We start from the raw sequence: 72089 nt of genomic DNA, 5'->3' as shown, positions 1-72089 counted from the left end.
GTTCTCCTCGTTGTGCCTCCAGGGGAGGCATACGGTTTTGGTTCTGCCTCAGATTTGCGATTTCTCGTACATCTGGGGCAGTACCAAAAAGCCATGGATGTTGCTGGGAACGCCCCCAGAAACACCCATTGCACGCTCCTGTAACACAGAAAACTGTGTTAAAGGGAACCATGTTTCCGAGGCAGCATTAAGCCAAAAAAAGTAGCTTAGTGCTGCCTTGTAAATATGGTGCAGGCTCCTGCGCCACAGAATGTCCCAGAAATTGAAGTCCCAGGGGCGCGAGGGGCCTCATAAATGAAGCCCTAAGTATGGGTCTAAGTGACCTATATTTTTGTGAACAGCGGTGTGGATGGAGCTGCCTACCTTCTAGGCAAGGTATTTTGCGTCACATCAGTACAAGGATTCTGTTGTATAACCATATCCTAAAATTGATATCAGAGAGAGAAGAAGGGGTTGATAACTAGATTTAAAATGAAAAATGAACAAATCTGAAAGTCATCAAGTATAATTTTTTGCAGCTTTTTGCAGTTTGCAGTCTGACTCATCCCAAAACTCTTTTACAACTATGACCTCCCAATCATTTCTAAACTCTTCCCTCCTCTATCGTATTCATCCATCTAACAGAATACCGTCTACCACTCCCAACAACAATTTATATTTCACCCTACTAATCCACCACTAACCCAATTTTGGGTTCCGGAGTAGCGTGCTACTTGCCAAAAAGCGCTTCTATACCTCGTCACGGGTAGTAAGTATTATATAAAGGCAATTACATAGCATGAACTCTACCCGATGGTATTGGAGCGCTTCACTTGAGCACAAGTTATATTTAACAAGGACACATTCTGTGTTAGAAGGAACGGCAAGACCAAGGGTCATATCATCAAGGCAAGGCGATAATTATCGCTCAGCGCTCTTAGCGTGAGGATAATTATCGCCGGCCAACGCTGAATTTTATCATGGAGATAGCGTGCTATCAGCAACGCTTATCTCCAAAGCGATAAAATTCAGCGTTGGGCGGCGATAATTATCTTCGCGCTAAGAGCGCGCTCAGCTCTCTTAGCGTGAGGATAATTATCACCGGCCAATGCTGAATTTTGCATCTCATCAAGGCCAGGTGATAATTATCACTCAGCGCACTTACCGCGAGGATAATTATCGCCGGCCAACGCTGAATTTTATCGCGGAGATAGCGTGCTATCAGCAACGCTTATCTTCAAAGCGATAAAATTCAGCGTGCAAGCTGCCAACTGTGCGATTATCGCTGGAAATCCAGCGATAATCGCACAACGTTTGGCGAAAGCTTGCTGATAGGGCAAGGCAGACTTAGCCATGATATCCACCTTCCATAGGATATAATGGCTAAGTCAATTGAAAAGCAGGCGTAAGGAAAGTAGCGATAACCGAGGTTATCGCAACTTTTCTTGTCGCTCTGCAGGTTAGCGTGTCGCTAGATAATAGGAGAAATGTCGCTTAGCGACATTTCTCCCGTTATCTTGGGGTGGAACGCCCACTTTGCATCTCATTAGAGATGCGAAGATGGCCGTTGGGGGAAAGGGCGAAAAGGCAAGGATTCACATGATAGCATGACCATGCTGATAAGGCGTTAAAATTATCGCCGCTTTCCGTCCGAAAACGGATGCTAAAGTGGCGATAATTTTATCGTCTGGCCTTGATGATATGCCCCCAAGTAACTTGCCCACAATCACAGGATGTTTAGCTGATGCCGAGACTCAAACCTGGTTTTTCCAGATCCAAAGTCAGCAGCTTTTTGCCGATACGCAACATCCAGAACATACATTCTTGTCGACATTGTCTTCCAACCTCACAGCGATAGGGAAGCTGCAGTTTGAAGTGTTAAAGTGGCATGCACAGCATGTGTTTTTTCATGCAGTGGTTGTAGCTGACTCTTTCGGGGTAATTCCTGAACATGTTCTATGCCTTGTAACCTCCTAGAAACCGAAGAGAGTTTGTTGCATGATGCGAGAGATGTAACCAGGCATCTCAACAGTGTTGTGTTACTGGTTTCTGGGCAAGGCAGAATAACACTTCCGTTGCCTTGGGCAGGGGTATATACATTAACAGGAACATGAATGCTACCACATGGCATTTGTACAAGATACTTGACATCTCAGTATCCATTGTTCCTATCCATGAGCTTCTGGCAGAGTTGTATGGGAAATAAAGCTAGACTTGAGGAAGGCTGGGAGTAAAAGAACAGGTAGGTTTTCTATTAGCTGCATTCCCCTGCCACCTAATTAGATGTTTTGAAGAACATGGGGGTATATTATCAAGCCTGGCGATAAAATTATCGCCGCTTTAGCGGCAGAAAGTTGCAGCTAAAACGGCGGTAACGGGCTTGATAATATGCCTTCACATCTAACATGGGCTTCTATGGGAATTCTCAGCGGCATATTATCAAGCCCATTATCGCCGTTTTAGCAGCAGTTTTCTGCCGCTAAAGCGGCGATAATTTTATCGCCTGGCTTGATAATATGCCCCTTGATAGGTGCAACAGCTTACTTCTATCTCAGTGATTTTCTCCATTGTTTGGACAGCACCTTTTCATTCGCTAGGTTTTTTGGCAGGTATCATGACTGCAAGATCACTTCAATCATTACAATCGTATTTACCAAGCATTGCTATGGAAACCGCATGAGACCACTTACAACCTCAGGTACACACTGGAAACACGATAAAGATATGGAAATGCAAGCACGCCACAGTGCATATACATTGACCACACTTGTTTTGATATAGTTACATGCTTGTTATTGAACTGCCTGTGATAATTACCGTGAAAATATTTAGTGTAGTCATGGGTCTTAAACTGAATCATTTGTCATAACACAAGGCGTGTTCTTACAGAAGCAGATTTTTCGCGACATACTGTTAACTAGAAGTTCTGGTTATACTTAGCACAGCATTCTCTGTTAAAGTTTGACAATGTGCAAAGCCCAAATGCATGTTACTGCAGCTAATTACACTGACAGTCTGTTCTTTTTGCAGCTCCTGTAATTAGCTCTTGAAATGGAGTTTTCATGTCACAGCCTATTAACCTGCCTTTCTTCCCCCAGGGGATCTACCGTGGTCTCGATTCAAAAGTCCACGAACTTTCAGACAAGATACAATTCATGGATTGCAGCACTGAGGTTCATTCTTATTCTAGGTGAGCAATTAAATGGGAGAGGGGAAAATAAATGGCACTTTTTGACAGTTTTTTGCAACAAAAGTTTATGTTAGCATTTCAGAAGCATATTTAGTTAAATAGTATGCGTTTTAAAGTTTTACACCTTTATGGACTAGGGTGAATGAGCACCAATAGCTGGGCTCAAAGGGCAGAATAATATCAAAATCAAGGTTTTATCTGGTTTATAAATGACTATCATAATTATTTTAGAGGTGCAGATCTTGTAGTGCTTATGGACTAAGGGCATTTTACAAGTTTGCGACAGGTAAAATGCATTTTCCTATATAACAATCCTATTTTGTGAGTCAGTAACCTATTACTACCTCGCAAAATAGGGTTTGCGAGTCGCTATTGCAAAGGGGCGTGTAAAGGGTCTCCCTTCCTAATAGCGAGTTGCACCGGTATGGATAAAATGTTTTGCAACCGGGAATGTAATTGTTAAACATTTGCAAATTACCACCCTTCCCCTTTGTGAATGGGAGCACTAGCATTTTTTCAGAGACGGCAGTGCTCCGACAGACCACTGATCACTCTAAAAAAATGAAAAGAAAACTTTTTATTTTACTTTAAAGAAAACTGTCTGCATTTAAAAGAAAAACAACTGTTTGATTTAAAGAGTGATCACCATCCCTGTGAGTGCCATCCATTCCCAATTGCGACCTGTCTAATGAATATTAGCGAGGCCGGTCCCTTGCAACCCATTTGGGAATCGCAAACAGTGTCTGAGACATTGTTGTACATCAGGTTTTACGACTGGCAAATTGTGAGTCACGAGTCGCAAAACCTGACGGTAGTACATATTGCCCAAGATGTAGTAAGAAATGTTGTGTTTCAGAAGCCTGCTCTGCAGAATGTGTCATGTTTATATCAGTCTTTGCCCATGCTATAGCCTAAATTGTGATGTACAAAAATGACATTTCATCTCATTATAAAAATACCAATTAATAATAACAACTATTGTGTGTGCGCTTTCTTTTATCAACATGACGATTCCTTACGAGATGCAAAAAAAGACACAAAATTGGTGTTCTGCCGTCACTCACAAGACCAAGTGTGAGTGGTGCAATGGTCACACAACACTAAATGGTCATGACTGCTGAGAGCAGCCAATATCTATTTACAGAGTAGAAGCTGTCCATCATAGACAACTTTCACTGCACATAGGACAACTCCTGTCATCGAAGAAGGTAGTGCCACAGACCGAAAAATGCTCGCCGTAATGTAGAATGCACACTTATTGTAATATTGAGGTCCTGGTTAATTTATGGGATAAGGGTCTGTTAGACTTGTGGGTCTCTAGTTGGCACAGGTATGTACTTGTGACAAATAGGGACCCTCTCCTCTAGTCAGGGTAAGGGGGTACACTCCTAAAATAACCCCTGCTCACCCCCTTGGAAGCTTGGCACGAGCAGACAGGCTTATCTCAGAGGCAGTGTGTAAAGCATTTGTGAACACATACAGTAACCAAGTGAAAACACTACTAATGGACACCACACAGGTTTTATATCAAAAATAAGTATTCTTTATATAGATTTACCACAAGACCACTAAACGACAAAAACACACAATACTGTTACTTTAGTTGGTAGAATTTTGCTTAGTTCTCTTCAGTTCTTAAATGCGACACTTTAAGTCAATATACATTTTAGATGCGTTGCGCTTCCACGACAAGCAATGTCGCAGCGATGGAAATGCTGCTAAGTTCTGGTGCAAAAGAAATAAAGACGTAAAGATCTTCCAGATGCGTTACGCTTCTCCGATGTTGCGAGAAGACTTGACTCGATGCTGCAGCTGCAGCGGCGACACACTTTACGCGATGCAACGACAGCGGCCTTGGCAGCGACACTCTTCGACGTTTGCGAGACGCTTCCACTCGATGCGATGTTGCAGCGGCGACACACCTTTACGCGATGCGACGACAACAGCTCCGACAGCGGCACGCTTCGCCGTGGATGCGAGGCACTTTTCTTGATGCGGTGCAATGCGACAACTACGATGGCGACACACTTCTTCCTCGATGCGAGACTCTTCTCTTGATGCGGTACAATGCGTCCGCTACGATGGCTGCGATGGCGACACGCTTCTTCGGCGTTGCGAGACACTCCCTGGATGATGCGAGACGCTTCCGCTCGATGCGAAGCTGCAGCGACGACACACTTTACGAGATGCGACGACAACAGCTCCGACAGTGGCATGCTTCTCCATCTTGAGTCGCGCTTCCAGTCCCTCAGAAGGCCCAACAACAGCAGTAGGCACTTCCAAAGAACTCTGGGGAGCTGGGGGTTGAAGTCTGTTGTTCCTGAGACTTCAGCAGGAGGCAAGCTCTTTTCCAAGCCCTTGGAGATCCTTCACAAGTTGAGCAAAAGTACACACAAAGTTCCTTTCTCCTCTCTTTGGCAGTAAGGCAACCACTGCAGGCCAATCCCCCAGGTTCAGGGATAGTTTCCTCCTCAGCTTCTTCTGGTTCCTCCCTCAGCAGAGGTTCTTCTTGTTTTCCAAGAGTGATCTAAGTTCTTGGGATCAGGGTCCCAATATTTATACCCAGAAATCCTTTGCCCTCTCAAGGCAGAGGGGCCTTTGCCCAGTCCAAACCAGTTCCTGAGCACTCTGTTTACCAGCCCTCTCCTTTCCTTTCACAGTGCAGGGCAGAAACATTAGACGCCCCACAGGAGGTGGAGCCAGCATTGTGGAAGGCAAGTACAGCACTGGAGCACTTTGTTGACAGGATTCCTTCTCTCCATTCACTGTGCAGGGCAGAGACATCAGCCGCTCCCCAGGAGGTGTAGCCAGCATTGTGGAAGGCAGGCACAGCCTTATTCAGGTCCCAGGTACAACTCCTCCCACCCATCTGGATGCAGATTTCTCTATTCACCACTGGGACACCTCACCCTGTCTCCTGAAATTCCCCAGCCCTGTCACTCAAACTCCAGACAAGGGAATACACACAGCCTAGCAGAGGAATGTTTGAATGGTTAGACAAGAAAATGCCTACTTTCTAAAAGTGGCATTTTCAAACACAGAATGTTAAAACCAACTTTACTAAAAGATGTATTTTATCATCCTGAGTTCAGGCATACTAAATTCGAATTTCTACCATGTTCTCTGAGTCAGTTAGGATTATAAAATGTAATAACCAAACTGCCCATTCTGGCCTATGGAGAACAGGTAGCCTTGCAATAGTGAAAAACAAAAATGGCTGTAATTCACTATTAGAACATGCCACACACACCAGGGCATGTCCTACCTTATCCTTACAATGCACCCTGCCTTTGGGCCTACCATAGGGGTGTCTGATATGCAGAAAAGGGAAGGTTTAGGGACTGGCAAGTGGGTGCACTTGCCCAGTCAGCATGACAGTAACAGACTGCACGCAGGCCCTGCAATGGCAGACCTTAGACACATGTTTACAGGCTGCGTCTGTGGTTGGCACAACCAGTGCTGCAAGCCCACCAGCAGTATTTGGATTACAAGCCCTGGGCACTCCTGGTGCTCTGTACTAGGGTCTGACAAGTAAACCAAACCAACCAATCATGGAATCACAAATTATACATCAATTTACAATAGGGAGCACTTGCAATGTGGCACTGGACAGCAGTGGCACAGTGCCCTGAGCAGCTGACACCAGCAAAAAATACATGAGGCACAGCGAAGAAATGGAAGGGAGACTCACGCCAATGTGCCAGGTTTAACAGGGTCCACAATGTCACAAAATTTTGAAAGTGAATTTGAAGATTGTTCTTCTTTTTGAGTTTAATTTTTCTTTTCAAGGGCTACTGATTAAGTCCCGATCATGGAGATCAGAGACAAAACTGTAAGTCATATTTGCTCTTATTTTTAGTGGGTGGGAAATGTTTATTTGTTTTACAGTTTATATGTCTATTGTAATTTCTCATTAAAGCTATATTTTTTTTAAACAGACTTTATTAAGTTTTCAAGTTGCTCACAAAAATGGATTTCCAGATACATTTATAATACATACAAAACACCATCCAAAAAAAGTAGCAATTAGCTCCGATAAAAGCAATCCCTTCAGTTCCCCATGTCTATTATTCACAGTTGTGCGTCAGGAACAAGCAGACATCAGAATAACAACTCCATCCCCAACCCATCACCCACTGCTGAGAGTAGATTTAATACAATGGTCATCAATCCACTAGTATCTCTTCTGGCAGTCATTTTCAACCCCTTATAACTTTTGATTGTTCATAACTAACCCCCCACCCCTCAGACATGTCAGTTATATTCATCTCGTACATTCAATACCTAGGGTTACACCGTTGATTGAACTGTCCTTCGCCCTAATCAAAGACATCCACCCAATGCACGGGCAGGGGATGCCTCATTAAATGTTATGGGCCTCATTTATGAAAAGTGACGCATCACTGCGTGAAAACAGTGATGCGCCACTTTTCACTGCGCCCTCCCTGCGACTCCAGTGATGCGTCATATTTACAGTATGACGCATCATGTCGCAAGGAGTCACAGATACGTCAGTATTTCTGACGTATCTGTAGGCGCAAAAGTGACGCATCGCTGGAGTGTGTCACAAAAGTGACGCAACTCCAGCAATGTGTCCTTTCACATGGGGCAAGCCCCATGTGAAAGGGCCTGCGTCAGTCTTACGCCTGCCTTGAGGCAGGCGCAAGAAATTGACGCATTTGCACCCTAGAAGTGGCGCAGTGAAATCTCGTAGATTTCACTGCGTCACTTCTACGACCCTTTGTTGCGTCAAAACGCCCCCCTTGCATACATTATACCTGGCGCAGGTATAATGTGGCGCAGGGGTTTACAAAGTGACGCATCTACCTAGATGCGTCACTTTGTAAATATGGCGCAACATGGCACATGTTTTACGCCACTGGTGCGTCACAAAAAGTGACGCACCGGCGGCGCAAAAGTGACGCAGGGGCTCATAAATGAGCTCCTATGTATTTTATTTGTTTATTGCTAATTGGTAGCAGGTGTTGAGTTTTAGGATTTGGTGTTTTTTTAATGTATATTCATTTATTTATAAATACATCGCTTATTTTACTTCAGTCTGACTGTATTTTGTTTATAATAAAATATATATTTTATACTGCAAGGTAAAAAAATACTTAAAGCAATATTCATAGATACATTTGTTTGTTATGTTTTGGTTACTTGAAGTTATTCTTGCTATAGGTAGGTATGGTAGGCCTTGATTAATAATATAAATGTTTGTACTTTGTGTTTGGATATTTTATTTTTTATTTGGTGATAGATTGTTCTATACTACATTGTTGGTAGCTTTGCTCTTTTATAAATATTTCTAAAAAATGATAGAGGGTTGGATAGCTACAGGTTAGAGTGACATGGAAGGCGCTGTTCCACTCTTCCATTATATTGTTTATTTAGGCTTGTTTCACCATGGTATTTGATACTTGGGTTGGCATTTGTGGCAAGAACGATGCAGTTTATCAATCCAAGTCTCTTCTAAATGGACCATTAGGAGACTTTGTTTATGTTCATGTGTTTGGTAGTAGGGCGATTCTATGAGGAGATTGTGCAGTTTACTACTTTTTTAACTGGTGCATAAGCTAGAGCTATCAATTTGTTTATCTTGCAAGGCAAATTGGGCATTGTTTTACTACAAAATTGTAAATAAGGCCAAGTGTCAGTGAAGACAAGTGTGACAGGTGTGACAACTCATGTCAATGCTGATAAATGTAAAGTAATGATATGGTATATTCCTTTCACATGGATAAATTGATACATTGACACATGTTCATTGAAAATAAAAAACGGGAAATGATTTGGATGTGGCTATAGATGTTAGGATTAGTCAAGAGGATATGCCCCGCTGTTAAACTGAACTGTGATTTTTTAGGTAAAAGCGTGAAACTTGGCAGAAGTATGATTTCATTGAAATGTGTAATTTTATGAATTGTAGGTATGGGCCCCAAGTACCATAAGCTGCCTTTTGAAAAATGTCGGCCTAAATACTTTTTATGTCCTAATGCACTTGTAATAAGGGATAATCTTCATATTTGGGGTAGGGTAACTAAATCAGGCCCATACATTTTTATGCCAAAATCACTGCTTCTGATTTCTCATCATGAGTACAATTTTGCGATAAAGAGAGTCAAACCTTTTTTGTTTCCAACTTTTAACACATTATGTATATGACTCATGTTCAAGGAAGGTAGATAGAATTAGTTTATTTTAGCCTTTTCCTCTTCTTCTTGACCCTCTCCTGGGGCACACCCCTTTGAGAGTTGTTTGCTTTCTTTATGAGTTGTATCCTTCCATTGCTCATAATCAGAATACTACTTTTCCCTTTTCTTTCAGCACCTCATCAGCCTGCTTGTGTTTTTTCTTTTTCCTCTTGTTGTGCTTGTTTTACATTTTTAAGTTCTACATTGCTCTTCAATGCCTCCCCAGTCTTCTGTTGCTTATTGCTACCACCCCAAAGTTCATTAGTTGGTTTCTGATCCATTCTGACATCTAAATTGTTTTTAGTCTTCCACACTCTTTATGTTGTGAATTGTGGTATTACTTTGCCACAGAAGGGTGCCTGGATTTTAGGCCCCCTGCTCCTTGCACCATCACCTTACACCTATTCTCTGCTGCCTCCACCCCACCCACTCCCTACTTTCTTAATTGCTTGTACTTTGTTTTCAAAATTGTTGTATGGGAGCTCAGCAACTGAACTCTTTTACTGGGCTCCTTGCCTCCCATTGTGTTGCAACATGCATATCATTTATTTTTTGTTCTTAATTTACCATTCCAAGAGGACCATCCTGGAACACTAAATTAAGAATAGACTAGAAAAACCACAAGATGGATGCCATGAATTTACGCATTTGCCTAGTAACCATTTGCTAATGATTTTCTAAAAGTATAAAAAAAAACATCGCAAGGTGGCCACCTTGTGTGCACATCCATCTGTAGTGGCCATATGGGCCTCATTTATAAGGCCCCTTCCACTAGCAGAATGTTTTTGGATGTTCAGTGGAGCAGGAGCCTGCTCGATATTTACGAAGCAGCACTAAGACACTTTTTTTGGCTTAATGCTGCCTCACATCTATGGTTCCCTTTAACACAGTTTTCTGCGTTAAAAGGGCATGCAATGGGTGTTGCTGGGGGCATTCCCAGCAACATCCATGGCTTTTTGAGACTGCCCCAGATTTACGAGAAATCATAACTCTGAGGCAGCACCAAAAACATACAGGACTTATTTATGAGCCCTTTACGCCCCAGTTGCTTCACCTTTTGTGATGCTGCGGTGGTGTAAAATATGTGCCACACTGCGCCATTTCTACAAAGTGACGCATCTAGGCAGATACAACACTTTGTAAACCCCTGCACTACATTATACCTGTGTCAGGTATAATGTACGCAGGATGGGTGCTCCCCCGCAAAAAGGCTCATAGTAGTGGCACAGTCAAATCTATGAGATTTCACTACCCCACTTCTAGGATGCCACTGAGTCAAATCCTTACGCCCCATGTGAAAGGATACATTGCTGGAATTGCGTGTTTTCAGACACACTCCAGCATTGTGATACTTTTGCGCCTACAGATGTCAGGAATTACTCCTTGCAACATGGCGTGCCATACAGTAAATAAGGCGCATCCATGTTGTGGCAAGGATGGCGCACTTAAAAGTGTTGCATAGCTGTTTTCACACAGTGATGTAACACTTTTCATAAAGGAGGCCATACGCCTACGCCCTACACCTCCTCAGGGGAGGTGTAAGGGAAGTACAATGAGGAGAAATATCTTTATTTCTCCTTGTTTTTCCTTTTTCTCTGTGTGCTGCATTATGTTATGCATTCTGTGATTGTTTTTGCGGAGGAAGGTTTCCCTTCCTACACAAAAATAATCATCCCTGCAACGCAGGCACCATTGTACCATGGTGCAAAGGTGCCTGCGTTGGCACACGGCAGTCCATTGTGCGCCGGTGCAGGGGAAAAGGACAGGAATGTGCCCTATCTGATAGATACGGCCCATTCCTGCCCTTTTTTGTATCGTAGGGCAGAGCTGCAGGAAGGCCTGCGGCGCTGCCCTACGGCAAAACCTCATAAATGAGGCTCTATTTTTTTTAGTTTATTCTTAATGTACCACTCCAAGATGGATGACAGCCATGTCAACGGTACAAAGAACAAACATAATTGGTTTCACGGGTGGGAATTTTTGAACTTCGAATCATATTACCTATTGAACATGGAATGTATGTTTTTACCAATTCTGCTTTGCTTTCAAAAGTTCTTCTAAGTTGAAGTTTAAGTTTTCTATTAATAAACCCTAACTTGAGGCTATTAAAAAAATGCTAATGGATTTCAATGAAAAAAAATAACAATAGTGTCATATTCTCAATTTGTTTTAACCAGTATTACTGCTGCCTAGACCTGCCTGTTAGCTCTCTGACATTCTGTGGGAAGGCAAAAATTAAGGACTTTGGAACAATCATGCTATCTCAAAGCTGAATACTCACAGGAGGAATAGTCAGGTATCCAGGTGACAAGATAATATATTTCAATTACTTTCTATAGTTTTCTGACACATTGCATGAATTGAACATTATGGGCCTCATTTATTGGGATTTGGCGTAGGACAGTGCAGCAAGTTTCCCTGCTGAACTGCCCTAAGTCAAAGCAAAAGGGCAGGAATGCACTGTAATGATCTAATATGGTGCATTCCTGTCCTTTCCCCCAGCGTTGGAGTCATTTCAGCAGCCTAGCACCAATGGTGCAAGTGTGTCTGTGTTGGCAGGATTGTTTTAGTGCAGGAAGGGGCCACTTTCTGCTCAAAAACATTCCTGGCAGTCTTTTCCCTCTTTCTATGTATGCTGTAGAATATAGCACACATGGAAAGAGTTCAAAACGAGAACAATCTGAAATCAGGCTCTCCAGCGGACCCCGCCCCTCCTACCATTCTAAATCTGGTGTCAGATACTCTGACCCCGGTTATTCAAGAGGTGATTAATGCCTCACTTGCATCAGGCACGGTCCCTTCTTCCTGGAAACAGGCAAAAGTGAAGGCATTATTGAAGAAACCAAACCTAAACCCGGAAGAGTGGGCCAATTATCGCCCTATCTCCTTACTGCCAACCATCAGTAAGCTTGCGGAGAAACATGTCAACTCGCTGCTGGGATCCTATCTTGAAAAAAGCAATTCCCTCCATATCACTAAGACAGGATTTAGAGCGAAGCAGGGCAAGGAAACAGCCCTTATCACTGTTGTGGAGGAGGCTAGGAAAATTGTGGACAATGGAGATAGCGCAGCCATTTTGTTTTTAGATCTCAGCGCCGCCTTCGATACCGTGAATCATTCCATCTTGATTCACAGACTGATGGAAGTAGGCGTCGGAGGAGGTGCACTAAAGTGGCTGAGCTCTTTCCTATCCGATAGGACCTTTGCGGTCTTTGAGGATGATGTCTGCTCCTCCCAAATGCGTCTGCAATGCGGTGTCCCCCAGGGTTCATCCCTCAGCCCCACCCTATTTAACATTTATATGAGACCCTTGGCTGAGGTGGTGCTGCCCTGGGGAGTACAGCTGGTAATGTATGCAGACGATACGCAGCTTATCATCTCCCTGGCCTCCCAGGATGCTCCATTTGAGAACCTTTCCCTATGCCTCAACAAAGTACAGGAATGGATGGACCAATCCTTCTTGAAGCTGAATGGATCAAAAACGGAGGTGATGTTGCTGGGGTATAAACCATCTAATACGGTAGAGAGATGGTGGCCGTCTAATCTGGGCCTCCCGCCGCCACCTAAAGAACAAATTAAGAGCTTAGGGGTCTGGTTGGATCCAGCCCTAAACTTTGGTGTTCAGGCTCGCAAGGTGGCAGGAACTTGTTATGCCATCATCAGACTACTTAGGAAGATCATTAAGCTTCTTCCGTTCGAGGCCAGGAGAATACTAGTGCAGGCGTTGATTCTTTCACGCCTGGACTATTCGAATGCGTTGTATTTAGGCACCTCACAAGGAACCATTAAAACCTTGCAGACAGTACAGAACTGTGCTGCTCGAATGCTGCTAAATATCCCTCGCCGGACCTCAGCTAAGCCAGCATTGCGTCAACTTCACTGGCTGCCTGTCCAGCAAAGGATACAGTTTAAAGCGCTGACCACGGTCCATAAAGCAAATAATAAAATAGGACCTTCCCTGATTCAATCTATGTTCCACCTATATCTTCCAGGACGTTCTTTAAGGTCTGATAATAAAAAGCTGCTTGCAATCCCTAGAACCAGGAGAGTGCGAATGGGAGGCAGGCGTTTTTCCCTTCAAGCCGCCACCCTCTGGAACAATCTTCCCGATCCTATCAGAATGGAAGCTAACCATCTTAGGTTTAGGAAGAGGTTGAAAACCTTCCTGTTTGCCTGATTCTTCCAAGATCTAGTCGAGTTGAAGCGCTGGGATGCCTTCGGGTAGCTATGCGATATATAAGAGCGTAATCATTCATTCGTATGAAGTTATTTCTCCTTGTTGCGCCTCCCCTAGGGAGGTATAACGTTTTGGCACATCCCCAGGTTTATATTATTTTGGTAATCTGGGGAAGCATCAAAATCCATGGGTGTTGCATGGAAACACCCTCCATGACACCCATAGAACGACTCCCTAACGCAGAGTAAGGCAACGCAGTGATTTGCGCTGCCTCACCTTACTCCATATCTATGAGGCCATTCAAAGCCTCATAAATATGATTTTGTGATTTACGCTGCTGGAGCATCACAAAAAATAATGCTACGGCGGCGCAAGGGACTCATAAATATGCCCCTAAATGCTATGGGGAAAGCAAATATAACAGAAACAAAAACCCATGGTCTTTACTGAAAAGCAGTTGCTTTACTTCCTCTGAGAATTTGTTTTGGGGGGGAAAATATTTTTATTATTTCCCAATACTAGTGTAAAAGAAACATCTGACATTGTCATCATACAACTTCAAGGTTTAAGAACAGTGTGGGCTTTGGGCTCTGTCTCATAGTTCAATTTGCTGAGGGTCAACCTCATGGGCGCTTGTATTAATCTCAGGGCCCCCATACTTTATCACATTTCCTGTGACATCCCCTACCCTTATTCTTCTGAGAAATTTCAGTTAAATTATTTCTGAAACCATTGATCAAAATTCTTTGGCAAAATTGAAGATTAGGTGGGTTTAGTTGTTTGTTCACAATTTATGGGCTTCTCGGTCTCCAAAACGTTACTGAAACTCCTTTCTGATTTTAGTTATTTTTGCTTCATGTGTTTCTTCCCAAGGTCCTTGGGCTTTCCTTTATAAAAACTGATAGTGATTGCTTTTGTTTGTTAACTTATTCTTCTCCAAGCTTTTCATGAAAGTAAACATTGTTTTTAGCACAAACATATGACAATAACACCACTTGGTGTTTCCACTAGGGGGGCAAAACTATAAATGAATGCAATTGCCTCGTGGTTCGTAATCAGTAACAATGGTGTCGAAGCTCACTTTTGAGAAAGGTCAGCTTGACCGAAGCGCATCAGGACTGCCGGTACTGTGTATTATTAAAATTACAAACTGCCATCCTTGCGAGTGTAGCTTTTTCTTTCCAAAGTGGGAGAATTTGTTCGATGTTTAGCGGCTTGGTTCTGCTACAAGCAATGCACCACCAGCAAGAGCACCATAGTTACCAAATTAGAACCAACTCTGGGGGATGTTCTCAAGAACGTGTGATAATCATCGCAAAATTAGCTTAACACAACTTTGCATTATGCAGTCTATCACGGGAAAACAACGCCGTGTTAACGTAGTATTCTCAACCCGGCGGCACCATGCAATAGTCCCACGATAACGCGGCAAATGGCCGTGTCAAAATCAATGGGACGCTGCCAAAATGCAAAACAAGAACATGAAATAAGTTGCAATAAGGCCAATCGCGATACAAAAATCAGCGATAACCAGCGACAGGCCTGCAATTCCCACGCGTCATGCGGGAAAATGCACTAGAAAAGCAGTACAAGAAAAACTGCGTAGCAACATCGATGCACCCGGACCAAGTGCCTAGGTCAACCCGAACCCCACAAGTCCCACAGACCACCAGCAAGGAACCTCGGGGTCAGGAAAGGCCAAGGAGAAGAAGAAGAGGAAGATGCGGTCCAGTCCGCGTGACAACCGGATCGTCATCACGTAGGTGACAGAACACCAACAACAACTGTCCGTCACCTCCATAGTGGCATTGGCAACACAGATGGAAAAATGGCATTCCATCATGAATACAGTCGGAGTGTCGAAGAGGCCAAGATGCGCTAGCATGATGTGAAAAGCCAAACCAAGCAGAAACCCACTGCCAACAGGAAGGCAGCAACGGTGAATGGAGGTGGGAGTCCTGCGCCACTGGAGGAGCTGGAGCAAATGATGGCCACAGTCATCAGTGGGGAGACGGTGCAAGGAGTCGGGAGTACGGACACTGCTCGGCATGACCTGACACAACAGGGTGAGTAACGAACAGGGACTGGAGGGACGGGGGTGACGGGCATAATGGCACACATGCACAACAACGTGTAGCCCACCGCACACCCACAATGACCCTGGGTCATTTCCCTGTTCCCGTGGCACACTGCAGCACAGATACAAACATCAAGTAGGCCCCCGTCCACCATGTGCCCAAAGAGGTCCCACCCCACACATCACCAATTCCACTACACACACATGCATCCATGCAAAACACAGTAAAGATGCGTATTTGTGAGCCACACTGAGAATGTAAGTGACACTACATGACAAGCAGCATGGCTGGAGTACATTAACCATGTGTCAGGATGCCCCTGACAGAGAAGACAGCATACCTGAGACGGTCTATATTGACCCCATTCCGTCTCATAGTTCTCCCCATCTATATTTGCAGCTTGCATAGAATCTGGTGACGGAAGAAGAAGAGCGGATCGGGTCTGGTCCCTTTAAGGACAGCGCTGCTTTGTCCCACGTGGGAGATCACATGGTACAAGAGGGAGGAGCCACGGGTCGGACGAGCAGGAAGGAAGACGGAAGACGCCGTAATCGAGAAGGGGAGAGGAGAAAAACGGTTCGGCAGAGGCGGCAGTCCCGAGAGCAAGGAAGGAGAGTACAGAGGAAAAGGAGCGACCCGACGCCCAGCAAGGCGGACCTGACGACATTACCACCACGGGGCCAGATAAAACGGACACGTCCCGCCACGGCTCTGGAGGGTCATGGCTACTTCAGGTGCGTGGAAGAATACAGAACTTTCTAGGGGGAAAACAGAAGGGGACCTCGATGGAGGGGGAAAACAGAGGAGAGGGGTGCTAGGGTGAGGCACAAGAGGGAGAAGAACGTTCGTTTGTTTAGTGTTCCTTTTTCCCCCCTGCATTGCCTTGCTGTGTGGCTGCTTCTTCTGGGTATTTTCCCCTTCCACTTGAGCACGTACTTCTTCTCCACTTCCTTTGACTCTTCGTTTTCACCAGTTTTTTTTTACTTGGACTGGTGAACCTCACTCCCTTCCCTATGAGCTATGAAAGAGTAAAAACAGAAAACACTTACCCGAAACCTTTCCTTTCTCCGAGGGATATGCTGGCCAAAAGGACCTTGAACAAAAGTGACTGAAGACAAAGACCCTGAAGAGAAGCGAGAAGGAGAAAGAGATACTATAGAAATACTTGTGTTGGAAAAACATCAGTAAGAAATAACCCATCTTGAAATGCTGTAGTGCTTATTACCACTCCTCCCGCATATTGGAAAATTATCACACCATGACATTGTGCACGCCACGAAACTGAGGTGGCTGAGTATGGATCACATCCATAAAGGGGCAGGTCACACTCTGACACATCCACGTGCACAAACAACCACTGACGTCAACAATACATCTGCAGACAAACAATGCACAAGAGTACAAAGACCGTCCATGAGCACAAATGAACCATGTTGCCAACATCACAGCACCTTAAAAGCACAAATGTCAAAGGCACACCACCTCCAAGGGATAAGGGGCAGCAAAATCACAGCTGCAGGGGCGACTCTCCCATAATGCAGCACACACACATAGCAATGACAGCACATCCACATGGATGACATTGTGGTGCACAGTGCAACACTTACACTGTACCCAACTGGGTCCGCTTGGGCATAGAAAATGGCCAATCACATCTGACATGGCAGGAAACTGTGAGATGAAAATTTACGTGTACAACCTCACCTACGTCATGTAGTCCAAATGTCCACTGTCCCGCATCAAATAGTCCGCTCCTCCCAAACAGTCACAATGTACAATGTTATGCAGTCTTATGTAAACTTGAACAATGCATCAACATACACGTCAATACAATGTCAACAAGCATCTCCCCTTCACAATGCAGAGGTACAAACAACACCTCCAGCAGAGCAGACAACTTTACAGTGTTGCTGAAGAGGACCTCCACACTTTCGACACCGATGCCCTACAACAGTTCATGGACATCTTAGGCAATGGATCTTCATGAGCAGGGCAGCCCAGCTGCATCGAGGATACCCCACCCCCTGCACAGACCACACAGCTGGACACACCCACCACCACGGCTGGCTCCCAGCAGCCCACCGGAGCAAACATCGCATTACAAGGCCAGGTGTCAGACTTGCAGAAGGGGGTGGCCGAAGAGGTGCAGGTGCGGTTCTACCTCATGGAAGCTGAACTAGATCACATGCGTGGGTAACTAAGTACCATCAGGGACCATCTACACTACCCAATGGAGGCCACACTGAGACAGAGACACATGCCTTTGCACATTTTCAGTGCTGGACAACACCCAGAGCCACGGGATAATCCTCCACACCCCCACACTGAACTGGCGTACGCCAGCACAGTTCACTCCTCTTACCTATTTTGTGGGGGATGACAAAGCTACATGTGCAAGGTCTTACCCGCTGCCTGCGGTGACATGGCTGCGTCTGCTGTACATGGCACAAGGTAATGTTGTAGGGCCCGGGCACCTAATGCATACATCATGAGCACACAGACACAATCAGATAGTTCATGCAACTGGCTACGGACACATGCTCTCGACACCTTTATTGCCAGGGTTACATGTACAGTGACGCCTGTGCTGGATGTGTGTGGGGTGAGTGTAAGCCAGCCCTCATGGAGTCGTTGGTGCTGGCAACAACTTGAACAGTGATCACAATTAAAGCGGAAACAGAAAACACCAGCAAAACATAAACAACTGTGAAGCATCATGGTGGTAGCCGGAGAAAGTACAGTGTTCACCCAATATGCAACCAGAATGGTCCATGAGTTGTGGTGCACTGAGTTAGTGGCACCTGAAGAGCTGAGCAGGGTATCAAGCTGATGATGGCACCCATGAGAGGTGTAAGGAACTTGGATGGGGCTGGCTGTGAGACTCATCTGACTCTGGAGGTTGTTGGTTGGGAGGTTCCAGGGGCCAACAGGTGCAGCACAGCCAGCAGCTTTGTCTGAGGTGGGATGCTGGTTGTCCACTGAGTTGGTACCGTCAGCCTGTGGGCAATGATGGTCAGGTTGCGTAGGATGTTTGTCCTTTTGAGCCTGTAGTGGGCAATGACATTGTCTGGTGTTAGGTCTTTTAGGCTGGTGCGTTTCCTGAAGGTCTGCTGTCTTTGTCCGTGCTGCCTCTGTGGTGGTCCGGGCGGGGGGGTCGGGTGGGGGGGAGGCCCGGAGGGACGTTTTTCCTGGGGGTGGTGGCAGTGTCTGTTGTGGCTCTGTTGGGGCTCCGAGCTGCATAATGAGTAGCTCCATGGCATCTGTTGTTCTTCAGGTGTGACTGTGGGCTGGGCTCCCTTTTCTGGTGCCGGTTGTCGTCCGACTTTGCACCAGGTCAGAGCAGGTGTTAATTTCCTGCTGCTAACACGCCTTACCCCCTGTTTTGTATTCTTATCGCAGATCTGGCTGGTCGTTGAGAATGTTGAGGTGTGGTGTTGTCGCGGCTTTTTGCTTGGGAATGCCTACTCTACATCTCATTAGCGATAGTTGCCTGGGTCATCGGTGGCGATGTTTTTTGCGGATGCTGTCGAAGGTAAACTGGTGATATGGGCTGTTTGTACCAGCTTGTGAATGGGGCAATACATTTATCGTGACTTTGGCTGCGATAAAGTGCTGATAACTTGGCGATAGATCCTTGAGAATATGCCCCTCTGTGTTTTCGTGAAAGCGACAATGGGAACCGTGCTGCCGCCAAAGGCTGAGAATATGACTGCTACGGAGCAACGGTGAGCAGAAATTACAACCTTGAACTCAAGAAATAACCCCAAAACTTTTTAACAGCAATAATATTGGCATCACCTACTGGAGGGATATAATGAATACTGGGTAGAGAACAACAGACTCATTTATTCAGGATACTAGGGATGTCCTGAATAAAATAGCAGATGTAGACTGGGTGGACGGGCACTATCTGATAACTATGGATGTGTGCTCGTTATATACAAGTATCCCAGGACGTCTTGGCTCAACTGCGGTTCAACACTTTTTAGATGCAAGACCAATAGAGACCTATGAGCATTCGAAAATGTTATTGGAAATGATAGACCTGGTTCTTAATACCAATATCTTTTTACACAATGGAAATTGGTTTTGTCAAATAAGAGGTGTGGCCATGGGGGCGAAATTTTCGCCATCATTGGCCAACCTGTATATGGGATATTTCGAACAGGTAGACTTATGGCGTAAGGGTCCGGCAAATTTGATCAATAACATATTATACCTAGGTAGATACATAAATGATCTATTAATGTTCTGGTCTGGTACCATTGAAGAGTTGGAATTATTTTTCCGACACATGAATGATAATCCCTTCAATCTAAGTTTTACTAAGGAACATAGTACTACCAACATAAATTTCTTGGACATTTCCATTGTGGTAGAAAATGGCAAACTGCTTTCAATACCTTTTAGAAAGTCTTCTGCATGTAATGCTCTCTTGCATGCAGAAAGTTTGCATCCTATCTCACAGATTAGATCCTTTGGGGAAATGGTAAGAACAAAAAGAAACTGTAGAGATACCAAAAGATTGAATGAAGAATTATCACAGGTTGAAAAAAGATTCATGGTCAGAGGTTATGATAAAGATGTAATTGGTAAAGCACGTGACAAAATTAACAAAATAGACAGAACTAATCTTCTAACGAATAGAAAAAACAGGAAAAAACATCTAACACGAAAATAATTAGATTTATAACACTGTACTCGCCAGTAAGCACAGAATTGTACAAAATTCTTAAAAAGCACTGGCACCTTCTACTGGAAGATCCAAGCCTACATGAAAAGGTAGGGTTGAAACCCTCAATTACATTCAAAAAAGGCAGAACACTAAGACAGACACTATGCCCTAGCTATATTCCACCAATTAAAGCTGGCACATGGTTACCTACTGCTCCAAAGGGTTTCTATAGGTGCGGGATGTGCAGTGTGTGCTGCTTTGCAATCAACAGAACTATGGAATTTGGATAAAACACCTCCAAAAAATATATGATAAGACACTTCATCGACTGCAATACCTCATGTTGTTTATTGCATTAAAAGTTTCTGTGGTAATATTGATATCGGTAGCACTGTGAGACCCCTCAAAGAAAGAATACAGGCGCATGTCAGGGCAATAAGAAAAAATAATAAAGACTACCCTTTAGCGGTTCATTTTAACACCTGGCACAAAAACCTGGAGAAGGTAAACATAGGATTTCATGGTATAGATGTGGTACCATTGAGCCACAGAGGTGGAAACAGGACACTGAGATTACGCCAGATTGAGAGCAAATGGATTATATCTCTTCGAGCAGTGGAACAGGGAATAAATGTAGGTAAAGAACTATTTGAATTCCTTTAAGGTAGAATGTGATCAGACATAACATACTGGCGTGATATTCTATGTGTAAGTCAAAATTGTAAAGTGAGTAACTTTTGGGATACTGTATATTGATTGAGGAAAGTGCATTTTTTTAATGTAGAAATGTATCTACGTTAGGGGTACTTGATATTATAACAACTGTCAGGAAGACTAACGGTCAGGACATATATGCAGACAATGAATTTAGTACATCTCTTGGAATAAGAAAAATGTTCAATATAATAACGTAATACCAACTAAAAATTAATCTGATGATGTTGGAAGACAGAATATGTGTATGCAAAAATTTGAGAAGGTGCTTTACTAATGCTGACCAGCGTGTAACATAATGTGAAACATTGTTATATACATGTTAATATGAGCTCTTATGTAGCATCCAGGACATTTATCGGGATGTCTGGAATATTATGAAAATAAGGGGAATGATTAGATTCGATGTCATACCTAATGGAACTACATATGGATCATGTTGGATTAATAAATAAGAAATATTCTAATATAGTCACAATAGGTATTAAGTACAGTGTATAGTGTTAACTTTTGGAAGTACAATTTGGTTCAAAATGGCCACCGGGTGTTCAACGGCACAGTGATATTATTTGTTATCTCTACTATTCACCATGGACGCGCCGTATGCCTTTCATGGAATTGATTACGTTGGGCGCATTGAATTTTGAAATGGGGTATGTGGAGTTTTCTCTTGTGAGTTATATTGGGTCGAAAGATTAAATAAAAAGTATAAGATTAAAATTACCCTAAAGATGGTGTAACAAATTACGAATAGATCGACAAATTAATCAATAATTTTATTCATAATGTAATTAGTGATACATAGTCTCATATGGACAAAAAACTTTTAGATCTTTGGAATTATGAGTTGAACTCTAGGAAGCTTAAGATGGCTGCTGCATTCAGAACGAGTAAATGCAACGTTGGTAACTTTGTCCATCTTCTATTTTCGATTACGGACGCACGGCGTCAGTCATAAGAGACAGATGGCGTCGGGCGTTTCGAACGCTTGATTTTTTGGAATACCGGGACGCTGTTTGTCATTACGTGGTAAGCTGGGATCATAATTAATGAAGTTTGGATACAGATTAAAATGAATAGTTTAATATGAGAGAAAAACAGTATAACATATAAACCGTTTCTTTAACTAAGTGAATCGGTGCAGCAACTTGGAACAGTTGAAGATTGGTATATGTTAAGTGGATACGCAAGAGGAGGGGGTCTTTAAGAACGTAGATAACATTGTCGGACTGTTGGACACATCAGTCAATATATTAAAGATATAAAGTTGGTGATTGGAGGTTCGTTTTTGTCAGATATGGAAATTATAAATCTTAAAAAGGTTGGAAACTTGCCCCAGTCTTGCCCAATTTGATTTATTCATCAATGGGATACTGTGTAAAATAGGTACAAAACATAGTGGATGTGTAATGAATTGATTTATCTCAAGTGGGGAACATCGTTATGTGTTTCAACAAGAAAGGTGGCCTACTCATTGATTAGCATTCATGATATATCTTTTACTATAGGTTGAACGTATCAAGGTTCCACGACATAAAAATATAAGGATCAGAAGGAAGTTATGGACTACTATAGAGAGAGTATATAATAATTACATCGACAAAACACAGAAACCTAAAGGTGGGTGCGTTGCATTTCATCTTGGAGAATAATATTGGATATTCACATATTATTAAAGTGTAGGAAATATCCTGTGGATAACAATATGTAAATATTCACATTTTCATAATAGCGGTTTGAGTTGCTGACAAAATACCGACTGGAGTTAGTTTCTACTGAATATTGATTTTCATATTGTGACCTACGATATAACTGTGGTGAGGAGAACTACCTATTTTCAACATACACTGGTTACGGGTTCCCTTTGCACTTATGGAATTTGAAAAGTAATGGAATGGTGATTCAATCAACCCTTACGTTACCATGTGTGACTTGGCATCTGTTCTTTGATCCATTCATTGGGTGTGACATTGCAGTCTTTTGGTTTCCTTTATAAATGCATTAAATATTGGATGGTTTGTGTAAAAATTTGACATTGGGACACTCACAATGATATGTGTTTCGGATCTCACATGTGGGTGATTGGTGGTCGGGGTTTATAAGTATTTTTGAATTTGAAACACTGAATACTTTTAACTGATTTTGATAATATAATGCTGTATTTCTATCAGGAGGCATTGTATTTTATATAAAAGAAAAAAAAATGTTTGTATATATATATATGCTACAATATATGTTTTTATGTATAACTTGCAGCCTTGAGGAAGCCCTGGTTGGGGCAAAACGCGCGTCGGCTGGCTGCTACATTCCAGAAAAGAGAAATAAAAGTATTTTTTGAATGATCTACAGCGACTACTTTGGAAACTTCTTCATTAAGATGATGAAATGGTTATGATTAAGTGTACAGACACACATTGGATTATAGTGACGTGTATATGGTGTGCCTCTGTGTCTTGTTTTGATAAGTATGTTCTGGTGCAGGGATAATTATTTATAATTTTCTCTGTTCATCCAGATTGTAACACTCTAGGTGGATGAGTGTTTGACACTAAGATTGCACCCAAGATTCAAATTATTGTTCTAGTACCATTTTGGAGACATAATGATGTGCAGATCATTAAAAGCAAATCCACCACAGTTGTTTTAAAAAATATAATAAAATAGAATTTGCTTGCTCAGACCTCAGTAAATAAACTTCTCTCTCTATACATCCTCCCTCAATGAGCCCTCTGCTTATTGAGTTTTGCTAATAAGCTCTTTGCTGATGCTCATTTCTCAAGTTAACCATTTATTTAGTGTTTTTCCAGCCATCCCCTTTCAACCCCATACCTCACACAGGTTTAGTCCATTTTATTATTTGCATCTATCTTGTGGAACACATTACCATTTTAATATAGGAGCAGCAACTTCTCTGAATACCTTAGAATCAAAATTGAATGAAAGCTACCTTACCTAGTTAGCAGCATCCATTAAAGCCATCTTTGGCCAATTCCACTGCCTGCCACTACATCACCACATGTATAACAGCAAAGTTACCCACGGTATATGTAACACCTGCTGGCAGTGCTGGAATTCTATGTCACAGCATTGTGCATGCTATACATGCCTATACTTATATAGAGCATGTGAACTATGGGTCATATTCACCAAATAGTCGCACCAAAAGACACCTTGCTGCACGGTACTGCGTGACAGGGAAAGGGCAGGAATGTGCTGTATTTAACATAATACAGTGAATTCATGTATTTTCCCAGCGCTGGCCTACAATGTGCTACCTAGCGCCAATGCAGGCACCCTTTCACCATTGTGCAAAGGCGCATGCGTTGTAAGCAGGATTGTTTTTGTGCAGGAGGGGACACCTTCCTGCACAAAAACTATCCCAATACAAATTTTCTTCTTTCTATGTGCAGCTGTTGTGATTTGCTTTGTGTTGTGTTACTATGGATTTATCAAGACACACAGGGCCACACAAGGGGGCCTAGCATGGCTTGATAAATCTAATTGGAGGGTTTCATTGTTGTAGGCCAATGTGAAATTGTGAAAAATAAATATGCCATCGCAGACATTGTTGCAATCAGTGTCACTGTGTCCACATATCAGTCTACCTTCCAGGTTATGGTTATTGCTGTACCAAACATAAAGCGAGTTTTTAAATCTTTCATTTTTCTTCTCAAATGTAGAAATTTCATTTAATTGTCCAGTCTTTTGCATGAGTTTCTGTAATAGGGGTAAAACACTTTAAAAAAAACAAAAAACGATTTTATTGATTTTCACAATAGCATCAACCTTCGGGCAAAAAAGTAGCGTCATACATAACACCATTAATAAAAACCCAGCTTCAGTATCTTGTAATACCCCAACCAGAACTTCCCAGCCACCTCCCAGAGTCACGCCCAGAAATCCATGTAGGAAGTACTTGTGTCCTATTAGAAATCAACCCAGTCCAACAGTTGAAGAGTCATAGATAGCCGGAATATGCGGCAGGTAGACAGTCTATTGGGGTTCAGACAGCAAAAAGTGGGACACAGGTCTCTCATCAGGGGCCAGAACTGATTGACTACCCAGGGATGCCACCTGTGACAGGAGTTCTGGGTCCTATAAAAATTCCACAAATGTCTCCCAGGTACTGGCACCATCAAGTGAGCCACATCCCCGCCGAGCCTTCTAGAGTAGCAATTAGGGATCCACTGGGAGCCTTCCAATTTCTGGTGAATTCCCTCTTTGTTTAAATAAAGGTCAAGTCTTGAAGCCTGCTCGTGACTTTGGTCTTGGCAGTGTGTGGGCCCCAGCTCAAGAAGCAGTGTCCCGGAAACATGGGACCACCTCATAGTAATGTCAGCAACTGTGTTCTTGATCTCTTCCCAATAATCAGTGAGTGACGGACAGCACCACAGCATGTGAAGAGAGAATGTGGCCTAACAGCTAGGGCGGTCGACCTTAGAGCTGAAGAACAGGGTTTGAGTCTCGAGAGGAACACTCAACATTCTGTGATTCTGGGCAAATCACTTAATCTTCCCTTGCCTAACAATAATTAACGTGTCTGTCTGTAATGTAACTGGTGCTCATGTAAAGCGCTCTGATACCTTCGGGTCTAGTTCACGCTATATAAAACTCCACCAAAAAAAAAAAGTGTAGAAATTTAGCTTCCACTGCCCTACATCTTGGGCATGCTGCTTCAACTATGTGGAAACACTCATTTATTCTCCCTGGGGTGAGGTATAGCTTATGTACGTCATAGATGTTGATTAGTTTAAATAGGGCTTTCCTGGATACCCTGGGGGCTTGCCCTAGTGAATCCATACAGTTATTTATGGGTATGGGAATTCACAGGTCCTCCTCCCAGCAGGTCTGTAGGGCTTCAAGGGGCAGCAACATGTCTTCTCTAATTGCCCTATACTAACAGTTGACCACTTTCAAAGTGCCTGAGGACATGACTATGTACTGACAGCACTTATGATGCTGTGGCTCCGACATACCCGCACCCAAGTGCTTATGGATCACGTCCGTCACTGCACTGTGCTGCAGAAAGTGACCCCAAGGTAAATCGAATTCCAAGAAACATTCCTCAAACAAGAGGACCTCTTCGGCTCGGAACAAGTCCCCCACCCTCAATGCACCCACAACTATCCACTCTGCCATGCCTCACCAGTCTTCCCCATTTTTTAAGCATCAAACCCAAGAGCGCTGCAGCACTCTTAATTCAGTGGTGTCGTCATTGAGTGGGTGCCCCGTCCTCCACAGTACCCTGAACTGCAGGTGAAGTTCAGATATAAACTGTCCCATCATACGCCCATGGGCCAGCATGCCTGTCAACCACTGTCTGAGCCACTGGAGCTGCGCCACAAGGTAATATGACTCAAACTCAGGGACTGCCGTCCCCCACAGCCACTCTTCTAAGACCCGATCCCTATATGAAAACAGTAATAAGTGAGTCAAGTTTCTGCAACAGCACTCGAGGGATCCATACACGCAGCACTAAAAAGAAATACAACAGTTGAGGGAGTGTGGCCATTTTTAATAGGGTTACGAGTCCCGCTACAGATAGGGGGAGCATCTTCCAAAAGTCAGTGCTCGTTCTAAGCGCACAAATTGCCATCCCAACATTCCCCATCAATCGGTCAGGCTGGTCATGGAATACTTAACACCTAGATATTGTAAACATTGGGGGTACCATTGCAACAGCTCTAGTTCCCCCAGGGGGACTGCGACTCACATGCGTTGGGAACAGTCGCGACTTCTGCCAGTTAACCTTCAACCCAGATATCAAGCCGAACTCCTCTAGTAAGTGTCTAGGGGGCATATTATCAAGCCAGGCGATAAAATTATCGCGCTTTAGTGGCAGAAAACTGCCGCTAAAACGGCGATAATGGGCTTGATAATATGCTCTATGGAATTCCAATTGAAGCTCAGGTTAGATGTCCTTTACATCTAACATGGGCTTCAATTGGAATTCCATAGAGCATATTATCAAGTCCATTATCGCCGTTTTAGCGGCAGTTTTCTGCCGCTAAAGCGGCGATAATTTTATCGCCCGGCTTGCTAATATGCCCCCATCATCCTCCAGATCTGTTGTTGTATTCCAAAGGACAATTAAAAGATCATCCACAAAGAAATGCAGTGGTGCTGGTCACTGACCGCTATGCCCGATGTCGGTTCCCAGTTCTGGAGCAGCTGGCCAGTGGCACGACTGCCAATGCAAAAAGTAGGGGCGACAAGGGGCATCCCTGCCTGGTCCCGCCGCTCACCCTATATAGTTCTCAGAGATAACACGTCCCGTTCTCAATCTGGCCATGGGGTCCGTTTATAGCAACCTAGTCCAGGCCATAAATCCATGCCCCAATTGTAAACACTCCATCACTCTATAGAGAAAGTCTGACTTCAAGCTGTCAAAAACTTTCTCTATATCCATAGAAAATACCGCTGCTTCCCCATGGTCGTAAGTATCGGCCTCCAGAAATGTCAAGAGTCTCCTGATATTAATTGCTATATTGCGGCCAGAGATAAACCCTGCTTGATCAAGGTGAATTTGTTTTGTCATGAAAGAGAGTACTCTGGTTACTAGGACCCGACTAAGAATTTGGTAGTCAATGTTAAGCTTCAATATTGGCCTATAAATCTTACAGTCATGTGCAGGCCTCCCGAGGTACAGCAATGGCACCACCAGTGCCTCTCGGGTGGAAGGCGGTAGATGGCCTATATTTTTAGCGGCTTTCTATAAGTCTATCACCCTGGGAGACAACTCGTCAGCATATGTGGCATAGAATTCAACAAGGAACCCATCTGTTTCAGGTGCTTTGCCGCCAAAATTCTTTATGGCCACCCGGACCTCCTGTAGGGTGGCCATAAAGAATTTCCTCGCAAATCCATCAGCTTCCTCTGTCATGAAGATAAGTTATGTTTCTAGGAAATCAACTGTGTGTGCAGAGGCGCTTGGATAGAGGCAAGTATAGTAGCGACTAAAATGTTGGTTGATATCCGCTTGCCTATAAAGCTTTGTTCTATGATCTGCCTAGAGTTCCACAATGACTGAGCTCCATTTAGCGTGATTAGGAAACCAAGTCAATAGCGAGCCAGTGTGCCTGTATCATGTAGGCTCTATAATCATAGCATCTTAGCTTTTCAACCTGCCCTGCCAAACGCTCCTTAAAGTTCAGCAAGGTCTGTTGCAAATCTGGGTGACCTGGTCCACGCTTCTTTATGTTCTTCAATTTCGCCTCCGAAGACATGACATATAAATTTTAAAAAATGCCTCTAACTCCCACTGATTCCACTATGCTTTTACCCCTGAGCACTGTCTTAAAATCATGACATTCCATCTGATGTTCAGACACTGTGCCAGTATTATTTTCAAAGAATTGCCGAGTACAATTCCCAAAGGTGTCCCAAAAGTTTGGATCCTTTAAGGAATCTGTCTTCACTCTCCATATAGGGATGCAGGGTCTTGCTCGCTCCCACCTCACAAGGTGTTCAACTTCATGGGTTAAACCATAGACATCTGGGGTGCAGAGTAACATGTCTAAGCGCACATGTAGTTCATGCAGGGAGACACGAAAAGGAGTAATCCCTGGTAAGTGGGTGCACCTGGCGTGAAGCATCTGGCCCCATTTAGTACACCATTCCATAAATAAATGAGCTGTTCTGGTAACTGGTGAGTCCCTCAGTGGGGGGATGGAATGACAGAGAGCTGGGTCGCTATGTAGTTAAAATCACCCCCTATAATGGCCAAGTGCACCAAGTAAGGGGCTAAGTACCTCAATAAGTCTGCTAGGAACGCCCCTTGGTCTACTGTTGGGGGATGAATAATATATGAAATATTAATGATCGCTATGTCTTGTCCTGCTAGCTGACCTGTTACCACCACAAATCTGCCCGCTGGGTCAATCAGGGCTCTAGTGTGTTGAAAGGTGACCCCCCGGCATACCCAAATTAGTGTCCCTCTCGCATTAGCGTAATGGATGATGTTGGAAGCCTGTCCCTGCCACCTCCTCTGCAGTGCTGCCCCTTCCTTAGCCTTCGGGTATGTTTCCTGCAGCAGCGTGATATGGATCCCCTGTCTATTAAGGTATAAATACACCTTATATCACTTGGTCATATTATTAATCCCCCTAATTTTCCAGGATATGAATTTGTAATTTATGAGGGTTGCCATTGCATGTAACTACAGACATTCAGTGGCACCACTTGACACAAAAACATAATACCCTCATCCAGTGCTGGAGGATAGATTGGAGAGCCAGTGCGTAGCGATTTACAAAACCCCTCCCGGCAAACAAACAACATTTAACCCAACTCCCACTCTCCAGCACAAGTAGGCCACGACCCCCCATTCAAACTCATAGTCGAATCACAAACACTTGCAGGCGGACCAACATGGGGGCATATTATCAAGCCAGGCGATAAAAGTATCGACGCTTTAGCGGCAGAAAACTGCTGCTAAAGCGGCGATAATGGGCTTGATAATATGCTCTATAGAATTCCAATTGAAGCCCATGTTAGATGTCCTTCTCATTTAACATGGGCTTCAATTGGAATTCCATAGAGCATATTATCAAGCCCATTATCGCCGCTTTGGCGGCAGAAAACTGCCGCTAAAACGGCGATAATTTTATCGCCTGGCTTGATAATATGCCCCCAGGTGAGGTGTTTCTGGACAGTCTCAACCTAGTTGTCTGTGGTCCATGGGTCATATCAACAACGAAGCGATAGAAAATTATCACCGCTTTTGCGGCCGTTTTCGGCCGAAAAGCGGCGATAATTTTATTGCCTAATTAGCAAGGTCACGCTAACGTGTGAAATCTTGCTTTAGCATACGAAATCTTAACGCCCAGCTTTGCATCTCCAATGAGATGCAAAGGGGGCGTTCCTGACCTGACATGAAAGGAGAAATGTCGCTAAGCGACATTTCTCCTATCATCAAGCCCCACGCTATGAAGCATAGCGGCAGGAAAAGTAGCGATAACCCCTGTTATCACTACTTTCCTTATGCCTGCTTCAGGACTGACTTAGCCATGACGGTTCCATGATGGAATATCGTTAACATAAATATCGTCAGAAATAAATATCGTCACTAAAATATCGCTTACATTAATATCGTCATCCTATACTTAAACAAGGATTCACACAAATATCGATTTTTTTTTATCGACAACCCTAATATTGTTCACACTAATATCGACAACATAAATATCGACTACTACATGATCGACTTTATTTTAAATAACATGACCTTAGACATATATATCGACTACACTAACATCGACGACCTATCTGCTTATAGAAATATACAAAAAATATCGTCTTTTTATTACCAACTCGATATGCACTATTCTTTTATTTTACACACTTTTTTTTAACTATTTAACTTTACAAAACTATTCACACATATAATTATGTAACGGTTTTCTAATTCTAAATAACGTTCTCGACCAATGATTTTGAAATTTCACTAATTGAACCAATCAAAAGCTACCATTAATTAACTCACTAATATAAAAACAATTATACACTTAACGTAATTTACCATTTTTGGGCCAAACTTGAAGAAAAACAGTTACCTTGCTAAGAGAAGAAAATACAAACCTACGACTACAACTACAAAACGTCATACTACACTTGAAGTAAGTAAAATCCCATTGCTTTTTTCATTCGAACTTAGCATAAAGTAGATAAACTCCCTAAATTAAAAAGTGTTCTTCTTTAGAGTGAAAAAAGAACATGTTGAACTTATCAACAACGACCAGAAACTTACATGAAAAAACATTTATTAACTACCTTATCCATGTCTACTTAGATAGCTGACAAAAATTATTTAAACTTGCTAAGTAAATGTACAATTTACTTCATATATTAACAACTACTATCATCCAAATACTATAAGTAACACAATGATTAGAAAAAAAAAATGAATGCTGCACTAGGTTGCTGTCCAGTAGCACAGGTGCAAAGGAGGATAGTTCAGTTAATCCATGAATGTATAGGCAGCATACGTGGCAACTGCTTCCAACAAAAAATCGTTTGCAGGGCCACTAAAAGTCTCAGCCATCCAATTAATTAAAGAAAAGGAACATACGTGTTCTTCAACCATCGGAGCCTCTAGCACAATCAGAGGGCAACCGGAATGTTCCTCTAAATAGCTCATAGCCAAGAAGTCGTAGGCAGCCGTTGATATGTCCCAATTACCCAGGATACCATGCGCCGCACCACAAGCCATAATCCGGACACCAGAACAGGCCAACTCGTGAGACACTAAGGGCCTCATCAGTCGATCGAAATCCGGCACCGGAGACACCGTGTTGGTCAAGCACAAATCCAGAGGCCATTCAAAGGGACAATCCAGGCAGTGAAATACAGGTTGCACGCAGGTGAAGTAGGAATACCTGAAGGATAATCCATATGCCAGGCTTAAAGTCGCCAATGGCAGAGTACCATAAAAGTCAAGCATCCTATCACGAAGAAGATGCAGACGTGACAGGTGCTCGTGTGGCACAGAAACAGCAGCCATTCCGTAGTATGAAAAGTAAAAGCAGCACACCTGCCACCAGCGCCAGAAGCAGCGGAACACCTCCAAAGATGCTCGAGAAAATCGAATGAAAAAATGCCGGAATCACACCAAAAATAGTTTGGAAAGAGGTCACGAGGCCTGAGCCTACAAGTTTAAAAAAATAAGCCAGGCCGGTCGTGGACGAGGCATTGAAAATAGTTAGGATCAAAGCTCCGAAATGTAGGGGGAGGTCAGTATTCAAAACCGCCTGTACCTCAGTGCGCGTATTAGCAACGTGAAGGACAAATGTTTCACGAGAGGAAGTCAATGACACCTCTTTTTGGAACAATACATCTCTTATTCTGCTCAACTTGTTGAACTCTGCTTTCAAGGTTGGAATCGAAGGCCAGATGGAAACATCCAGCCGCCCGTGCGGGGGTGAAAAGAGAACATTATTGCAGGAGACAACCCTCTCCGATACAGTTACTATATATGGGATTCCCACTAACATCCCGCAGCAAGCTTCATTATTCAAAATTAAATAACTACTGTTTGCAAGCAGCGTCAAAGAAGGCGTAATCACAGGCACTGGGACACCTCGTAGGACGCAGGCCAAAATCGGGGCTTGTACATTGCATGCACCGTGTAATTGAATGTGCCTACATACCAAGGAATGATCTGGTGTCGTGGTACATTCCTCACCCTTCAGATAAACCTCAGTTCGGTCTCTAGTACATCTATACGTAAAGGGGAGGGACCAAACCTCATGTATGAAAGCGGTGCCCAGCTGTTCATATCTACCCAGAGCATAATGTTTCATACAAGACGTAAACTTAAGAAGTGCGAACGGTAGAGTTATCAACCCGTATATAAGCCACGTGACTGAATTGATTTCCGCCACAGAGAAAGGTAACGGTTCTAATTTTTCAATATGTAATAATGAATATTTAGCATCTTTCATGGACATAAATAGCTGCTTATCAGTAATGTTAAAAGGAATGAATAACGATGTAGTGCTCAAATAGTCCCAAGGGACCCTCCCTGCCTTTAACGTCTGCAATGTCCATGCAAACTGCATAACAGAACGCAACTGGTTTTGACCATTATATAACACAGACATATCATCATGCACAATATCAACAACTGACGAAACAATATTATCTAATGTATAAATTCTGGAAGAGAGAGTGCTAATGCTGTTATCTATAACAGCTAAAACCTTTTCCATGTTTGCTTGGTCAATAGCTCTCAATCTTGAAGCCGCCTCAATTTGCGAAAATTTCCACACTTCGTTGTAAATAGCATACGCCCACCTTTTGGTTCTGCCACCCACAGGACCTTTAACAAAAGAATTCAAATCTATTTTGTCATGTAACTTGGATAAATGAACTTTGACAGATGCTAAGGTGGAATGTCGCAGCCAGGATTGACATAACTTTCCCACAGAATATGTAGTTACAGTATGTGACGACTCAAACCGAGGGTCTATGCGTTCCAGAGGACTAAATACCCTTTTGATCAAAAATAAATTGTAAACTCAGGGAAAGTTCTGGATAGTAAACCATAATAAATTACTATTCTAACTCCAATCCAACATAAGTCAGGGAAAGTGCTGGATAGTAAACCATAATAAATTACTATTCTAACTCCAAACATAACATAACTCAGGGAAAGTGCTGGATAGTAAACCATAATAAATTACTAATCTAACTCCAATCCAACATAAGTCAGGGAAAGTTCTGGATAGTAAACCATAATAAATTACTATTCTAACTCCAATCCAACATAAGTCAGGGAAAGTGCTGGATAGTAAACCATAATAAATTACTATTCTAACTCCAAACATAACATAAGTCAGGGAAAGTGCTAGATAGTAAACCATAATAAATTACTATTCTAACTCCAATCCAACATAAGTCAGGGAAAGTGCTGGATAGTAAACCATAATAAATTACTATTCTAACTCCAATTCAACATAAGTCAGGGAAAGTGCTGGATAGTAAACCATAATAAATTACTATTCTAACTCCAAACATAACATAACTCAGGGAAAGTGCTGGATAGTAAACCATAACAAATTACTATTCTAACTGCAATCCAACATAAGTCAGGGAAAGTGCTGGATAGTAAACCATCATAAATTACTATTCTAACTCCAAACATAACATAAGTCAGGGAAAGTGCTGGATAGTAAACCATAACATAAGTCAGGGAGAGTGCTGGATAGTAAACCATAATAAATGACTATTCTAACTCCAATCCAACATAAGTCATGGAAACTGCTGGATAGTAAACCATAATAAATTACTATTCTAACTCCAAACATAACATAACTCAGGGAAAGTGCTGGATAGTAAACCATAACAAATTACTATTCTAACTCCAATCCAACATAAGTCAGGGAAAGTGCTGGATAGTAAACCATAATAAATTACTATTCTAACTCCAAACATAACATAACTCAGGGAAAGTGCTGGATAGTAAACCATAATAAATTACTATTCTAACTCCAATCCAACATAAGTCAGGGAAAGTGCTGGATAGTAAACCATAATAAATTACTATTCTAACTCCAATCCAACATAAGTCAGGGAAAGTGCTGGATAGTAAACCATAATAAATTACTATTCTAACTCCAAACATAACATAACTCAGGGAAAGTGCTGGATAGTAAACTATAATAAATTACTATTCTAACTCCAATCCAACATAAGTCAGGAAATGTGCAGGTTAGTAAACAAAATAAATTTTTCTATCTAAATTATTTTTTAGACCCTATTCCCCTATAATACCAAAATAACGCTTCTTCAATATTAATTTAATATTTTTTATTAATATTAAAAAATAAATTTCGTGTAAAAATTTTAATTTCGATGTTAAATTTTGATTTCATGATACATTTCTAATTTATTAATATTTTATGCAATTTTTAAAGACTACATTTTAAAATTACTACCCACCCTAATCCCCTATAATACCAAAAACCCGCTCCTAAAATTTTTATTTGAAATTTTTAAATTTAATTACAAATTTAAATTCGTAAACAATTAGAAATTTAAAATTAAATTTTTAATTTCTTAATTATTTTCAAATTTGTTTATATTTTATAATAATTTACTATTCTAACTCCAATCCAACATAAGTCAGGAAATGTGCAGGTTAGTAAACAATATACATTTTTCTATCTAAATTATTTTTTAGACCCTATTCCCCTATAATACCAAAATAACGCTTCTTCAATATTAATGTAATATTTTTTATTAATATTAAAATATAAATTTCGTGTAAAATTTTAAATTTCGAGGTTAAAATTTGATTTCATTATAAATTTCTAATTTATTAATATTTTATACAATTTTTAAACACTACATTTTTAAATTACTACCCACCCTAATCCCCTATAATACCAAAAACCCGCTCCTAAAATTTTTATTTGAAATTATAAAATTTAATTACAAATTTAATTTCGTGAAGAATTCGAAATTTCAATTTAAAATTTGGATTTCTTAAATATTTTCTAATTTGTTTATATTTTATAAATTTTTTAAAAACCAAATTTTAAATTACTACCCACCCTTATCCCCTATAATACCAATAACCCGCTACTAAAATTTTAACAATTCTTTTGTAGAAAATATTTTTTAACACATATTATTACTAGTAGGAGTTTCGTAAGTTTTTTAAAAACATAATACATATTTTTTTATAAATTTTATAACAACTTATATATTTCTGTCGATATTAAATGAAACGACATTTTGTTCAACGATATTCTGTTCATCGATATTTTTTTATGACGATATTTTTGTCATTCTCACGAAACGATATTTTTTAAAAAGATATTTTCTATAACGATATTTTACACAGTCGATATTCTTACCACGACATTAATGCTAGTCGATATTTTCCCGTCGATATTCTATCTTTATACCGCCATGACTTCCTATGGAAGGAGGATATCATGGCTAAGTGTGTGAGTCCTATCAACAAGCTAACGCCACATTTCGTGAGATTATCGCTGGGTTTCCAGCGATAATCTCACGTTAGGCAGTTAGCCCTAGGATTTTTATCGCTTTTGAGATAAGCGTTGCTAATAGCACGCTATCTCAGCGATTAAAATCCACGCTAGCCGGCGATAATTATCCTAGCGCTAAGTGCGCTTAGCGATAATTATCGCCGGTTGTTGTTGATATGCCCCAGTGTCTCACAGTCCAGTTCATATCACTTCTTAAATTTCATCTTTGCACAAATGGGATATCTTGATCTCATTAGACTCTCACAAATTATTCCAGAAGCTCAGGAAATGCCTCTCTGACATACAGGGCATGGATTCATTCCTAACACCAGCCTTAGGGCCAGATGTACAACCGTTTTTTGCAGTAGCAAAGGGGTTTTAGGCCTGTTTGCGACTGCAAAAAACGTGTGGCCTGTCTACTAACCCTATTTTGCGAGTCGCTAATCAATTAGCGACTGGCAAAACAGGGTTAGCGACTCACTATTAGGAAGGGCCGCTCCAAGGGTGTCCCGTCCTAATAGGGATCGCAAAACACTCACAGTTTACCACCCTTCTCAGAAGGGTGTTAAGGCACTAACAAATGGGAAGGGCTCCCCAGGGGACCACTTCCCCTTTGGGAATGCATGCACAGTTACTTTTTTAAGAGCAGGCAGTGGTCCCACGGACTACTGCCTGCCCTTAAAAAGTGAAACTTAAAAGTTTTATTTTTATTTTTTGAATGAAGCCCCTTTTCCTTGATGGAAAACAGGCTGATTTTTTAAAAGAACTGCTTTATTTAAAAGCAGTCCCAGAAATGGTGGTCTGCTGACCCCAGCAGGCTACCATCCCTGGAAGTGCTAGCCATTACCAATCGGGTCGCAAATAGCGACTGCCTCATTAATATTCACGAGGCATGCAATTTGCAACCCCATTGGGAATCGCAAACAGTGTCTCAGACACTGTTGTACATAGCATTTTTTAACTCGCAATTTGCGAGTGAAAAAAGAAATTGCTCTACATCTGGCCTCTAGTGCCTGCACTATTGCTGATTTTCGCCACATAAAAGCCCCTTTTCAAGCATTGCCAATCAATACTTCCTAGCTATGCATCCCACTCAGGTATAGTAATTCAGTACCATATAACCATTTTGACTACACCATAGCTTTACAAGCAGTTATAACTAGTGTCAAATATTAGGCCCAGTCATAGCAGCCAACTATAAAATGAGACTCATAGCAACAATGCAACATAGTCTACATTTATTCTGTCTGCTGAACAATCTTTCCAGTATGCAATAAGAACGAGCAAAGTAAGGTGTAATGATCTGCATAATACATTGTGTTGCCAAACAATGGGGCCTAATGTGCTGATTAGGTACATCTGGAGGGCATTGTTAAATAGGTATTAAGTACTCAATGGTCTTCCTGATAGCTTTCATGACAGACAGGAAACAGCGGTCATATTCTTCTAGCTGGATGAATTAATCCATAGTGTAACAACCTCCCCCATGCAAGATGCAAGCTCGTAGGACATTGGTTCAATTACATTCAGGTTTCCAAGAGATCTCCAAAGAAGATTGGTAAAATTACAGCCACGTTTCTGAGAGATATTCTCAAGATATTGAGTTAGTAGTCTGCATTGAAATCAGCCCAAGTTCTAGGTGCAACACTAGTGGTAGTGTAAATGTTGTTATGTTATTCACATTTGTAGAGTGCCTTATCACCTGAGAGGTTATCCTGGTGCTGATCAAGTGTGAGTCTAGCCACATCTACAGCCTAGTGGAACTACTCAAAAAGCCAGGTCTTTAGCTTCTTGAGGAAGTCAAGAAGTTAGAAAGAGGATCTTAGGTGTAGTGGCAGGTCACTCCATGCTTTAGGAGAGATGTAGGAGAAGGCTTGATTGCCAGATCTGGTTTTCCATATGCATGACAGCTGCAGGTGTCTGTAAGATTTGTGGAAACAGATGAGACTGTTGAGTTATGCTGGGCCAGTGATATGTATTACCTTAACAGTGTTGGTGAGAAGTTTGAATTGTGCTGTTTTGTGAATGGAGAGCCATTCAAGCCCCTTCAGGTGTGGTGTGGCATGAGTGCAGTGTTGAGGTTGAAAGTGATTCTGGCTGCCGAGCTATAAATGGTCTGCAGTCTTCTGGTGAGCTTTTGTTGATCTCAGCATAGAGGGTGTTCCAGTAATCCAGATTGCTTGTGACCTGGATCTGCATGACAGTTTTCCAAGTACTGATTGGGTGCCATTTGAAAATCTTCCTCAGCATCTTCAGGGTATGGAAGCATGAAGCGGTGATGGCATTGACTTGGGCGATCATGTTGATGCTGATCATGAGGTTCTTGCCGTGGGTGGTGGGTGTCGTTCCAGATCTATTGGCCCACTGTGATGTGCTCTTCCCAAAGATCATGATATCTGTCCTTTTGGTGTTTATCTTTAGATAGTTGGTCTTCATCCCGTGGATGACTTCAGTCAGGCAGACATTGAACTTGATCCGGGTGCTATGTGTCTTGTTTGTGAGTTGTGTGTTGTTTGTGTAGGAGATGAAGTTGATGTCGTGGGAGCGGATGATGCTGGCTAGAAGAATCATGTAAGGTTTGAGTAGTAGAGGAGGTCTGTAAATCAAGATTAGCCCTAATATGCTTCAATATGTCTTCCACTAGATCCCCATGAATATATGTTTCTTTTGACAAAAATACCCCTACTTGATTCTCTTAATAAAAATGAAGGCTGTATATTTTGGTCAGTATCCACACTTGCAGAACCACATGTTTAATCAGCACTTGCAGTTCTGTTTCAGAAAGGGTAGCTTGTCTATCCTCTTCTACCCCAGCATTCTCATACTGCTGGAATGTGTGCTGCCACTTCGCCGCCCACTTGCAAGCATTCTTCAACACTGGATGCATCTCAAATGCTAGCTTAAGTTACCATGGCTATTTCCTGTGTTATGCAACCACTGTAGCAGAGTCAGGCCAGGTATGCAACTGACTCTGGCATGGTGCCACTTCCCAGACAATCCATCAGTGGGAGAGTTGCAAATCACAGGACTTTTTACCCACCAAAGCAGAACTATCTTAAAGCCACATATCACTGAAATCAACTGGACTGCCCCACGACCGCCCAGGCATGGCAACTGAGGGATTTCCATCTGTAAGCATATTGTATGAAATTGTAGGATTAGTCGAGGGTGGTGAGTACCCACCTCAAGTAACAACCACAACCCTTGTCAGGGTGAATCCCTAATATCACTAAATAAACCTCAGATCAACCCCTTGGTAGCTATAGCACAGATCAGACAGGTGTAACTGGGAGGCAATGTGTAAAGTATTCATGCAGTACCAAAAAAGTAATAAAGTCAAAACACGATACACAAAAAGTCCCAAACGAATTTGGAAAAATTTACTTTAATAAATAAAATGACACCAAACAACAAAAATCCAAGAATGGAAAACTGAGTTATGCATTTTAAAAGTTGAAATATAAAATAAATATAAAAATAATACCAAAATGCTTTAAGCACTAACCAATTGACTCCTACATAGTTGCAAGCTAAGACTGACCAGAATGGAGTGAAGGTCGGATACAAAAACCAGGTTTGACCCTGTCGGAATCTCACCTGCCACCTTTCTCCCTGAAATAAAAGTAAAAAATCCTCAGTTGTAAATTCTCTTCCATCTGGGCTGTCCAGCTAAGATGGTGAGTGCAGGTTTCTAGAGCTCTCACTGTGCCCTGAACATCCTTCTTCAATCCTACGACCAGGGACATACCTTGCAAAAGACACACAAATGATGGAGTGAGCCTGGGACCCACGTCTGGGCACGACGGATTAAACCCAGATCTTTGTGACTAGGGGTGAATGTTTGCATTGTTCAGCATTCCATCCACCAGTTGTTTCTTTTGCCAGGGACATAGCTTGGTCAGTAAGATTGGGGGGAAATGAGCTTTCTATTTTCCAACAAACATGCTGGCACATAGGGGTCTATTTACCAAATTCTCACACATCGCAGCAGGCAAAAATACTGTGCTGGGTGAGAAGGAGAGCAGGAGAGTGCCATATTTACAGGGATATGACACAATTCTCCCTTCTCCCTACCGCCGGCGCACAATCAGGTAGTCGTGCACTACGCACACAACTTTGCACCATACTGCAAAGGTGTCTGTGTGAGTCTAGCATAGGTTTTGCACTGGAAGAATACCCTTCCAGTACACAATACAATGTTTAGAGCTCGCTGGTTCACAGACCACGGCAACACCTCCCCAACTGTCCAACACGAAATGCGATGGGCTTGCCCAGTACTTTATTTCTAAAATTACAAACATACATCAGGACATTCTCGCTCAAAGCAAAACCCAAGCTCCCTCTATTTCCCCTCAGACTAGTAACGTGGCCATGAATTCCTCTGGGTCACCTTCACCTCTACTGCTAGCTTGGCCTGATCTCTGTCCGATAACTCTTTCAGAAACATTGAGCAAAATCAAGTCAGGATCCCCGCTGGACCCTTTGCCCGCCCCGATTTTACACTCTCTGCACTCTTCGCATTTAGCCGCCATCTGCAAAATGCTAAACAACTCACTGGATACTGCTATCGTTCCTAGCTGTTGGAAACATGCCATGGTCACCCCGCTCTTGAAGAAGCCACTAGCCGATCCCAAAATATCCGCCAATTACCGTCCCATTTCTTTACTACCGGCATTTTCAAAAATCTTGGAACGTCACATCCATGCCCATCTTTCAAAATTTGTAATTGACAATAACCTGTTACATCCTTCCCAATTGGGATTTCGCCCCAGTTTCTCTACAGAGACGACCCTACTGGGTGTTACAGACAACCTGCGTCTGCTCTTGGATCGAGGAGAAACAGTTGCGCTGATCTTACTCGATCTCAGCGCAGCTTTTGATACTGTGTTACACAGTATCCTTCTCAAATCCCTCGTGGCCATTGGCATTGGAAACAAAGCATTGGACTGGCTCGCATCCTTCCTGTCTGACCGCACTTTTCAAATTTTCTCCAAGTCATCGTCCTCTAAGAGTTACCCCTCCCCCCATGGGGTACCCCAAGGGTCTATCCTTAGCCCTCTTCTTTTTAATTTATATGTCACACCTTTGGCTTATGTTGCACAAAGTTCTGGATTAAATCTTTATTCTTATGCCGATGACTCACAAATTGTTTTCTCACTGTCTCAAATTTATCCCACAACTCTCTCTCCGTTGCAAACTGGACTTAGCAAAATATCTAAATGGATGAGCAACAACTTACTAAAGTTAAACGGCGGAAAGACGGAGGTCCTGATTTTTGGCAACAAACCTGATCTCTGGAACCTGAGTCACTGGCCCACTACCATGGGTCCCCTTCCAACTCCATCTGAACAAGTGTGTAACCTGGGTGTAATTATTGACAGGGGACTATCCATGAAAGATCAGGTCAACAGAGTCACAGCCACCTGTTTCACCATTCTACGATGGCTGCGTAAAATCCTCTGGATGCTTCCCAAAAACACCCAGAGATCTGTTGTGAATGCCTTGGTGACCTCCAGATTGGATTACGGCAACGTGCTCTATCTGGGGTCCTCAAAGGCCGTCACACGGCGCCTTCAGCTGGTACAAAATGCTGCAGCTCGGCTTCTCTGTGGCTGTCATAAACTTGACCACATTACAGAACGCCTGAGAGAGCTGCATTGGCTTCGTGTTGAAAACTGGATAAAATGTAAAGCTTTGAGCTTTATGCATAAGATCAAAATCCGATCAGCACCCCTCTACCTTCAGGCCCTTGTCAGCCCCTATCTTCCTACTTGGGCTCTCCGTTCTTCATCCCATCATCTTTTTAAGGTACCTAAGTTCAAACTTACCAGAATGGGCGGTAGTTGCTTTGCGAACTTAGGACCCAGACTGTGGAATTCACTTCCACTGGCCCTACGGATGGAAAACTGTCACATGCGATTTCGCAGAGCGGTGAAGACCTGGCTCTTCGATCTCTAAACCTTCTGCCTGATGTTGTCAATCTGTCTCTTAGCGCCAGGAAACCCTCAGGGGTAGCTGTTCGCGCTCAACAAATTCAATTAATAAATAAATAAATAGATAGATTACCTTTAAAACCTTTTCTACTTTGGGCCCGATTCCGATCTCGCTCGGAAGGGCTCCGAATGTGATCCATCCGGCAAAAGTCCGAGCCGTACGCATGATTTCCGAACGACACGTACAGCTTTACAAGCGAGCAAGTACGATGCGATAATCGCGTAATCGCTGACCGAATCATATCCGGGACCAAAACGCTCTCTACGTCTCGTCCGTATCCGAAGCCTGCCGTGCAATGGAGCCGATTTCCGACCGAGCAAGTACGATGCACGATTCCGACCACCGGATCGAGTTGAAGCCTCCAACAGGTAAAACCTCTGGGAAGCGGACTTTGGGGCCTGTAGAGGGCCCCCCGTTAACCGTAGCTTTACGAGTCGGTCACGGGAGGGACCCAAGGGTGCCCCTACAAATGCATGTACTGTGCGGGTGTCACCGACGCGTCCCCACATCAGGGGGCGCCCTTTTTCACAACGTACCTTTTTCGTCAATGGCAGCCTATGTACGTGACGTACAACAGGCTTCCATTGACTTCAATGGGGCTCCGAGCGACCCGAGTCCATCAGCGCTTACTCGCATCGTACTCGAGCGCTCGGAGCCCCGGAGAACGAGCCGGTCGGAAAGCCCTCTGAATCCGAGCCATACGGAGGGTTTTCCGACCAGTAACAGAATCGGGCCCTTTGTAAGTGTGCTTTACAGTGCAACACAAATGTAAAGTCGAAAAAGAAAGGAGAAATAAAAGCATTTCTACTTGATAGAGCCTACTTGAAATGCTATTTTTGGACGCAAAACTCTGTCTACTTATTTTTTGTAAAAAGGGTTTTGCGTCAAAAACTATGGGCGGTTGCTTGGGAATGCCAATGCACCACAAGTGGAACACCTGCTTGGCGCTAAGTAATGCAAAGCAGCTCTTTGCGCTGGTTTGTATAACGTTCTAGTGAATTTCCAGGGCTGGAAGCAAATTGTCAAAAATATATTTTGTGTCAACTTGCATTACTTTTTTGATGCAAGCACGGCACAAAATCTTAATGTATATATACACCCATAATGTTAAAATACATTATACGACAAGCAGGGGGCATGAGTGGGGCTTAAGGGGCAGCGAAAAGGTGGAGTAATGTAGATTGGTAGGGGTACTCAGTGAAAAACACATTATTTTGTGAAATGGCCAACATTTTTCCATTCTCCTTCCAAACTCAGAGAGGGAGAGTGTGTGTGTATGTGTTTAGTCTGTTTGTATACATATTCTTGGTGAAATCCGACACACTTCACTATACACGACTGAAAGCATCTGTATCCAACTATTCAGCCCAAAACACATTTATTATGGGGCTGTAACAACCCAAACCGAACCTCCGAAGCAACACTCTTGCCTGCAGCATCAAACCTTGCTGATCCCACCAGGACCCTACCTTCCTCTTTCCCTGTGTTTTGAGCTTGAGGTGGAGACTTTGGAAGTCCCGGCACACTGTTACATGGACCCCCGCTAACGGTGGCCTAGAGTGAGAGAAACAGTGCCCAATGACAAGACGACCAAAGAGAAGCCATGAGCTACTCTCTGGATGGTGTCACGGCTGGCAGTGTGGGCAAGCCAACAGCAAACATGGTGAGCCTGAGATCCTGCTTCGACTGCTGTATACTCCTCACTTTCTCTGGGATCTGCACTGATGGTCCCCAAAGAACAGATTGGATTGACTTGAATGCCAGTGGGCCCATGGTGGCAAAGTGGAATGGGTTGAGAGCTTTTTTACACTGTGGAGCACAGGTATACAGTGGGGTCTTACATTCAACTTTCTTCCCCTATGCCAAGGAAGAATCCCTGCTGCTAGGAGATTGGGAACTACGAGCCCACGTCAAAGGTGGACCTCACTGCAAGACACCATGCATGAGGCAGCACCTTGTTTGAACGCTGTGATATCTCAGAACCCTCTGCTTCCTATACACTGATATCATTGAAGAGGCTCAGATGTCTGTTGACATAATCTACCAGCCCACGCAGAAGGGAGGCCCATTTACTGAATCACCTCTGCTTTCGCTCCACATAGAGGTCTGCAGGTACCTGCTGGAGGTATGGAACATGCTGCAGGACTGAGCTCCTGGGCTGCCTGGCTGCTTGTGCCCCTTTGTGAAATGTCATTCTCCTCTGTGCAGCCACAGTGCAAAGGTGAGACGGGTTGTGTTGAGGCCTAGGGCAGTGAGAAATCCATGCCATTGAAATGTTCTGGGAGCAGTGGGCAGGTGTGGTGACTGCTAGGAGGGAGGAAAGTGCTAACCATCCGAGGTCCCAAAGCTAACTCCATCTAATATAGTGTTGTTCTCGCTCCCCTACCTGTACCGATTACTGCTGAGTACTGACCAGATACCTCCTGACTGACCCTCCGGAGGCCTTTCCTTCCCTTGCCTCCTCCATTATCTCTTTCTGGACTGGACTGGGCCCTTGGAGCTGAAGAATATCTAAGTGGACTCCTGCTCTGATCACAGAATAATCTTAAAATGGTGAATGGCGGTGGAACAATGATGGGACATCCCAGGGAAAGAATGATTAATTTATTATACCAGAAGGTAACAGGAGGTAAGCAAGAAATACCTTCAGATGGGGTTTGGCACTCGACACACCCACTGCTGCCATAGAGCCCGCTCCCATGGCTGAAATACTGTTGGTGTTCCGGGAATGTAGAGATGCCCTGGAGGCCAGCATGAGGAAGTAGGTACAGAGCTTTCTATCCTGTATCAAGACCTCCGTAAGATGGCAGAGTGTACAACAGAAGTTGAAGCCCGAGCATCATTGGTAAAGGATGACCTGTGCCTCCTCAAGCAGGACTTCCTCAAACTCCGAGATGTGGCCCTGCGATGCCCTGATGATGTGGATCGAAGATCCTGATGTAATTATCTTCGGGATTGTTGATTTTCCTACATACTTGGGTTTTACCCAGTTATGGTTATGCAGCACTACACACTTCCACTTGTAGTGTCATGAAGTTTAGCAGGGCCCATGCACAAAAAGCTTTCATTTTACATATCCACATATAAACTTGACATCTTTTTAGACAAGTGACTTTTTGCCAGGTTTGCACACACATGATAAGGTACTCAGAAAGTGCTTGCAAGCACATTTCTTCAAAAACATTTTTGTCACAATCCTGTACCTTATGTTCCAGGATAAAGTACACCACTTGTGTCTTGTTGTTGTCCGTATGGAGACAGCTCTGAGTCAGAAATGCAAACAATAAATAGCTAAGGACCTCAGGCCCAGTGCGTACAAGGTACATTTTTATTACACAAACTGCTTCTGACATTTAGATCTCCAGAGGAATACTTTCATGGATTATCCTGTATGTTTGCTCGTGACTGATTTCCAGCCCTGCTGACTTCTATTGCCATCCTGCAAAGGGCGGAGGCTTTTCCCACACCAGGCTTGCTTACTGATATATCACTCATACAGGTAAATGGGGAGTTAAGCTACTCCAAGAGATCTAGCAAAATGCACCCTATATTATGCTCTCTGGCATAGTTAGGGTTAGGTAGGGTTTTTAGTGTGATATATATTCATATAATCACTGCAAAGTCGTAATGGTTCAACTATTCATCTTTTTCACCATTCTTTTAATGCTGGTGTCAGTGCTTTGCTTCCTTCTGCTAATGATTGCAGCTCATTTTTTCCACCCAAGAATCCGAATGCTTAAATAAAGCTTTGAAAAGTCAATATCTGGATTTCTTGGGTCTCCCTTTGGGCATGCCTAAGGAAATAACAAAAGGGTAGATCTATTTCCATGATTTCCCTGGGAAGGGGATTGCAGGGGTCATGTTCCGAGGTTGCAGAAACAATCAGGTACCCTGTCAGGTTTAGGGGTACAGATGGTGCACTGTGAGTTATCCAGGAATTGGGTCAACACAGTCTGATGGCATGAGTGGACTCAGTCTCCATACTCTGACATATATGCTGTCCAAGCTCACTGTCTTACTTAGTAGCAACCGTACAACAGAAGTCTTCACAACTCATCCTCTTACTGCTAAATGACACAGGCTAAATTAGATAAACGTTATCATTTTCTCTCTATTGGAATGTTAATGAGCTATATAATAAACGGGTGGTGGTTCTCAATTATGCTAGGACAGTAGCACTAGATATCCTCCTACTTCAGGAGACCCATTTACCAGGCAACAACTGCAACCTCCTCAATTAATATGTATACTCCCGAATTTACTTTGCTGGGTACACTAGAAGGGGTGAGAAGGGGTAGCTATTCTTATCAAACAATCCTTTCCCCTGATTATTTCCAGTTCGCACATTAATCTGTTGGTGTGCTTTGTAACTGTAACAATGGAGGCTCATACCTAGTCAATCCCTAATGTTTACATACCCCCAACTCTATCAGACTCCATGCTGACTGAACTATCAGAAAAATCACTAGTGTATACATACCCCTGAATCTGTCAGACTCCACCCTGACTGAAGTATCAGAAATATTGGCATTGCTACTGGCTGGGCGGCTAATAGTGCGTGTTGACTTTAATGCCATCATAAACCATGCCCTAGGTTCCTTTAGTGCTAGATGGATGCCCTGGGTGACCCCATTACAGACGCAGGCCCAATCCATGGTATTCTGTGAGGCCTGCCACAGGTGGCACTGGGCCAAAAGACAGTGAACATTTTTGTCTCATTCACATTCCTCCTTCTCCTGACTGGATTTTCTTCTTATCAGAGATAGACATGATGGGTATAGAGAGAGCCCATATCCTCCCCGGTGGACCATCTGACCACTCACCAGTGAATCTTACCTACAAGGTGGGTCCCCGGGTGGAATCTGGGGGATGGCATTTTAACACTTCGTGGCTGAGTAATGAACAGTCTGCAGAGGAAATAGAAGTCTAGTTTTAAGCTAATGAAAGATCAGTTTATTCTGCAATTACCATTTGGGAGACATTTAAACCTATGACTTGTGGTCGCATAAAATCTCTAATTATAGGGGAGAAGTGGAACGAAGGCAGGGCCATCATCGACTTGGAGCTTCGAGTACAAGAACTTGAGCACAAGGTGTTCCATACCTGAGAAGAGCTGGCCATTATGCTACTCAGATCTACAGCAGAAGTACTACGACACCTCATCATAGAGGAGACTAGACTATGTTGGTTGTATACTCAGCATCGGGTCCATTAGGGGAATGAAATATTAGGGATATTACACTTACATTTCAGTGAAACAAAATCTTGCTCTGTGCATGGTGCCACAGATTTAGAAAACGTATGGCACAATAGTAACAGATCCACTATCCATTGTAGCGTCTTTTTGGGACATTTATGGATCCCTCTATGCATCATGGCCCACTACTGCAAATGACCACACAAACCCAGTATGCAAGTTGGTAGTACGTGACCTGGATTCTGATCAAAGACAGATATTAGATGCCTGCTGACAAAAGGAATCCAAGAAGCAATTATAGATCTGAAAAGTGGTAAAACCCTGGGCCCTAATGGGTTCCCTGTGGAATTCTATAAAAATTACTCTACAAAACTGCCCCCACATCTTTTAATAATGTGCAAAGAAGTTAAAGAAGCAGGCTAATCCCCCCCGACTTCAGGGGTGGGCTTATCATCACCATTTTAAAGCAAGGGAAGGACCCAGACAATTGCTCTTTTATACACCTATCTCACTTATAAATTCAGAGGCAAGGATCCTGGACAGAATACTGACAACACGGCTAACACGAGTAGTGCACTCCCTGATACATTACAAGAGAATGGCTTCATGCCACAACGAGACACTGTATACGACGACTTCAGATGGTGTTATCTGAAGTGGCATGTCCGAACATGTAGGCCGCAGTTCTTGTTTTGGAGTTTGAAAAAGCATTTGATTCTATCCTCTTGCCTTTCATGATCCTAGAATGCATGCACTTTGGGCCCAGGTTTCTAAGATGTGTCCAGATTCTTTATCAAGCCAAGTTGGCGTGTGTGAGTATCTTTTTTTTTTTTTTTTTTTATTGAGCAGAGCAGAGCAACGACATAGCATCCATATACAGAATACAATTTATATTGACAGGGTGTTACAATTACAAAAACACAATTGTTAAATAGCCTTCCCATCTATGTATCTTCCTTCCTTCCTTTATATTACTAAAAGTAATAATCAAAGATCTCAACCATGTTTAAGAAGGGACATAATATACTAAACAACAGCAATAAAGTGCTATAGGAAAAGCTATGATATCTGTAATAGTGTGCAACAATTACATAAAGGAAAGTGCTAGTGCGTCTCAAGTATAGTCATTTGGAAAAAAGTGCTAGTGTATCCATTTACAAAATATTAAATAGCCTTCCCATCTATGTTCCTTCCTTCCTTCCTTTATGTTACTAAAAGTAATAATCAGAGATCTCATCCATGTTTAAGAAGGGACATAATATTCTAAACAACAGCAGTAAAGTACTATAGGGAAAGGTATAATATCTGTAATAGTAAGCAGCAATTCCATAACGGAAAGTGCTTGTGCATCTCAAGTATGGTCATTTAGAATAAAGTGCTAGTGCATCCATTTACAGAGACTACTGCAATTTACAAAAAGATATAATTCATTTTCCTATGCTTTACCCTTAAAATGCCACAGAAATATTTTTTAATTCTGTTGAAAATGTGAAAAAATCGCAAAAAATCCACACAAAAAAAAACACTTGATTGTAAAAGCTACTACAATTTTAACAACATAGCCAGACGTTGTTCAATTTCCTTTATCTTTTTCCAGATCTCTAAAATACTTCCAGTTTTTCTCAAATTTCTTAATGGCCCCCACCCGGCTTGCATATGCTTTTTCAAAATTACAAGTTCTTCTCATTTTCATCCACCACTTCAGGTGAGAGGGAGCATCAATGGACTTCCAATTCTGTAGGATTAAGGAACGGGCAACTGTACAAGGAATAAAAACAAAAGTCTCTTCAGCCCTGCTAGATAATATTCTATTTTTAGAGATGCCAAACAAAGCCAATTCGGCCTCGGGCTGTATATTCTTGCCAATTGCCCTTCCCAAATCCTCAAAAATTGTATTCCAGAATAATTCTAGTTTCGGGCAAGAAAAGAAAATATGGTACCAGCCACCCTGACCATTAGCAAAACATCTAAAACATTTATTTTCTACTTCCGGGTATCTTTTCCCCAGGGCCTCCGGAGTCAGATAAGCTAACCATCATGATAAAAAGGCCATCCTTTTAAAGTTAGCCGCTCGCAAAGCTTTGTTACCTAAACGACAAATCGTTTCCCAGTCCTTACAGAGAAGACTACATTGTGTCACGTGGTCTATTTTTCTTAGGTGGCTTTCAACCAATGGCATTTGTTTCTGTCGATGTAGCAGCCTATACCAATTCCCTATGCCCATTATTTTGGCCCCGTATAGGGCTACCGCTAGTTCGGATGGAGAATTAAAAATGCCAAGTATTTTCCTTATAAAATATACGATTTGTAAATATTCGAAAAAAGTAGGTCTATTCGGGCTATTTGCTCTAGTCATCACCTCCTGCCACGAGATCATTCTATTCAAAATAGAGAAGTGTCTTAATTCTTTTAGCCCACACTTTTCCCAATTAATTAGATGATGTTTGTTCAATTGGAGCCCGAGATTGAAACATTCCCTCAAACTCAGAAATTGCAAGTCGGAGGAGTCTGTTTTTTTTTAAAAACACTGAAGTCTCAAATAATATTCCCTTAAGGTCTTATATCGGGTTTTTTTGGAATATTTGGAAGTCTTTAGGAACACTTGTAAATTGGAGCCATTTTTCTGTAGCATTTTATCCAAAAAGAAGCTATCTCACTTATATGTCGAACCCATCAGTCCCGCCACTATGTCTAAAAAGGCGGCCGCATAATAAATTTTCACATCTGGTAGGGCCAAACCGCCCTGTGCAGTACATAGTTGTACTATTGGCAATTTAACCCTAGAACATTTTCTCCCCCATACGAAACTTCTGAACATCATTTCTATTTCTCTAAAAAAGGAGAACTTGATTTTAATAGGGATATTACTAAATAAAAATATGAGCAGCGGAAGTATTGACATTTTGATTAGGGATGCCCTGCCCACAATTGAGAATGGTAATAAAAGCCATTGATCGAAAAGTTTCTTGATTTTATCTTTCATCCTGATGTAATTTAATTGAAACAGCTGATGGTAATGGGAGTTGATGTAAATTCCTAAATACCTAATAGGATCTTTGTTAGCAGCTTGTGACCTTAACCCCTTCGCTGCGGCGCGAATTCCGCCGCAGCGCTGGGAGGGTTTGGGGGGTTGACGGCGCCGCTGTGCTCATGACGGAACCACGCCGTCATGAGTCATGGGTGAGCTGTGCTCATGACGGCGTGGTTCCATCATGACTCCACCCACTGCGCTAATCGCCCGCACAGGCGGGGAGTTAGCGCCGCGTGGGAGGAGCGGCCGCCAACGGCCGCAGCATGACGGAACCACTCCGTCATGAGCACAGCGCACCCGTGGCTCATGATGGAGTGGTTCCGTCATGAGCGGGGAACGGGTTAAGTCAGATGGAAGATAATTTAGATCCGTATTTAATGCCAGTATTTCTGTTTTATTAGAATTTATTTTATAACCACCAATTTGCTCAAATTCTCTAAATTCTCTTAACACACTCTCTATATTTTCTTTATTGGGCATCAAATATAAAATAATGTCATCGGCGAAACAATTTTATTTTGGACATTCAGAAAACTGGAGATCGAATAGCAGCATTGATTCTGATCTTAAGGTTCAATAAAAAAAGTAAAAAGCAACGGTGAGAGGGGACAACCCTGCCTGGTCCCTCTATTAATTTTTATCGAGCCGGCTGTTTTCATATTAATAAAAACCTGGGCCGAGGCGCCTTGATAGATGTTACGTAGCATATCAACAATCTGGGCAGGGAATCCAAATTGTCCTAGGGTAAAAAACAGGGTACTCCAATTAACTAAGTCGAAAGCTTTTTCGGCATCTACCATAGCAATACATGCCGGAGTCAAGTTGGTATTAAAATAATCTAAAGCTTGTATTAGAAATTCGGTGTTTGCTGCCATGGATCTATTGGCTATGAATCCGGTCTGGTCGCTATTAATCACCTCTGGAGCCGCAAATGTAAGACGTTTGGCCCAGATTTTCATTAAAATGTTATAGTCGGAGTTTAAAAGACTTATGGGCCGGTAGGAATTAATGTTTTCGGGATTTTTGTCTTTCTTTACGAATGACACGATTATCACCTCTTTAAATGTTGCCGGTATGTGACCTCCCTCTTTGATGTTAATAAATAATTGCTTCATTGGAGTCAGCAATTCTTTTAGGAATAGTTTATAAAATTCGATGGGAAATCCATCTTGCCCACATGCTTTTCCCCCAGCTGTTTCTTTTACAGAAGTTGATATTTCTGATGTTTCAATCGCTAATTCGAGTCAGAAATTTTAGGAATTGCGACGTTGGAAAAATAATTACAAATCATGTCGTCGCCTGTTAAATACTCCGTTGAGTAAATAATGTGATAATGTTTAACAAAAATCTGTGAGATCCTATCCCTGTCAACTTCGTCTCGACCGGACTGAGGGTCTTGTATCTTTAGAATGAATGCTGACTCCTGTTTTTTCCTTGTTGCATTTGCTAACAATTTACCTATTAGCTGGTTTTCTTCATAAACCTTTTGCTGGTACATTTTGGAACTACAGATCTCTTCTAAGACGAAAAAATCCCGCAAGATGGTTTTTGCCTGTTCAAATTCATTGGGACATTTCCGGTTCTGAAGAATATGTTCTTTTTCGACTGTAGCCCGGAGTTGAGCTATTTTAAGCGATCTTGCTTTTGCCTGGGCTGCCGTATAGGCGATAATCTGGCCACGGGCAGCAGCTTTGAACCCACCCCAAACCGAAAACACATCAGCGGTGTTTAAATTTAACTTAAAAAATTCCAATATCCATTCCCTGAAATCCTTTACCCAGTCCTGATTTTGGAGGAGAGTGCGGTCGAGCTGCCAACTCGGCCGCCCCCCTTTCCCATCATCTATTGCAATCGTAAATTCAATTTTGGCATGATCAGAAAAAGGATTGCACCCACTATCGATTTTTAAAATTTGAAGGGATCTTGATATAAGATAGAAATCGATTCGAGATGCAGTTGCAAAGCGATATGAATAGCAAGTAAACTTTGTTTCTTCAGGATTCCTAAGTCGCCAAGGATCTACCAGTTGATATTCTTTTTTGAGGGCCTCCGCAATCCTTAAAGTATTTGGTTTTAGTTGTTTTTTATTTTTATTTGATGTATCTTTCTTCAGGTTTTGTATGAAATTAAAATCCCCTCCTACTATATTCTGTCCTGATGCTCCCCTCAAAAACTCATGAATTTTGATCAGGCTTTCAGTCTCGTTGGTAACCGGACCGTAATAATTGACAAGATTAAACATTTTTCCCTGCAATTTAACCGTTACCCATATCCATCTCCCCTGTGTGTCTCTCTGAACTTGTAGGATTTCCCAAGGTATTTTTCTAGAAAGATAAATTGCGACTCCCCTCTGAGCCAAACCAGCTGATGCAAAAAAAGCGTGGGAGAAAAATCTGGGTAAATAAAGTTTGGGAGAATTTGATTTTAGGTGAGTCTCTTGAAAATATACTATTTGGGGGTCGGATGAAATTAACCATTTTATGAGAGCGCCATACTTTTGCTTATTTAACATACCATTGGCATTGACTGATAAGATTTTGCAATTGCTAAAATTCATTTAGATTTCTCATTACAGATGACCTTAAGTTACTAATGATAAAATTTCTATGTCGTTTACTCCTGCTCCTTCTCTTTTTTGCTCTGATTTCCCCCCTCCCTCCCCACCCTCCCTTCCACCCCTTTGAATGTGGATACCCCAACCACGCCAACCACATTTCACCCTTCCCTTCTTTGATCATGGGTGTCATGGTGCTACACCCTGGTGACCCTACTACCCCTGTGCCCCCCCAACAAAGCCTCAAAACCATAAAGAGAAAAAACAAAGAAAACAGATTTATACAATGCCGTTATTCCGTTATTTTTAACCCTCTTTTCTTACCCCCCTCCCTATTACAGCCCCTTCCCTACTTTCCTTTATAATGAGAGGCTCTTCTTCAAATTATTAGCCCTGCGAAATCTCCTTTAGTAACGCCTGAGCCTCCTCCAGATCTGAAAAAATAAAAAATGTGCCCTTAACTAGCACTCTTAGTTTTGATTGCTGAGCTATTGAGGCTTGGGCTCCATGAGATTTAAATAACTGGAGGAGTTTTACAAATTCCTTCCTTCTTCGCGCTGCTGAGGCAGTCATGTCTGCAAATATACGACATTTTGAACTTGCGTTGATGGAAAACTTATTGATGAAAATAGCTTTCATCAATATTCTCTCCTTGATTCGAAAATCAGCAAAGTTCAGCAGGATTGTTCGCGGCATAGTAGAGTTCGGGAAGGGATGTGCAGGGACCCGATGTGCCCTAGTAATTGTGAGGTCCCCTTCAAATTCTGGAAGCACGGTCTTTTTAATGAATGTATTAACCCATTGTAGCCTCTGTGAATCTTCGATGCCTTCCGGAACCCCTACTATTCTTAAATTAAATCTCCGTGAATGGCCCTCAATGTCCTCCAGTCTATTTTCCAGATATTTCCTCTTTTTTGTCGCTTCCTTCGCTTCACACATAACCATATTGACTTGGTCCTCCAACACTGAAATCCGGGCTTCTGCCTCCTGAAGTTTGACAGGGAATCCGGACATTACCTCCTCGATCTTCCCCAAACGTGCATGTAAAGCCGCGATTTCCAGTTTCTGGGTCCTTTTAATTTCGCGCACTTCATCTAATATTAAATTCAGCATGTCCCTGACATCCAGTTGATGTGTACTAGTAGTATCAATCGTCTGATCAGTCTGATCAGGATAGTTCTGCCTTTCAGCTGTAACGTTGGTTGTCCCCCCAGTTATAGCTTCTCCCTGGGGGTTAGGCAGGGTTGCGTTCTGTGACACTGACTCCGGGTCTAGAAGATCTACTGCTGCCGGTGATGTATTAGATTCATGATTTTGATAGCTTGCCTGGCTATGATCTTGATCCTTTGCGGCTTCTGGGATAACTTGATGAACAATATCCTTTTCGATTTGAGTTATTTCTGCATTTGGGGAAACTTGGACTACTGAGAGAGGTACTGATTCGACTGGCCCAGTTTTAGATAAGTCTAGGATTGACTCTATCAAGGGTGATGGGGGGGATAGCTTTTTTGAAAAATAATGGGAACTGTTTAGCCCCACTGGAGTTGGCCCTTGGGCAGTCTGAAACCATATTGTCTGGATCAGTCCCTATCACCTCGGTTTCCGGAGATACAATAGAAGATTGTTCTTCTTCTGAGCTTTCCAGAGTGCTGTCAAGCCCTGGAGGGTTGATATTAATTTCTCTGATTCCTTTAGTGGCTAGTCGTGAACTTTCTTTTGCCAAGGCTCGGCGAGTTTTAGTTTTTGACCGTGCAGCCATATCGAGATTTGTGGCCGTGCCTCCTTGTTTCAGTGGTTTTCCCATATCTTAAGCTCCCCTCTTTTATCTTTATTATTGATTGCCTCCGATTTTCTCTTCCCTCTGTTCTTCTTTACCCTTTCCCTCTCCCTTTCAGCTAAAAAAAAACAAAAAAAACTCCCCTGCTGCTTTTTTTCTTCTTCCTTCCCTCTTTCCTTCTCTGAGAAAAAGTGTCTTGACACAAAAGTTTTTTTTTTTCTTTCTTCTTTCTTCCTTCTTTTTTCCCCCCTTCCTTCCCTTCTTCCTTCCTTCTCCTTCTTCTATTCTCTTTCCGTTACTTCAAACCGGGCAGACCATCGCATTTTTTACCAATTTTTTCTTCCTATTTTTTCTCCCTTTTTTTCCCTCTCTTTTTTGCTTCCTTCCTTCCTTTCCTTCTTTTGTCCTCCTGCTCCTCCTCCTCCTCTATTCCCCCTTTGACTTCTCTGTACCTTGAATAATGGGCCCCCTCATAATCTCTAGACTTCTCTGACTGCCGTTGGGAGCTCCAACAGGTCACACTCCTCAGCTTGTCCTTGTACGAACACTCCACTCTGACACAGGGAGATGCTGAGTTCCGGAATCTGCCAAGATATGCCTCCAAAAGCAAAGAAAAAAAAACTCTGACAGCGTCACCAAGGCAAAGAAACAAGTAGGCAGGCTCTGGAGGCAGACAGTCGGGGAAAAAGCAGCCAGGAGAGCAGCGCAGATACAGCAGACTTCGAATCACAATGTCCGTTTTACAGAGAAAACCTGCCATAGACCAGTCTGAAAGCCAGTACTCCGTGCTTTCGATGCTTAATTCACGGCGTCCGACATTGGTTTCACTCGGCATTGATTTCACTTCGCGTTTCGCTCGGCGTTTCGATGAATTTTTGCCACGGCTACTCGCAGCCCACCAAGGTGAGGTTCTCGATTGCTGGGGGTGGGGCAGGCAGGGTCACCTGTGGCTACTCGGAGGCGTGGTTCTCCGTAGCCATCCCTACTGCGTGTGTGAGTATCAATGGAACACTGCTCGACCCCAATAGTGAGAGACACAAGGCAGGGATGTACCTTCTTTCACCTTCGCTTCATGTTCGGCATGGAGCCACTAGCAGAATGAATCCATTAGGATGCATGCTTATGAGGCATTAGGTGGTGATCAGGTCACAAGGACCAAGTTTAATTATACGCAAATTACCTTGTAGTCTATCGTCAAAAGCCAGAATGTCCCGACTGTTGGAAATGCTCCAAATATAGGGAGATGACTCTGGTCTCCACATTAAATAAAGTAAATCTCCATATGTCACGATTACACTGAGACAACTGTTGTTCCTGGAGAGATCGTACCTAAGGGACCAGGGGCCTCTTTTACATAACTGGGCATACACATGACCACAGACTCACAAATATATTGGAACCTCATTACTGCACTCTGATGACACAGACCAACTGACATCTGATGGCTTCGGACAAACTTCCCCTCTTGATCATGGCCTGTGGAGCCATGTTTAAAATTGTGATGCTTACCAGGGTTCTCTATATACTTCAAACCTCCATAATACCAGACACTCTCTTTGCAGATACTAATACAATGCTATCAAATCTTCCTTGGGCTGGTTCCCAAACCAGAATTTGACTAACCAAATTCAGTCAATCTTGATATGACGGTGAATTGGACCTTTGCTTATACTACTGGGCCTCGCAACTGATTGTAATAAATGACTGGATATTTGCTGACCTTTCCGAACCATCATATTGCCTAGAAGGAGACTCCATGCAGACCTGCATACTAGAGGCAGTCTTGTGTGACTCCTTGGTCCAGTGAAGGCTCACTGACCTGTCTACGATACCGCTGACATGCTGATACAAACCCCTACGACACATGACTAAGAAAGTCATGTCGATTACATATAGAGCTTAACTCATACAAGAATAAGAGGCAATCCAATGTCTTTCCACTGGAGGACAATGAGTGGGTGGCAGCAAAGATGTCGACTAGGTTATTGGCCTTATCAGTCAAACTGAGACTGATACAATTCAAACACATATGGGCAGGCAAAAGGACCCATCAGGCCCACGCTGGAATGAGAGGCAAGCAGGTTTCATCCCCATGACTTGAAAATTACTCATAATTACTTACTACTGGTCAGAGATATATAACCAATTGGGTAACGTGATGCTAAAAGATATATAGTCCATTACTGTTTTGCACCCACCACCACTAGCCAAATGAGTGGACATGAGGAATGGACATCAGTGCAGCAGCAGAACAAATAGGGGCAGATCTATATCGAAGATGCGCCACTTTTACGCCGCCGTTGCGTCACTTTTGTGACGCAGCGGCGGTGTAAACCCTGCGCCACGTTGCGCCATATTTACATCGTGACGCATCTATGGAGATGCGTCACGATGTAAAGCCCTGCGCCACGTAAAACCTGCGTCAGGTTTCACGTGGGCGTGTCGACATAGGGGGGGGCGTTCCGTCGCAGGAACGCCCCTGAAAAGTGACTCAGTCAAATCTATAAGATTTGACTGAGTCACTTTCCCAACGCTGATGCGCCAAAACCCTGCGCCTGCTTGAAGCAGGCGTAAGGCTTGACGCACCATGTTAGGAATAGGGTTGGTTGGAACAGTGCTGGAGTTGCGTCGCGCTTGCGACGCAACTGAAGCACTGCGCCAACCTTACGCCATTGGATGCGTCACGCATCTGTTTATTCCTGCGCCATGATGCGCCGCATTATAAATGCGGCGCATCATGTGTGGCGCAAGGGTAAACTTGCGTGACGCATCATTCCTGGCGCATCCTTGCTGATTTGCAGGGATGCGCCAGGCAACATAAATCTGCCCCATAGTGTACAAAGTGAGAGGATGCCCACAAAAACATAGTAACATATAGGACAGGCGGTGTGAAAAGACAGGAGGAAGAGGGGAGGATCATTGAGGGGGAGAGGTTGGTATCAATAAATTATGGTCAACAATTGTGTATTCTGTCATTGGCCTTACACAATGTTTTGTGGTCTGTTGATATTGCTATGTTTTGGTTTATAACAGCAATAATAAAATAATTTGATTTAAAATCTTCAGCGGGGCAAGGCAGCAGGCTGTGGCTAAAGATGGCTCCGCAACCCCAGATAGCAACTGGAAAAGATCCCGGTGAAGCCATTAATCTTTGTTGGTAAACCTCAGAGAGGGAGAAATTCGAATTTTATGCCTAACGAAGGATTATCTCTATCAGTATACTCTTGGCAGTGTCACCCGGTGAAGATGTATCCATATAGATTTAATGCTTTATTATGACTGTGACAGTCTTGGAGCAGGGCTGCCACCCCGCCACCACGCTCTAAAACCACCAAAGCCATAAGAAATGGCAAACTAGATAATGACTTTTTTTATCTCTGGCGGGCGTTTTTTTGGTGGTCCCACTGTGGAGCCTATGAAATAGGCACCGCAATGAGAGCGTCAAAGGCAGTTCCTGACAGTCCAAACCCTGCAGGAACTGTGGGTGCATGAATACAGGGGAGCAGACCATGTGCCACCATGCATGCATACCCTGGAGCAGAGGCAGCAATTTCCTCACCACCATACTTTTTATGGCAGTGAGGAAACTCCTAAAATGCTTGTGGTGCTGCAGTGGCACAGACAGCATATTAGGGGCCTCAGACCGCTGCAAGATTTATAAGATTGCTGCGGCCCACTTGTGACATTTAACTTACAGGCGCTGGGTACACTCCTGTACCATGTACTAGTCACTTATAGGTCAATTAAATATGCCAATTAGTGGTATGCAAATTTCATCATGTTGAAAGGAGGAGCACCGGCCCTTTACATCTGGTTCAGAGGGGTACACTAACAAAAACAGTCAAGATAAATATCTGGGGGTACACAATGCAAAACATGGTCATTCCTGGCACCATTTTAATAAAGCAGGCACATATTTCATATAACCAACAAGAAGTCCCTGCACACTAGACAACAATCAGCTTGTATGGAAAGCAGGTAAAAACAAGAAGTGTTTGTTAGTGATGAAAATATTATGTGACATAAAATGTTCAACCAGAAGCAACAGAGAAAAATATGGGGCATATTATCAAGCCAGGCGATAAAATTATCGCCGCTTTAGCGGCAGAAAACTGCCACTAAAAAGGCGATAATGGGCTTGATAATATGCTCTATGGAATTCCAATTGAAGCCCATGTTAGATGTGAAGGACATCTAACCTGAGCTTCAATTGGAATTCCATAGAGCATATTATCAAGCTCATTATCGCCATTTTAGCGGCAGTCTCCTGCCACTAAAGCGGCGATAATTTTATCGCCTGTCTTGATATTATGCCCCATAGCTCTGTAATAAGTGGAGGAGTGTCAGCGGGAAGTGAACATTGAGAGGGATGCAGAACAAAAGGCTTAAAAATTGGATGGAGAGGAGATGGACGAAGAGTATGGGGAGGCAAACTTAGGGGCATATTATCAAGCACGTTGTTAAAATTATCTCCGCTTTAGCGGCAGAAAACTGCAGCTAAAGTGGCGATAATGGGCTTGATAATATGCCGCAGAATTCCAATAGAAGCCCATGTTCACACCAGAACATGGGCTTCTATGGGAATTCTCACAGACATATTATCAAGCCCATTCTCGCCGCTTGCTAAAGCGGCGATAATTTTAACGCCGTTTCTTGATAATATGCCCCATAGTACGCTAGATGGAATTTGAACAAGTAAAATCTAACGTTATTCCTGAAGTAGAGGCCATTACGATTAAGGGTGTGGTTCTGCCAGCGCTGTGGATGCAGACTACATATTTAGAGTTCTCTATCTGGCTGGACTTCAGATGATCCGCCACCACAGCAGATTCTCTTAAGGCACTGTTAATTCCATGCACCCACTCAACAAAACGAAACTCCCAAAGCAGGAGTTAGTTTTTGAAAAACAAAAAAAGTAACAGCCCTGACACCCTATGAGTTTTCTCTGTAGATGTAGGCGATCTTTTAATTTTTTTTCTGTTCAGGAGCAACAGACGTTTCCCAGGGCCCCCAAACAGGGAAAAAGTACATGAGAACGTTTGCCCAAAATAGGCGTAAGATTTCTGCAGATGGAGCCTACAGGTGCACCTACCATATACACATGATGGCCCTCCTGACTCATAATACAGCAGCTGTCCATCAATTTGGTGGTCAGGGTACTCTGCCCCATCTGTGGAGGAGTACCCTGTCTGCCATTCTCTAAAAAACAACTGAGGTCTGAGGGTTTCAGGAATCTTATTACATCTTCCAGCATCTAAGGAAGTGAAAATCCAGTTTGCAGCCTTGCTTTACTTTATTTTAGAAATCGCCAAAACAAGACTGAATTTGCCTGTAGTCAATCTTTCAGCTCCCGTGGTGTGCAATTTGTTTTTGACTGAGGACAACAGTCTGCAGTGTAGAGCCTTGTGTGGTTTTAAAATTTGATAAGTGTCACAAATGGTAACTGATCCATCGTGGAGGATAACATTTACATAATCTCCTTATGTCACAGATTGTTATTCACAATAGCTCATTAATACACTCATTCATTGGTGGGGCCCATAACACCAACACACTCGTCATTCAATCAATCTCACTCGAATCTGTACACAGGAGGAAAAGGCGCTGGACATGTGGGTACCTTATTACCTATCAGGATTAATTTGCTTTTACACTATATATACACATTCTATATACATCTTCAGAATCCTCACTTTAACATCAAGGCACTCCACTATTTAGTCTATGGACCAACTAGTTGGACTGGTTGATGGTGAATTAGAACCAGCTAAGACACAATTAAAGCCTAGGAAACCTTTGATATTTTCTGTAGTTAATTTAAGAACCACAAACTAATTTCTTATTATTTCAATTTTGTTTATCTTAGCAGTAATTAAACTCTTACATTTTCATTTATTGTCTAGAGCTCATGATTTGATCTTTAGATTTTTTAAAGAGAACGTACATATTGTACATTCAGAAATTACTCTTATACATAGATTTACAGAAAATACATTGAATCATTACCAATTGAAAGATGATGACAGCTTCAGATCAAATAGGGAGTTATCTACATTCTCAAATGAAGGCTCCCTCGAACAGGCAGTCCAACCCTCATCAAAGGATCAAACCGTCATGCGAAATACAGGATGCAGCGTAATAAAGTTCAAAATTTCAGCAAAGTCCAAACATCAATCCGGAGCATAGACCAATTCCACACTCAGACTGATAGCAAGAATTTTGGAAGCATAAAGAAATAACCCAAAGACAAATGCAGCCACAACTCCAACCCAACGAACGAACAAACCAACGAACGAACGCTGCTGCAACCAACCCTTCCAACTCTCTTCCAAGTAATGATTGATGAGAGAGTTTTATACCCTTTTCTGCCTTATTTCGTTTTAGATATGGCAACTTTAGGGGCAGACCAAATGTTCTGTTTGGACAGTTCGGGGTTGTCAGTAGTTCACTGAATTTTTCCCAGTGCAAACTGGTTCTCCATAGTGACTTTTCACAAAGTTCTCAAATTGTCACTGTCTTTTCAGTTCCCAGGCAGGGAAACAGTAGTTGTATCTTTTTCAAGGTAAAAGGGTCCTACTGACAGGTTATCTCTTTGTCTCTTCCTTGACTCTCATTTTATCATCTTCTGGCTTGCGGTCAACTTCCTAACACTCTGTCCTTGGCAAAGAACACGATGTCAGGAGTTCAAGCTACCTCATGATTTCAAGAGTCATCTGGGTATGCGCAGAAGTCATCGCACGCACATGGTAGCATCTGCTTCAGAGAACGCCATCTTGGGTACTGCGGCCTAATAGGCCCGAATGTCAACTTAATCAGAAATAGACGTAACAGCAATTAAAATATAGACTTGAAAGTTCTGATGTTCAAACCCATACTACTCCCAATATATATTAGTATTTTCCTGGCTGTAGCAACATTTAAAGCAAAAATTCTTACCACTTGATAACTTTTAAAGCACAAAACAATCACAAAGCAACATAAATCATGCAATTTTACTATTTCACCACAATCTAAGGATAGTCTGCGTACCATAGTTAATTAATTAATTTCGCCATGCAATTTGCATTTTAGTCCCATGTTCATTTGTGTTTATCAAGGTGCAAACGTTGATTAGTATTACTTCCACTTCAAACAAGTTATGTAAATTAATTTTAGTATGATTACATAATTAATTTCATGCAAATTAGAGGAGGTATACAAAATGTTGTTTTACCTGCTCCATCAATCCCCCCTTTGGTGATTTAAAATTTAACTAAGGAAATGGTTTTATTCGTTCCACTTGCATTTGTTAGTTTAAATCATAGTGTTCTCCATATTGTTCTCTTTTGTTTTCTTGTACATATTTTCTTGAAATTCTTCTAATTCTACTTCTTCTATCTCTCTTTCTCTTATTTATTTCTCTTTATTTTTCTTGTTTTCTCTTTTTATCTGATTTTGTAATTTTCTTATTTTTATGCACAAACATCCTAATCTTAATATTAACACTAAAATAATCACAAAAATCACAGGTATCAGTATTTTTCCCACAAAGGAGCTACCTAATTTAGTTAATAAATTCTTAATAATGGAAAAACCCCTACCAAGTTTCTCCCATACACCTTCAACCTCCATTGGAACAATTTCTTCATGCAATTCAGTTATATTCTTAATATATTTCTTTATGTTCTGACTTTCGTCAGGAATGTAAGTACAACAATGCTGTACTTTCAGCATTCCACAGACTCCTCCCTCTTTTGCCAATATAATGTCAAGGGCAAGTCGATTTTGCATTACCATAGCTCTCATGGCAACCATTTCGGTATTTACCATTAAGAACCCTCCAGCTGTGTTGATAAACGATCCACAACTGTAGACAATTTTCTAATTTTATGTGTATTCAGAGATATTCCAACTGCTGGTATCAGTGCTCCAAAGATATCACCAATAATGTCTGACCAACTCTCCCTTCTTCTACGTGTTAGCTGTCTACCTTTTTTGTGCAATCTGTCCTCTCCCCTTTCCACATGAAATATTTTTGGAAAGACCAGGCCTAAGTAGCAAGTCCTGTACCGATTGTCTGGCAACCTATATTAAGCTTTGTTCCCACAGATGTAATATATTCCAGGGAATACCGGATCTTCTCCTCCTTTAAATCCCCATCCTCCCATGATTTTGTATAAATCATGGCACTCACTTGCACCTACAAAATAATTATCATATACAGTATTATCTCTACTTATGCATAACTTCCTTTTCTGAGGCCAATCTAAAGCCATAGCCGGGTTTGTTTCTCCCTTTAAATGATTTTCCTTCCCAACATTCCAAAATGTTGTTTCCATCTTTTCCCCATTCACCTTCTTTTGTGTTTTAATTCGCCTCTCCTCTACCATGTTCAGGAAAGTTTTCTCTTCTTTTTTTAAACTACAAGTAAGGTTATTCTTAAACACTTCTTCTAAAGTTAATTCTCTTGTTTCCAGGAATACACTCGCAAACACACGCGGAGAGCACCGGGCGCTAACGGATGGATGTACTCGTCTTCTGAGCCTGAGTGTCAAAAAAACAGTGTCACAAACTTACGGACTGTTTTGGACTTCACTGTGATTGCATACTGTTAACGCTGAATCACACTGGTTCCGTCAGAATTATAAGACCTCCTGGGTCGGAATTATCACCAGGTTTAAGGTCCGATATATTGGCCGTACTACGAGAAGCCCTGAAGAAGTCGGGGGTGTGTGTACCCCATGACGAAACACGTGTTGGCTGGCTGGATTATTCTGAAATACATCATAAAAACCGAAAACTGAATTCACCTGGTCGTCCTGTGGTCCCTCATTACTCAATTGTTTTGTTGTATGGTTTTGTTTTAGATACAAATGGTAATATGCCTCAGACACTGTGAATTTAACGTGTGCACAGTCTTGCTTTCTGTTCATATAGTGGGCCGTGGCCCACTTGTAGAGGGTTTAGGGGTTGTTTCTCCCTCTTCTGTGGCACCGTTACTGATATATTCGGATTGTGACAAGAACGTATAAAAGAGAGCGCTCGTAAATAACCTGACATTTTGAAATAATACCCCCATTTTGCTATTCTTTCCAGGAATAATTCACCAAGATTTTTTCCAGGAATCACCTTGTTTAGTTCAGGAACTACCGGAATCTGTGAGAAAATATTATCTATATCAGTGTAATAGTATTCTATTTTTCCTGTTTTGTAAAAAAAACTGGCTAGGACTCTACAAGTTATCCCATATGTCAAAGGAAGGTGATGATAAGTGACACATTCTGATACAGATGCAGGTAAGTGCATGCATACATAAGAATCTCTAACATCCATTGTTTTTACATACTCATATAATAACTTTGAAAAAACATTCTTAGAAAAATCATTTATGGACTTATCTTTGTGAAATTCTGTTCTATCTACCAGTTTTGTGACATGACTGTCATCAGTGTTTTCATTACTAGTTCCATTTATAGTGTGTCCACCTATGTTTTCAAATGTTACTCTAAATGAAATTGTTATTGCTAATATAATCCAAACAAGCATTAATAATCCTGTACAACAAAAACACATTTTACACCATCTCCGGAGAAATGCACATGTTGGATTTCTATTTTCATTATTTGCCATTTTGTGAATGATCAGTGTCTTTTGACTTAGCCTCTTTCTTCAACAATTTACCTCTGTCTAAACCTAAGGGTTTAGTTGCCTACTTGGTTCTTTTCTGGTCATGTGTCTTGTCCGGGCTTTCCAGTCTTTCCGAGTTCCTTTGTCTCTTAATTCATTTGTGAATCCTCATTATCCATATGTTCACAGTCTTTGATCATCCGTTTCTTCTCTAGTGTCAGACAACATAACTCTCAGGATTTCCGAATCTTCTTCCTCCTTGTCCATCTCCTGTACAATCACTCTTAGACTTTCTTGGCTATCAGCTTCCTCTTGTATATCAGGAAGTGTCACATATGTCCATTCCGGTGACTTGTATTTCGGATTTGGTCTCTTTATCCTCTTTGTTCTTTGCAAGTGCTTCTGATCCTTGTCCTTTTGTTTCTCTTGACTAACCCTGGGCGTAATGCTCCACTCCGCTTGTGGAGTGTGTGTAGTTTTTCCAACTTCGCGGTCCGCGCAGTAGGCGTAGAGCAGGCAGGCTAAGCACACGCCACGGTGGAGCGGAGTTGCCCGCCACCCGCCTCCCTCCCGCCCTCTTTAAATGCCCTTATAATGTAAAAAACGTTTAAAAGCAAGCTCAAAGTAATTAAAATAACTTACCTGAGCTGTGGCGTCCCGGGGTTCCCTCTTCCTTCTCTATCGCCGACTTCTTCTTCACAAATGCGCATGCGCGGACGGCTGCGCATGCGCATTTGTCGTGACAAATGCTTCTGGTTCTTGTTTTGTTCTTGTTTCTTCTGATTCTGATTCTGTACTGGTATCTGATACTTCTCGATGTTCTTCTTCGGATTGATTTTACGGAAGTCATCAGATATAGGCAGCAGTTTGTTGACAGGAATGAAAACATGTCTCATTGCTCTACCCATGATAATTTCATGGGGGCTCAGACCAGTCTTCCTATCAGGAATTGATCTAATGCTCATTAAGACAAGAGGCAAGACATCTGGCCATTTGAGACCCATGGCCAAACACATTTTTCCCAATCTGTTCTTTATGGTGCCATTCATTTGTTCTCCCACTCCAGAAGCGTCTGGTCGGTAGGCACAATGCAATTTTTGTTGTACATTTAATGCTTCACAAATCAATTGCATAATTTTGTTCTGGAAATGTGTCCCTCTATCTGTTTCATTCGTTACTGGAAAACCAAATCTAGGAATGAACTCTCTCAGTAGGAGTTTTGCTACAGTAACTCCATCATTCCTTCTGGTTGGGTAAGCCTCAACCCAACGAGAAAACAGACAAACAATCACCAATACATATCTTAACCTGTTGCATGAGGGCATTTCAATGAAATCAAGTTCCATACGAGTGAAAGGTCCTCCCTCCTGTCCTATGGTTCCCAAGCTCACCACAGTTGCCCTTCCTGGATTAAATTGCTGGCATTTGAGACATCTCTGACAAAGGCTCTCAGCTATAAGCCAAAACATTGCATTATGCCAGGTTTTCTTAAAAAGTCTAATCATGGCATCCCTGCCTATGTGGGCCTGCCCATGGTACATCCATGCCATGGTAGAGATCATGCTATCAGGCATTACTGGTCTTCCATCTCTGTAAACCCAAACTCTGTCTACTTCTCGTTGTGTACATCCTCATTTTATCCACTCTTTCTTCTCCTCTTCACCTGCTTCTTCCTGTAACTATCTCACTTCATCCCATGTACTTACGGTGTTAGCAAAAAGCAAGGGACATAAATCCATTTCCTTTTCCCTGTTACGATTTAGTGAAGTCGGATTTCGTGCACGGTATTGAGCTAGGTCATTGGCAAATTCATTGCTTGCTGACACATAATCTGTTCCTTTCCTGTGTGCGCTACATTTTATAACAACAATCTGTTTAGGCAGCTGTATCGCCTCAAGTAATTTTCCAACTATTTCTGCATTTCTAATTGGAGTTCCACTCGATGTCAAGAAACCTCTTCGGGACCAAATTTTCCCAAAATCATGCTCCACTCCAAACCCATACTGGCTGTCAGTAACCACAGTGACTCGCAAATTCTTTCCCAACTTGCATGCTCTAATCAATGCAAATAACTCAGCAATTTGAGCGGATCGTACTCCTCTTAAACAAGATGCTTCCAAAACAGTCGCTATGGTGCACACAGCATATGCAACACTCAAAATCCCTTCTCCAGTTCTTAAGCATGACCCATCCACAAACATCAAATAGTCACTCTCTTTCAGAGGCACGTCTTTTATATCCGGACGCGTTTTGGTGCAAAAATCAAGCATTTCCAAACAATCATGATCAACATCATCTTTCACTTCTGCATTCACAGCATCAGGCAGTAATGTCGATGGGTTCACATTAGTGCATCTTACAAGACTCACATTTGTAGCACCCAAAATCACCATTTCATATTTAGTTAGATGACTATGCGTCATGAACTGTGTTTTACTTCTTGTCAAAGGATCGCCATATCATGGAGAACAAACACTCTCACGGGATATCCCATTACAAATCCTTCAATTTTCCCCAAACTTTTGCATGTAGCAGCTACTGCTTTCAAACATTCAGGCAATGCTACAGCTACTAGATCTAGTACAGCTGAAAATTAAGCAATCGGTCGTCGCAATCTTCCATGTCTCTGAACTAACACAGAAAGAGCACATCCATCTCTCTCACTGTAATAGAGCTCAAATTATTTTTCATAATCAGGCATTCCAAGAGCCGGTGCTTCACACAAGCTGTCTCTCAATTGTTTAAAAGATTTTATCTCTTCCTTATTCAGCTCAAGTGGATCTCTCACATCACTCTTTGTCAAACGTACTAATGGTTTTGCAATCAACGAGAAATTGCTGATCCACTGACGACAGTATCCCACCATTCCAAGAAACATTCTGACGTCTCTCTGTGTCATTGTGGCTCTCATTCCTTTAATGATTTTAGTTATGTCCATTGTTACTTTTCTCAGGCATTTTTCAATCTTATGACCTAAGTATTGTACTTCTTTCTGACAAAACTGCAATTTTGATGGCGATAATTTAAGTCCTCCATCTGCCAAATGATTTAACAATGCAACTGTGTCAACCACACATGCTTCTCGCGTCTTCGATGCCACTAGTAGGTCATCGATATATTGAATGAGCACTGAACTTTCTGGCATCTTTAAATCTTCCAGCGACTTCTTTAAAATCTGATTAAATATAGAAGGACTCTATGTATACCCTTGAGGGATACGGCACCATGCCAAAATATGCTCGCCGAACAGGAACGCAAAAAATGTGTTGGCTATCAGGGTGCAATGGAATAGAAAAGAAAGCATGACATAAATCAATGACTGTGTACCATTCTGCATCATGGGGAATCTGATATAGAATTACTGAAGGGTTTGGCACAATGGGACAGCAAGGAACAACAATTTTATTCACCTTTCTCAAATCCTGCACTATTCTAAATGTCCCATTCAGCTTTTTCAAACCCATGATCGGAGAGTTACATGGACTGCTCATTATCTCTCTCAGAATTCCTTGTTCAATCATTCTGTTTATTACAGTCATTAATCCAACATCTTCTCCTGTGAAATCCCACACTTCTGTTTTCATTGTTTCTTTTAACTCCTGAGGTAATCCCTCTGGATCAAATACAACAAATGCTTCAGTAATTTCTGGTTCTAGGTTAGCCATTGTCATTCTATACAGTACATCATCATCTGGAGTTTCAAAGGCTATACCATCAGGTGTACAAAAGACGGTGCAGTTCATCTTACAAAGTAAGTTCCTTCCTAACAGATTTACAGGACTAATGTCACACACTACAAAACAATGCATATCAGCAAATTTCCCTATTCTAACCTTTACAGGATCAGTAAGATAAGCTTTTATCTGTTTATTAGAAACTCCAACCACTTGGATTGTCTCACCCGAGAGAAGAAGATTTTTCCATTCAGCTGATCTAACAGTTGAACGAGTAGCACCAGTATCCACTAAGAAAGTAACGTTTACTTCATTCACCTTTCCATCCACAAAGGGTCCGTCTGGTCTACCTCTAGAGTTGCGCCAAGTACGCACTCGTCTTCCTCTCCTAGGCACCGTCAATAACTCTCTTCTGATCACTTTCATCGCGTTGCAGCCAATACTGCGAAATGGCACCAGCGCGCGGTAGCTTTGTTACCTGTTCATCGTTGTAGAATCCTGTCACATTACTGTATCTTTGAGGATTTACGTTCTGTGGAAAAGGTGGATTTGGCACCTGACACAGTTGGGTAACAACCTGCTGCTGTTGTGGCGGTTGGCAACTCACCTCATTCTGCACCTGTGGATTTATTGGTGAATTATCACCATTAGCTTTCGGTGGCAATTTACACTCCGATTTCCAATGCCCTAATTTTCCGCAATTATGACATGGCCATTTCTTTTTAGCTTCATCTATGCTAATCTGTCCTTTTCCAATATTAGGTTTTGGTCTTGATTGCCCTATTCCATTGGCTTGTTCGATTAACTGGGCTTCTTGTCCCTCCGCTACCTTAACCTGTGCCCACATTGCCTTTTCTTTCAACTTACGCTGTTTGGCTTCAATTTCATCACTAAAATATTTTGCATGTCGTAACACTTTGTATATCTTTTTGTTTTGCCAATCTACTGTATGCTGTTTAATCATTTCAATAACTTCAGGCCTTAAACCATGAACAAATCTGTAAACAAAATGACTCAAATCCTTTTCACTTAATTTCTCGTCTCCACTGTATTGTTTAAAAGCTAACAGTAACCTTTCTTAATATGCATGCGCTGATTCCTTAGCCTCCTGGTGAGTTCTGTCAATATTTACCCAATCAGTTTCTTTCGGAGGTACTTTATTTTTCAAAAAGGTAATAACCTGTTCATATTTTTTCATTACATCTGGATCTGGGGCTCCCGTCTAAGGATCCCTAGGATACTCTTGTGTTGGCCAATCTATAGTAATCTTACATTCTGCACATAAATCTGCAGGCACAATTATATATAAAAGACCGTTCAGATCTGTCCACAATACCTTTGAACGTTTGACAAACCAATCTAACTGTCTATACCATTCAACTGGTTTTTCTCTCAACCTTGGAAAATCATTTGTAAATGACAAAATATCCTGTCTAGTCCATGGAACATGTACATATCCTCCTCCAGGAATTTCTCTCATGGGACATTCTGTTACCACTGGCTGTTTTTCTCTCATTGGGAAATCTAGAGAGGCCTTGTCTGTAGTTTCCTCTCACCTTCTAAACCATCTACTTTTCCATCGATCCACATCACCCCATTTTCTTCACAATGCGATTAATTCTTTAATTTGGGTTAACCTACCTGTCGTTTTCAAGTTTTCAATGTCTTTTTCATTAAAATCTACTCTGTATGACTTCTGTAATGACCTTATTTTCTCCAAATTTATTCCCATTTCACTCGCTGTCCCTTCTAGCTTTTCATGCAAAGTCCTTGCTCTCCAAGGTATGCTTTTACACAAAAACATGAATTCCTCATCTTGGTATGCTTTTAACTTTTCAGTTGGAATGGTTCCTACAATTAATTCTTCTAAAGTCACTTTTAATTTGCCACATCTAAAGGTTGTGGTTCTGTACCCTTTTTCTGTAAACTTCTTAACCAATCACTTAATTCTTCAGATGTAGGTCCTACAGGGGTTGTCACCTTTCCCATTTTATCTACCATTTTCTCTGGGGTTTCTGTTGCTGATTCTGTTGCCATAGGTGTCTTACTTGCTGGACTTTGATTTACAGTTACATTTTTAGGTGTACTTAATCCTGATATTCCCGCAGTAACTTTCCATTCATTTTCTCCTGAACCATTCCTTTCTTTCTCCTTTTGCATACCGCAATTATATGGGACTGTTAAACAATGCTCACTATCTTTTTGTTTATCAAAAACGGTTATCACTAGTCCTATAGTTACAGGCAAAGTCACTGCTTCCATATTCTTTGTTAATTCCCTAATCTTTTCAGTTAATTCTAGTGTTGTTCTAGCTAATTCAACAGACTTTTCATTTTCAGATCTTACCGTTTGTGACATTTCTGAATCATGAAATGGATTATTTTTCCCAAAATTATTCGGCATTGGTTCAAACCCTTTATTTGTTACAGTTTCCTTTGGCTGTGCACTTGGCGTCACCATCGCAGAATCCTGTTGATATGGGGGTGGGTTTTTATAGAATATGTCCTCCAGCACTTCATCCTCTGATTCACTCACTCCATATCTGTACCCTTCTGACTCTGTGTTATTTCTTTTTTCTGTACATTTCCTACCTCCTGTATATCCAGTACCTCTCAGAGGAAACATACCTTCAGTCATGCTCGCATTTCGCCATCTTCTCATTCTGTCATCATGGCTTTCTTGACCACAATATCTACCAAATACATAATTATACCTTCTCCCACTCCGATGCCTTTCCCTTTCATACATCTCTTCTTCCCATTCAGTCAAAGCCTCAAATTGGGTAGGTCTGGGTTTTGGTTCCAATCTCATCATTCTATCTCTCAAATTTCGTAGTACTACCAGACTAAATGAACCATTTTCCGGAAACGCTAACACTCCATCATCTTTGGTATACTGTGCCCAAGTCTCCAACCAAATATATGTATGATAACCATATTTCGCCACCATAAATGATGCAGGCGTTTTCGGTGGAGGAAGTATCTGTTCTTCTCTAGTTACAATCGGCTTATCCTTTTTAAATAGGTCTTTGATTTTTCCAAACCATTACTTTTTCTCTCTCTCAGGTGGATCGTAGTACATCATTTTTATTTTCGAAAGTTCTTAATCAACTAAGCTCCGCAAATCACCTCTTCACGGCTTCTCCGTATTCTAACCAATCCTAGCGCGACTCACACTAACACACCAATCCGGAGCATCTACGTCACTCTTGTAATTCTCCAATCCCAGCGCGTCTCACACTAATGCACCAATCAGTGAAAGCTTTGTCTTTCTACAGCTGACCAATCCCAGCGTGGTCCTTCCTACTACTCCTGCTCTTACTGGCCCCTCCTTTAAAAAAGTTATCTGCAAACTTTTCTTATGTTTTCTTTAATCAAAATCTGTTAGTAACAACATAAAACATCTCCATTGCCTGTTTCGCTAAATCAAAGAGCTAGCTTTGTCCATTTATACAAGAATTCTGGGGCATATTATCAAGCACAGCGTAAAAATTATCACCGCTTTAGCGGCAGAAAACTGCCGCTAAAGCGGCGATAATGGGCTTGATAATATGCTCTTGAGAATTCCCATAGAAGCCCATGTTCTGGTGTCAACATAGGCTTCTATTGGAATTCTCTGGGGCATATTATCAAGCCCATTATCGCCGCTTTAGAGGCAGTTTTCTGTCGCTAAATTTTAACTCCGTGCTTGATAATATGCCCCCCCCCAGTCTTTTCAGTAGGCAGCGCTTACCTCTACCCTACCACAGAATTTTTTCCTTTCGCCGATAAAGTAGCACTTCCCTCTACCTTACCCTTCTTTCAAGCAAAAGGCAAACCTCTTTCTCTGGGGATAAAACACATGTGGAGACTACCATGATCCCGAGAATTAAGGCCAGAGTTTCACAAGAAAACCTATTACTATTCCACTCACACACATTCATACAGAGATTTCCCTAACATAACACAATTCCGTGTTATCACAATTCTTGAAACCAGACAATGTTCAATTCCATGTGACTTCTCTTGCCACATAAATCCACTTCCTACCTCCCGGAAGCTTCAAAATTTCCAACTACACTTAACATAAACCATACTCAACATTTAGGGGTCGATTCCGATGACACCTCTACGAGAGCTGTCCGCAGCCTTACCTTGCGACCGACTCGTACCCGGAGCCGGTCCGTCTGGGCGAAGAAGTACGATGCGCATAACTGACAATAATCCGACCGACACGTAGGCTGTGATTCAAGCTTCATTCTCTGTCCGAGCCGTACCTCCGAACGCTGAACCGAGTCGCCCGGAAGCAGTATCCACAGCAGCTTCCGGCCGGACAAGTACGATGTGCAAATCATACACGACGGACGGGTCGCCACATACAGCACGTCACAGCATCCGGAAAAGAAGCATATCTGGTACGATTCGCATCAGACTACAATCCACGGCTACGAGACGGACCAGCTAGCAACGGGTACGAGACGGGGCAACAAGCAGCGTGTACGAGATGTACACATCATGAATCCCACTGCGCAGGTCATACCAGTACTGTACATCTATGATCGGATCAGGAACAGACGCGGACGGCGCAGACTGTAAGTCAGACAGCCACCACACAAACAAATAACACGTACCCGCCAAATGTCACACACACCCAGAGAATCCATATCCTGTCCACTTGCAACAGGCCACCATAGGGGTTGCATGGCCATCACCACTACCACCCTCACTCATAGGGGGTATGTTGCCCATCACTACTGCCACCCCCACCCATAG

This window comes from Triturus cristatus, chromosome 6, assembly GCF_964204655.1.
Source record: "Triturus cristatus chromosome 6, aTriCri1.1, whole genome shotgun sequence".
In the NCBI taxonomy this organism is placed as follows: domain Eukaryota; kingdom Metazoa; phylum Chordata; class Amphibia; order Caudata; family Salamandridae; genus Triturus; species Triturus cristatus.
This window is presented reverse-complemented; position numbering follows the sequence as displayed.